Source organism: Chiloscyllium punctatum, chromosome 25 (assembly GCF_047496795.1).
Source record: "Chiloscyllium punctatum isolate Juve2018m chromosome 25, sChiPun1.3, whole genome shotgun sequence".
In the NCBI taxonomy this organism is placed as follows: Eukaryota; Metazoa; Chordata; class Chondrichthyes; order Orectolobiformes; family Hemiscylliidae; genus Chiloscyllium; species Chiloscyllium punctatum.
This window is the reverse complement of record NC_092763.1, coordinates 68,378,350-68,450,438: the sequence shown is the minus strand read 5'-3', so window position 1 is coordinate 68,450,438 and position 72,089 is coordinate 68,378,350. Positions and strand designations below refer to the sequence as shown.

At 43.6% G+C, this 72,089-nt stretch overlaps 1 protein-coding gene across 1 annotated transcript; it reads left to right on the top strand.

Annotated features, from left to right (window-relative positions):
- The first annotated feature begins 12,946 nt into the window (after positions 1–12,946).
- On the top strand, positions 12,947–39,989 carry eda2r (ectodysplasin A2 receptor). Its single transcript, XM_072595477.1, has 11 exons — positions 12,947–13,225; positions 18,816–18,902; positions 20,538–20,648; positions 24,019–24,197; positions 25,592–25,677; positions 27,433–27,597; positions 28,131–28,271; positions 29,764–29,863; positions 32,589–33,090; positions 36,149–36,197; positions 38,945–39,989. The coding sequence occupies exons 2-11, from the start codon at positions 18,864–18,866 to the stop codon at positions 38,956–38,958; spliced, it is 1,386 nt and encodes a 461-aa protein (XP_072451578.1). The 5' UTR covers positions 12,947–13,225; positions 18,816–18,863; the 3' UTR covers positions 38,959–39,989.
- The last annotated feature ends 32,100 nt before the right edge of the window (positions 39,990–72,089 follow it).

The following is a 72,089-nucleotide window of genomic DNA, read 5'->3' as shown; positions in this document are numbered from 1 at the left end:
CTAGGCTCAAATACATATGCATGAGCTGAAGCATTTGCGAGATGGTACAATGTGTGAAAGACACTGCAGGATCTCAATGGAGATATTGGAACAGAAAATCAGGATATCAGCAGTTAGATACCACTCTTGGGCTGGTCTGACCTGTGTGATGAGATCCGGTAACTATCCATCATCATTGGGAAGGATGTTGCCAAGATAAACAAATAAACCTCATTGTTCTTTCAGCTCGTAAAAGCAAGGATCAATATAAAATCTTACCTGGCCAGTCTTCACTGTGAAAAATGTGTTGCTGGAAAAGCGCAGCAGGTCAGGCAGCATCCAAGGAGCAGGAGAATCGACGTTTCGGGCATAAGCCCTTCTTAGAAGGGCTTATGCCCGAAACGTCGATTCTCCTGCTCCTTGGATGCTGCCTGACCTGCTGCGCTTTTCCAGCAACACATTTTCAGCTCTGATCTCCAGCATCTGCAGTCCTCACTTTCTCCATGTTGATTTTAACCCATTCTTCACTGGCCCATTCTTCACTGCTTTTCTTGCCTGCTGCCATTCACTTGGAAAATATTTCCTCATCAGACAAAAACCTATTCCATTTGTTTTATGATCCCAGAGGGTTGTCACACTGGACAAGTCAGATCTCAGGGTAAAAACAATAACTGCAGATGCTGGAAACCAGATTCTGGATTAGTGGTGCTGGAAGAGCACAGCAGTTCAGGCAGCATCCAAGTAGCTTCGAAATAGACGTTTCGGGCAAAAGCCCTTCATCAGGAATAAAGGCAGTGAGCCTGAAGCGTGGAGAGATAAGCTAGAGGAGGGTGGGGGTGGGGAGAAAGTAGCATAGAGTACAATGGGTGAATGGGGGAGGGGATGAAGGTGATAGGTCAGGGAGGAGAGGGTGGAGTGGATAGGTGGAAAAGGAGATAGGCAGGTAGGACAAGTCCGGACAAGTCATGGGGACAGTTACTGAGCATCTGCAGTTATTGTTTTTACATGGTTGATTTTAACCCTACTGCGAATCCTCTTGCAAGGATGTAGCCTTGAAGAAGTTTTCCTCCTCTCTCGACAAGAATCTCAGGGAGTCCCTCTCCCACTGCAACTCCCAGGTCATTTCCTCTGCCCTGAAGCTCTTCAACCATGTCGTGAAACAAACTCGCTACCACAGCCACATTTGCTTCCTCAGTGCCTGCCTCCGTAACCAACTCATCCCACACGGACTCCGGACCACCTTTAAACCAGCAGAGTTTGGACCCAAACAGGACAAACAGTACAGACTACAGATGCAAAAACACCAGCAACAGTTCTCCTTCAAGATCCTCCGCTCCATGCTTGCAGCAATGCGCCGGCACCTAACCTCTCTCCAGTCAGCCCTGCCTCAGCTGAGAGCCACACTCTCTCAGAATTGCAAAGGACCCACTCTGTACTACATCCTCAGGAGAATTCATACTCTCAACAAACAGTATTTCAATTCCATCTCAAACATCAAAAACTGTAAGTACAACAAACTTTTATCCACCCACCTCCATAACCAGCGCTCCTCAAACATTCCAGAAGATTTCCCTGGCCTCGGAACCTATTCCACCATTAGCCATGCGGCTGACGCAGCTACCACCCCCACGCTGATTGATGATGTCACTTCCGCCCCCATCATGGCCACTTCCACCCCTCACAATTCCTCATGCATCACACCTGACATCACTTCTGCCCTTCACATCATCACTGATGCCACATGCTCAGTGACTTGCGCCACCCCTACTGCCATGATCACCACCACTTCCACCCCCACCAGCGCCACTCACCTGCATTCTGCTGATATGCCCCCCACAGACCCCACTGTCACTATCCCCACCCCCCTCACAACGCGCAGCCCTCCAATCCCTCTGCTCCAATCCCAACCTCACCATCAAGCCAGCGGATAAACGGGGCGCAGTGGTAGTCTGGCGCACTGACCTCTATACCGCTGAAGCCAAACGTCAACTCGAGGACACCTCTTCCTACTGCTCCCTTGACCATGACCCCACCCCCCTCACCAAACCATCATCTCCCAGACCATACAGAACCTCATCACCTCAGGAGATCTCCCACCCACAGCTTCCAACCTCATAGTCCGGGAACCCCGCACTGCCCGGTTCTACCTCCTTCCCAAGATCCACAAGCCTGACCACCCTGGCCGACCCATTGTCTCAGCATGCTCCTGCCCCACTGAACTCATCTCTACCTACCTCGATACTGTCCTATCGCCCCTAGTCCAGGAACTCCCCACATACGTTCGAGACACCACCCACGCCCTCCACCTCCTCCAAGACTTCCGTTTCCCTGGCCCCCAATGCCTCATCTTCACCATGGATATCCAATCCCACTACACCTCCATCCGCCATGACCAGGGCCTCCAAGCCCTCCGTTTTTTCCTCTCCAGACGTCCCCAACAGTACCCTTCCACCGACACTCTTATCCGTTTGGCCGAACTGGTCCTCACCCTTAACAATTTCTCCTTTGAATCCTCCCATTTCCTCCCGACCACAGGGGTAGCCATAGGCACATGTATGGGCCCCAGCTATGCCTGCCTCTTTGTTGGTTACGTAGAGCAGTTAATCTTCCATAATTACACCGGCACCACTCCCCATCTCTTCCTCTGCTACATTGATGACTGCATTGGCGCCACCTCGTGCTCCCGCGAGGAGGTTGAGCAATTCATCAACTTCACCAACACATTCCACCCTGACCTTAAATTTAACTGGACCATCTCCGACACCTCCCTCCCCTTCCTGGACTTCTCCATCTCCATTAATGACGACCGACTTGACACTGACATTTTTTACAAACCCACCGACTCCCACAGCTACCTGGATTACACCTCTTCCCACCCTACCTCTTGCAAAAATGCCATCCCGTATTCCCAATTCCTCTGCCTCTGCCGGATCTGCTCCCAGGAGGCCCAGTTCCACCACAGAACACACCAGATGGCCTCCTTCTTTAGAGACCGCAATTTCCCTTCCCACGTGGTTAAAGATGCCCTCCAACGCATCTCGTCTACATCCCGCACCTCCGCCCTCAGACCCCACCCCTCCAACCGTAACAAGAACAGAACGCCCCTGGTGCTCACCTTCCACGCTCCCAACCGTCGCATCAACCAAATCATCCGCCGACATTTCCTCCACCTCCAAACAGACCCCACTACCAGGGATATATTTGCCTTCCCACACCTTTCTGCCTTCCGCAAAGACCGTTCCCTTCGCGACTACCTGGTCAGGTCCACGCCCCCAAACAACGCACCCTCCAATCCTGGCACTTTCCCCTGCCACTGCAGGAACTGTAAAACCTGCGCCCACACCTCCTCCCTCACCTCTATCCAAGGCCCTAAAGGAGCCTTCCACATCCATCAAAGTTTTACTTGCACATCCACTAATATCATTTATTGTATCCGTTGCTCCCAATGCGGTCTCCACTATATTTGGGGAGACTGGGCGCCTCCTAGCAGAGCGCTTTAGGGAACATCTCCGGGACACCCACACCAATCAACCAAACCGCCCCGTGGCCCAACATTTCAACTCCCCCTCCCACTCTGCCAAGGACATGGAGGTCCTAGGCCTCCTTCACCGCTGCTCCCTCACCACCAGATGCCTGGAGGAAGAACTCCTCATCTTCCGCCTCGGAACACTTCAACCCCAGGGCATCAATGTGGACTTCAACAGTTTCCTCATTTCCTCTTCCCCCACCTCACCCTAGTTCTAAACTTCCAGCTCAGTAACTGTCCCCATGACTTGTCCGGACTTGTCCTACCTGCCTATCTCCTTTTCCACCTATCCACTCCACCCTCTCCTCCTTGACCTATCACCTTCATCCCCTCCCCCACTCACCCATTGTACTCTATGCTACTTTCTCCCCACCCCCACTTTCCTCTAGCTTATCTCTCCACGCTTCAGGCTCACTGCCTTTATTCCTGATGAAGGGCTTTTGCCCGAAACGTCTATTTCGAAGCTACTTGGATGCTGCCTGAACTGCTGTGCTCTTCCAGCACCACTTATCCAGAAGTCAGATCTCAGGCTTGTCTTGATTGATCAGCTGTTTAATTTTGCAGTTAGCTAACATGATGGTTAGTCATTGTAACATATCCTTGTATGGCTTCTGATGTTCTTAACAAATCATACCTGGTTCACTCAGGTCCTTTAGGGAAGGAAGCTGCCATCCTTTCCTGTTCTGGGCTACCTGTGACTCCAGACCCATAGCAACTTAACTGACTCTTTAACTTCCAGGATAGGAATAAATACTGGCCTAGGCTGTGACATCCTCATCCTGTAAACAAATAAAAAGCACAAACATTTCTTCACAAAAGAAGAAATAAACAAATAAAGCAATGTGTACAGAAAAATCAAAAAAGGCCTTAGCACAAGCATCAAAACAAAGTTTCAGTCTGATTCCCAACATCATCCATGATAAAGACTCAGTTTCAGAAGGTGTCAATGGAAAAACTTTCACTGTATTTTACTGTTTCTCACTGTAACAATTGACAATAAAATCATTCTTTCAATAGTATAGAAGACTTGTCCTCCAAACCTTACCGCACCCCTTGCCAAGCTCGTTCAGAACAGTTACAATGCTGGTGTCTATCTGACAATGTGCAAAGTTGCCCAGGTGTGTTCTGTACATAAAATGCAGCATAAAATCCAACCCAGCCAATTACCGCCGCGTTCGTCTACTCTCGATGATCAAGAAAAGAACCGAAGGTGTCATCAACAGTGCGACCAACCAGCACCTGCTCAGCAATAACCTGTTCAGTGACATCCAGTTTGATTTCTGCCAGGACAACTAAGCTCCTGACCTCATTACAGCCATGGTTCAAACATGGACAAAAGAGCTGAATTCAATGTTGGCCTCACCATTGTCCTGTACAACCTCAACATGATGTTATCGGCAAGATATTATTAAGCAGGAGAGTGTTCAGAATGGATTTACCAGGGATATTGCTGGGATTGTAAGGCTTGAGTTACAAGCAGAGACTGGAAAGAGACTGGAGTGTAGGATGTTGAAGAATGACCTTATCAAGATTTATAAAATCACGAGGGGTATAGATAAGGTGAATGACAGGTGTCTTATCCCTAGAGTGGGGGATTTCAAGACTAGGAGACATATTTTTAAGGTGAGAGGAGAAAGGTTTTAAAAACGACATAATAAGGGGCATTTGTTTTTACACAGAGAGTTGTTTGTATGTGGAATGAATTTCCAGAGGAAGTTGTGAATATGGGTGCAGTTACAACCTTTAAAGACATTTGGATATATACATGAATAAGATATATTTGGAGGGATATGGGCTAAGCATAGGCAGGTTGGGTTATTTTAGTTTTGGATTATGGTCGGCATGGACTGTTTGGACCGAAGAATCTGTTTCCATGCTGTATGACTCTATCTACTTGAGACAGCAGATTGGGCTGAGAGCTAAATCTATAAAATAAACATATAGTCCCATGGTCGTCAACCTCCCATACTCAAGTCACCATTCTTCACATGTCACACTAACCAGTGAGGAAACGCAATCTAATTTGCCAGAGAAGGCATTGTATCAATAATCTCCTCATAGAAATTTCACATGCGGCTTTGCAGAATCTGGTATTAATCAAGAGTGGAATAACTTACAAGTATTTCTCTTTCTTCGTCCAGTGAAGCTGCATTCAATTATAATGGTCAAACTTAATGCTGATTTGGCTGAGATCAGCTAAATCAACGGACACCAGAATTAAGTCTTTTCTTATGTATTTAGAACTTGAGGACTTCACTGGTGAGGCCAGCATTTTTCATCCATCCATAATTTCTCTTGGGATGGCACGGTGGCTCAGTGGTTAGCACTGCTGCCTCACAGCACCAGGGCCCCAGGTTTGATTCTAGCCTCGTGTGACTGTCTGTGTGGAATTTGCACATTCTCCCCGTCTCTGCATGGGTTTCCTCTTGGTGCTCTGGCTTCCTCCCACAATCTAAAGATGTGCAGGTCAGGTGAATTGGCCGTGCTAAATTGCCCACAGTGTTAGGTGCATTAGTCAGAGAGAAATCGGTCTGTGTGGGTTACTCTTTAGAGGGTTGGTGTGGACTTGTTGGGCTGAAGGGCCTGTTTCCACACCGCAGAGAATCTAATCTAAAAAAGAAAGTGGTAATGAGCTCATGTGTTAAATTGCTGCAATCCTCATGCGTATACCTAGAATGCTGTTAGGGAGGGAATTCCAGGAGGTAAAAACAATGACTGCAGATGCTGAAAACCAAATACTGGATTAGTGGTGCTGGAAGAGCACAGCAGTTCAGGCAGCATCCAACGAGCAGCTCGTTGGATGCTGCCTGAACTGCTGTGCTCTTCCAGCACCACTAATCCAGTATAGGGAATTCCAGGAGTTTGATCCAGTGACACTGAAGGAACAGCAAAATGTTTTCAAGGTAGGATGGTGAATGACTTGTAAAGGAACATGCAGGTTGTGGTAGTCTCATGTAACTATAGCTCTTGCCCTCATGATGGTCATGACCACAGAATTGGAAGATGTTCTCTTGGGAGCTTTGGTGAATTTGTTCGTTTGCAGTGTGCAACTATGGTTTTATCTGACACCTTATGAATCAGCACTTTCAATAAATTGGCAAAAAATTGTATACCGAAGGTTGACTATATTCTAGTGATTTCGGTGATCTCATGATCTCCGAATCGTCAGCTGATGATCTGAGAATGAGAAGGCTACTTGCTGCTAAGTTTTATTTAAGACAAAGATGCATTATTGTTTAAGTACTTAATGCTAGAAATAAAGTATAACAGTGGTGTGTACACCCCCTGCATTACATTTCTATTATTTAGTGTGTTTTTACATGATTATGTGGACCTCTTGATCAAGAGAAGTATTTAATCTACCGCCCCACTCCTGCCTCATAGGGGCTGGTTAATAAAATGTTTGCTGTACTATGCACTGCTGTGATGGTGATGGAGAGAGCAAATACAGTTTTGTGAATGTGGGGGAAGGTGACAGGGTAGTGATATTGTTGCTGGATGAGTAATGCAGAGAATGAGGTAATATCCAGGGGACCCCAAATTTGAATCACACCATAGCAGATGGTGGAATGTGAATCCAGTAAAAATCTGGAATTAAAAGTCTAACAATGACCTTGAAACCGTTGTTGATTATTCTAAATAACTAATGTTCACTCATGTCCTTTTTGAGAAGGAAAACTGCCATCCTCACTTGGTCTACGTTAGACTCCAGACCCACTTCAAAGTGATTGATTCTTAAATACCGTCTGCAGAAATGTCTTAGTAGTCCAGTCAGTTGTATGAAGTGACCAAAAGGTGAAGGAAACTGGGTAGACTACTTGGCATCGGAAACAACAACGGCAAAAACTGTCAACCCAGCAAAGCCCTTCTCACTAACATCTGGGGACTTGGGCCAAAATTGGGACAGCTGTCTCATAGACTGGTCAAGCAACAGCCTGATAGAGTCATACTTATGGAATCATACCTGACAGACAATGTCCTGGACACCACCATCGCCATCACTGGCTATGTTCTTCCCCATAAGCAGGACAGGTTGGCATTGTGATATAGAGTTGGGGAAGAGTTGCCCTGGCAGTCTTCAACATTGACTCTGGACACCATGAATTCTCATGACATTAAGTCAAACTTGACAAATATGCTGAATACTTGCTGATTACCAAGTACTGCCTCCCCTTCCCTGCCCCTTGTCAGATGATAAGTACTCCTCCATGCTGAACATGACTTAGAGGAAGCACTGAACATGGAAACGGCAGAGAATATACTCTGGGTAAGGGATTCCAATGTATATCACCAGAAGTGCTTTGAGCAGCACCAACACTAAGGTGAACGTGAGGACTGTAGATGGTGGAGATTAGAGTTGAGAGTGGGGTGCTGGAAAAGAACAGCAGATCAGGCAGCATCTGAAGAGCAGGAGAATTGACATTTCAGCAAAAGCCCTTCATCAGGAATGAAGCTGTGAGCCAAATGGGTAGAGAGGTAAATGGGAGGAGGTGGGCCTGGGGAGGGAAAGTAGCTGAGAGTGCGATAGGTAGATGGAAGTGGGGGTAATGGTGATAGGTCAGAGGGGAGAGTGGAGCAGGTAGGTGGGAAGGAAGATGGACAGGTAGGACAGGTCATGAGGGCAGTGATCCATCTAAATCAATGGTGATCGACTCAATACTGACAACTTCTCCAAACTCACTGACTCTCATAGCTACCTGGATTACACCTCCTCCTTTCCTAATTCCTGTAAATATATCCCTTATCCCAATTCCTCTGTCTCTGCTGTATCTGCTCCCAGGAGGACCAGTTCCACTACAGAACACAACAGATAGCCTCCTTCTTTAAAGACTGCAATTTCCCTCCCTCGTGGTTGATCATGCCCTCCAGCACATTTCATCCACTTCCCGCAACTCTGCCCTCGAACCCCATCCCTCCAACGACAGCAAAACAGAATCCCCTGTCCTTCTACCCCACCCACCTCCCAATACATCACATCATCCTCTGCCACTTCTTCCACCTGCAAATGGACCTCACCACCAGAGAAATATTACTCTCCCCACCCCTATCTACTTTCCATAAAGACCATTACCTCTGCGAATTGCAAAATCTGCACCCACACCTATCCCCCTTAACTCCATCCAAGGCCCCAAAGGAGCCTTCCACATCCATCAAAGTTTCACCTATGCTTCCATATATTTACTGTATCTGTTGCTCCTGATGCGGTCTCCTCAACATTGGGGAGACAGGATGCCTACTCGCAGGTCACTTTAGAGAACATCTCCAGGACACTCGCAGCAACTAACCCCACTGCCCTTTGGCTGAATAGTTCAACTCCTCATCCCACCCCGCCAAGGACATGCAGGTCCTGGGCCTCCTCCATTGCCACTTCCTAACCACCCAACGCCTGGAGGAAGAACGCTTCATCTTCCGCCTCGGAACCCTCCAACTACATGGCATCAATGTAGATTTCACCAGTTTCCTCATTTCCCCTCCCCCCACCTTATCCCAGTTCTAACCATCCCTGGGAATAAGGGATTGTGTTTTTATAGGGTGGGAGGAGGTGTAATCCAGGGAGCTGTGGGAGTTGGTGGGTTTGTAGAAGATGACAATATTGAATCAATCACTGTTGGTGGAGATGGACCACGACCCTCATGACCTGTCCTACCTGTCCACATTCCTTCCCACATATCCACTCCACCTTCCTCTCTGACCTATCACCATTACCCCCATCTCCATCCACCTATCACATTCCCAGCTACCTTCCCTCCAGCCGCACCCCCCTCCCATTTATCACTCCAACCCCTTGGCTCACAGCCACATTCCTGATGAAGGGCTTTTGCCTGAAATTTTGATTCTCCTGCTCCTCAGATGCTGCCTGACCTGCGGTACTTTTCCAGCAACACACTCTTGACCCAGCACCAACACTTGTTGAGGTCGAAAGGATATTGTTGCTGGACTGGATCTGTGGCAGGTGTTGTGGGATTCCAACACAAGTGTAAAAGATAAGGCTGAAACATTCATAGCAATCTTCAGCTAGAAGTATCAAGCGGATAATCTTTCTCGGCCTCCTCCAGTGGTCCCCAGCATTATAGACACCCGCCTTTGGCGAATTCGATTCACTCCACATAATACCAAGGAAGGGTTGGAGGTGTATGATGCTGCAAAGGCTCTGGGCCCTGATAACATGCTGGCAATGTTACCGAAGACTTGTGCTCCAGAAATTGCTGCTCCCCAAGCCAATCTGTTCTAATATGGTAACAACACTGGCATCTACCCAACAAAGTGAAATATTGCTCAGTTACCTCCTGTACGTAAAGGACAGGTCATATCCAACCCAGTCAACCACTGCCCCATCAGTCTCCTCTTGATCATCAGTAATTGGATGTGAACATAGGAGATACAGTTAGTAAGTTTGCAGATGACACCAAATTGGAGGTGTAGTGGACAGTAAAGAAGGTTACCTTGGGTTACAATTGGATCATGATCAAATGGGCCAAAGGGCAGGTGGAGTTTAATTCAGATAAAAGTGAGGAGCTGCATTTTGGAAAAGCAAATCAGAGCAGGATTTATAAATGTGATGGTAAGGTCTGGGGGAGTGTTGCTGAACCAGGAGACCATGGAGTGCAGGTTCATAGTTCCTTGAAAGTAGAGTCACAGGTAGATAGGATAGTGAAGAAGGCATTTGGTATGCTTTCATTTATTGGTCAGAATATTGAGTATAGGAGTTGGGAGGTCATGTTGCAGCTCTACAGGAAATTAATTAGGCCACCTTTGGAATATTGCTCGCAATTCTGGTCTCTTTCCTATGTTGTGAAACTTGAAAGAATTCAGAAAAGATTTACAAGGATGTAGGAAGATCTGAGCTATTGGGAGAGATTGAATATGCTAGGACTGTTTTCTCTGGAGCGTCGGAGGCTGAGGGGTGATCTTATAGAGGTTTATAAAATCATGAGAGGCATGGATAGTATAAATAGACAAAGTCTTTTCCCTGGGGTCGGTGAGTTCACAACTAGAGGGTATAGATTTAGGGTGAGAGGGACAAGATATAACAGGGACCTAAGGGGCAATTATTTCACGCAGAGGGTGGTATGTGTATGGAATGAGCTGCCAGAGGAAATGTGAGGCTGGTACAATTATAGCATTTAAAAGGCATCTGGATGGCTACATGAATAGGAAAGGTTTAGAGGGACATGGCACAAGTTCTGGCAAATGGGACTAGATTAGTTTGGCATAACTTGTCGGCATGGATGAGTTGGACCGAAGAGTCTGTTTCTGTGCTGTACATTTCTATGAATCTAAGACTCCATGACTCGATGGTGTCATCAGCAATGCTACAAATCGCTCTTGGTTCAGTGACGTTTAGTTTATTTTCTGCCAAGGCCTCTCAAATCTTGACAACATTACAGCCAATTATTGGACAAAAGACTGAAATTCCACAAAGTGACTGGCTTGTCATTAAGGCCACATGTGAAAGAACTGTTGCATAAAGGAGTCCATTTGCCTGGATTAGCACAGCTTCAACCACACTCAAGAAGCTTGACACCATCCAGGACAAAGCAGCCTACTTGATTTGTCCTACATCAACAAACACTCAGCCACTCCAACACCGATGCTCAGTAGCAGCAGCATGTATGATGTACAAGATATATTGAAGGAATTCACGAAGACATTTTTGGCAGACCTTCCAAACCCACAAGCACTAGCATCTAGAAGGACAAGGGCAACAGGTAAATGGGAAGACCACTACCTGCAACTTCCTCTCCAAACCATTCACATAGACTCATAGAGTCATAGAGATGTACAGCACAGAAACAGACCCTTTGGTGCAACTCATCCCAACCCAATGGAGTCCCACCTGCCAGCACCTGGCCCATATCCCTCTAAACCCTTCCTATTCATATACCCATTGGCCTAACCAATGTCCTGTACAACCGCAACATGACCTTCCAACTCCTGTGCTCATTACTCTGACCAATAAAAGAAAGCATACCTGCACTCCAAGGTCCCTTTGTTCAGTAACACTCCCTAGGACCTTACCATTAAGTGTATAAGTCCTGCTAAGATTTGCTTTCCCAAAATGCAGCACTTCGCATTTATCTAAATTAACCTCCATCTGTCACTCCTCAGCCCATTGTCCCATTTGATCAAGATCCCATTGTAATCTGAGGTAACCTTCTTCGCTGTCCACTACACCTCCAATGTTGGTGTCACCTGCAAATTACTAATTACACCTCTTAAGCTCACGTCCAAATCATTGATTAAATGAGAAAAAGTAGTGGACCCAACACCGATCCTTGTGGCACTCCACTGGTCACAGGCTTCCAACCTGAAAAAAAAACCCTCCATCACCCTCTGTCTTCTACTCTTGCTAATCAGTCTCCCATGGGGAACCTTGTCGAACGCCTTACTGAAGTCCACATAGATCACATCTACCGCTCTTCCCTCATCAATATTCGTTGTTACTTCTTCTAAAAACTTAATCAAGTTTGTGAGACATGATTTCCCACACACAAAGCTATGTTGACTATCCCGAATCAGCCCTTGCCTTTGCAAATACAGGCACAATTTGTCCCTTTGGATTTCCTCCAACGACTTGCCCACCACCGATGCCAGGCTCACTGGTCTATAGTTCCCTGGCCTGTCCTTACCACCTTTCTTAAACAATGGCACCATGTTAGCCAACCTCCAGTCTTCCGGCACCTCACCTGTGACTGTCGATGATACAAATATTTCAGCAAGGAGCCTAGCACTTTCCTAGTTTCTTACAGAGTTCTCGGATACACCTGATCAGGTCCTGGGGATTTATCCACTTTCAAGACATCCAGTACTTCTTCCTCTGTAATATGGACATTTTTCAAGATGTCCCATCTACATTCTATACTTGAATATCCTTTTCCTCAGGAAACACTGATGCAAAATACTCGTTTAGTATCTCCCCCATCTCCTGCAGCTCCACACAAAGGGTGCCTTGCTGATCTTTGAGGGGCTCAATTCTCTCCTTAGTTACCCTCCAGTGTCATGTGATTTACCTCCACATTATAAATTCTATGCCTGTGTGCTTCTCTTCATCTGACAAAGGGGCAGTGCTCCAAAAGCTTGTGATTTCAAATAAACCTGTTGGACTATAACCGAGTGTCATGTGACCTCTGACCTTAATGTCACTAAGAGATTAGATTATAAAATCATTATTATAGTGTTGTTTGTTGGATCTTTTTAGGGGCAATTTCTTATATTGCAGACTTGGGCCACGCAGAACAGCATTTGTCACTGCATCTCAGTATATGTGACAACAATGAGTCAAATGAAAAATATCCCTTTTTTTTGTGCTGTGGACCTGGAAAACTCGGTGACTAGTATTCAGCTACTGCGCGGGTTTCCTACTTTTAGAAGTCCAGAAAAGATGCAGGTCAGTCAGAGGCAACTCGGATCAGTTATAAACCGCACCCCCCAGTTCGGTTGTGGAATCGTGGTGGTCCAGGGGAAAGGATGTATTTTCACAGTCCCATCCAAAGAAGCCTGCCGAAAACGGAAAGGTCGAAAGGGATTGAGCAGCAGGCAAAGAGTTAAAGGAGGGTTTCCGCACCAATTAACCAGGAGGAGTGCCAGAGCTGGGCCACAAACTGGAAAGGAATTGACAAAAATCCACGTGAATTTCTGGCTCCAGACGTTGCTCAGGATTGAATGAAAAACAGGTTTCAAAATTGGTGTCAGCACAGTCCGTGAGGAAACAGGAGAAAGGTAATGAGAGAGAGAGAGAGAGAGAAGGGAGTTAGTTCATACCGTTCTCTTGGGGAAAAAGAATATTTGAATTCGTACAGCAGTAAAAAACACAATTCGAGAGATTAGCGATTTCAGATCCAGTATCAGTTTATTCTTGTTGAATATCTCGCTTGTTATCTGGCAGAGACGTGTAAAGAGTTCAGACATTGAAATCCAATAGACACTTGAGAAGCATTCATGAAAATGAGTGCACATATTCCGTGAAATAATGTCCACATTTGGGTTTTTAAGTCGCTTCTAAATTAACAAACTGAGACCTGTTGGAAATGCCACAACAGACCGGAGTGATATATTCATAATGTGCAGTAATGATCCTCCGCAACATTCCGATTGATTTCAAGGAAACATTTCGCCATTGTTTATCCAACTAATTGGCTTTAAAGCCACGCTGTATATCTACATGATTGTTTAAAATGAAAGGAACGCGTTGGTATAATTCGCTCCTGTTAGTTTTTCTCATCACTGCAAGGCAATGTGCAGATTGGGGCATGTTGGGGCATGTATAGCAGGATAGACTGGAGGGGAAAAAATCCTCACTGCACATATTGCGACAAACTTTCCCTTCACTAATCTAAAGGGAGCTCAAGTATACAAACTGATACTGAGGGGTTTTAATTCTTCCGAGGGCTGGAGGCTTATTGAGTTGTAGATAAATGAGGTTTAACATCATTACGCTAGATAAGGTAGAGGAAGACTTTATGTCGTTTATAAAAGTTGTACTGCTCATATAGTTAATGGTATGTCCGTGTTTTTAGAATTAATAGACCACTTGTAGAGTGCGGTATTGAAAATGATGGGTAGTTTTCTGCCCAAGCATTTTTCCTTATCGGTACTTAACGATTTGAAAATCAGACCACACCGGCTTATCGTCCAACAGGTTTATACTTGAACATATTCCCTCAGGAGCTACAAAGCCGTGTGATCAGATAAAATTCTCACTCATCTAAACAAACATGAGGAGAGGTGAGGATGAGCTTAGTCACAGAGTTAGGTTTGAAGATACATTGTTAAAAGAGGAGAGAGATTTTAGATTAGATTTCCTACGTGTGGAAACAGGCCCTTCAGCCCAACAAGTCCATACTGAAGAGCAACCCACCCAGATCCACTTCCCCCTGACTAATCCACCCAATACCACAGGGAATTTAACATGGCCAATTCACCTGACCTGCACATCTTTGGGCTGTGGGAGGAAACCCACACAGACATGCGGAGAATGTGCAAACTCCACACAGTTGCCCGAGGTGGGAATTGAACCCAGGTCCCTGGTGCTGTGAGGTAGCAGTGCTAACCACTGAGCCACCCCAATTGGGGTTTGTTACGGTTTAGAATTTGGGATTTGAATTTCCAAAGCTAAAGAGTCTAAGTAACGGAAGGCACAGCCACTAATAGTGAAGCAGTGAAAATCGGGGATGTGATGGGAGGGCTGAACTGGTAAAGTATGGCATTCTCAGGGAGTTGGAGAGTATGATGGGGGCTTGCCCTTTTTCCATTCCTTTTCCACTCCCCTGGGTCATTCACCATGTGTATCGAAAAGCCAGCACAGATCTGTGAATGCTCCATTCAAAAGTTATTAACAATTCTGCCAGCAGATAATAGTTAGAGTGAACCCTAATCATTTATAGCCCTTACACTACCTTGCCTCGTTCATGATTTGGAGATGCCGGTATTGGACTGGTGTGGACAAAGTTAAAAATCTCACAACACCAGGTTATAGTCCAACAGGTTTATTTGGAGGCACTAGCTATTGAGGCAGTGCCTCTTCAGGTTGTTGTGGAGCAGGACCAGAAGACACAGAACTTTGCTATAAAGCTAGAGCTTCCATATAAACCTTTTGGAGGGATACAGGCCAGGTGCTGGCAGGTGGGACTAGATTGGGTTGGGATATCTGATCGGCATGGATGGGTTGGACTGAAGGGTCTGTTTCCGTGCTGTACATGTCTATGACTCTATAAACCTGTTGGACTATAACCTAGTGTTGTGTAATTTTAACTTTGCCTCATTCAGTTCTATTTGTCTTGGTGAGATGGCAAATTTAGACTTGATTTTTGCAATGGTTGTCTGTGTCTTCACTGTACTTGCTCAGATATTGAATACAGAAGATCAGTGCGGTGCCATGCTCCTGCTTCAGACTGACCTGGAGACAGCCCTGTACCCCTGAAATCCGTGTGCATGCTTATATTGAGCCTTGCAAATTTTAATGGCTTCATCAGTCAGAGTGGGGCCTGGTGCCTGCCTATACCCAAAGGTCTGGAATATCCTCCATGTCATATCTTATGAAACTGGATCTTGTCAGTGGCTGGGTCGGGTGGATTGAGCAAAGACCAGTGTCATTCAGAGTTGGGGAGAGACTGTGTGAAACTGCTAACTAATCCTTACCACTGCAGCAGTTAACTGAATAAGCTGGTAGGACCTAAAATCTATGCCAGTCAATTAAAAAATGTTCTTTTTAAAAAAAAGGAGGGTCACACCAGATGTTAACTTTCTTTCTCTCTCCACAGATGCTGCTGAACCTGCTGAGTTTCTCCAGCATTCTGTGTTTATTTAAGCTTCCAGTTTCAAGATGGCCAGCTTTAAGACACCATACAGTAATATTCCACCTATTACACTCTAAGTGCAATATAAATATAAATTTTCAGTGTCCAGATATTTAACCCTTCAGTGCAAATCATATGGATGGCTATTAGCTTCCTTCACATCAAGACCAATGTACATGATCAGATATACCTTTTAAATTCTTCATCTGTCTCAATCCCATGGGAAGTGCTGGCTGGCAGTTGGGAGCAGGTTTTGACCTACAGCACTTAACATCAGGAATTTGAAGGAATGGTCTCTGATACTTGTAAAAGGTTATAAAGCAAGAATTGTGAGGGCATTGCAGATGGTGAAGGTGTCAAAATAAACAGAGTAAAGGGGCCTGAAGGTTAAAAGGAAATAAAGATTTTTGTTCACATCAAGTCTTCATGGCCACTGAATGTCCATGAAACACTTTGGAATGATTATGAACTTTCAAAGTTTCATCACTGTTGTAAGCTCTCACAAAACATTGAGCTAGTCTGCGTGATGCTAATTGAGGGAAAGGCAAGGAAGCGAGAGATAATGCCCCTGCTCTTTGAATTTATGTTAGATTAGATTCCTTACAGTGTGGAAACAGGCCCTTTGGCCCAACCAGTCCACACTGACCCTCCAAAGAGTAACCCACCCAGACCCATTTCCCTCTGACTAATGCACCTAACACTATGGGCAATTTAGAATGGCCAGTTCACCTGACCTGCACATCTTTGGACTTTGGGAGGAAACCAGAGCACCCGGAGGAAACCCACACAGACACAGGGAGAATGTGCAAGCTCCACACATGGAGTTATGGGATACTTTGTATCTATTTCAGAAGGTGGACAGAGTCTTCATTTAATGCCTCATCCAAAAAAAAGTGCATAATTCCTTCTGTACTATGCTTGGAGTGTTCACCTGTGCTGTGCTCATTTGCTGGAGTGATCAAAATCCTGTGTCTTTGGTGAGGGTGTGACCAACTGAGCCACAGGTGATGTCACCCTGCTTCTTGGGAAAACACAAGCACTTTGAACCAAATGCAAAACAGAAAATGTGCAAATTCTAAACAGATCTGGCTGCATCTGAGAGAGCGAAAAAAACAATTAATATTTCAAATGGTGATCTGCTCATCAGTCCTGGATTAAACATTGAAAATGTATTTATTTTCTCTATCTTTCTTGCCTCCAGATCTGCTAACACAAAAGATTAAAAGCAAGATGTTGTTTTTAATAAAGAGTCTTGGCAAAGTCAGAATTGTAACATTGGGATCTGATTTAAATATATGAATTCAATTTGCAACTCTGCCTGTGCCAGATTGCTTACCTGCCTCTGGTTTAACCCCAAAAGACAGGAACATAAACAGAGCAAGACCTATTGCTGTTGTTATAACCAAGTATCATTTTTATGGTCCAGAAGGAGGCCATTCAGCTCATCATGTCAATGGATGTCACCCTTAGTCTGACACTGTTCCTAATACTTAGGAATAGAATAGAACCAAATGTAACTGCACCATACGACAGCAAAACAAAACAAATTAGACAGAGGAGAATTATGACTGTTCTGAAATGACAATCTGACCACATTCGTGAAGTGGACCAAGCCAAGACAAACATGATATATAAAATAAACGTCACACCTTGTTGTAAGAGTTGTACAATAAAACAAATAATTTGGTGTCAGTTCAAATTGTCCAAAGATGTACAGATCTCATGTCTTTAATATTAGACTTTATTTTGGCTTATTTTTGAAATGTAACCAGCATAACATTTGTGATGCAAAACTAAATTGCAAAGATGTGAAATATTGGTAGAACTTTCTTGAGAGGAGAGAAGATCATGAGACTTTACATATATGCAAAACACAAAAGAGTTTTATGAGGATAAATAAGGAAGGGACTGTCAAATGATGAGAGATTATAAATTCAATGTTGTCATCGTATGTTAGGAGGGTTTATGTGGAATTTCTTTAAGCAGCAGATTATTGAGACAATGACTGCTTTGATACAGTAAGTGGATGAGGCAGAGACCACTGAATCCTATTGGATAAATATTCGAGACAGAAGAAGATAAAAACACTTCAGAAGAGAGCAGGATGTAAGATTAGGAAAAAGTTACAGAAGATGCAGCAAATTGTACTGAAAATAACAAATGCTGGAGATCACAGATGGTCATACAGCTTCCATGGAGACAGAGCAAGCTAGCATTTCAAGTCTAGGTGACTCTTCATCAGAGCTGAAAATCAGTTTGGATTAAAGAACTGGCCTGGACTCTGTGGAGTAATGGGCCTCCTGACCTATGAAGTTCAGTGGCTTCCTAAAGTTAGTAACCTACAAAGTGCACTGTTTCGGAAATGTGGATGTAAATCAATTATTTTTGAGGAAACCAAGTACTAACCACAACCAAACTGGGGGGCAACCCATACATAACTGAATAACCAAATAGACAGTTTGAGGAAACATGGTTAGTTTTATTTGAGCAGTTAGCCAGCAGTTATTTGCAGACTGTGTTGAAAATGTTTTTATTGCTGCTGAATTTAATGGAGTTGGACATTTTCCTGTGTTCCATGAATGCAGAATATTTATATGAGTTCTCCTTTTGCCTTTGTGCAAAGAGTTTTCACCTTTAGGAGCTTTACAAAATATTTTTCCTTGCAATTTTTAAACAAAAACAAATCTCACAATGATGGATAACAGGAATCGGTGAAGGAAAGGATTGGTCAAATTAGGGATTACACAAGACTAATAACTGTGTATCTGCTTTTTAACTAGTTTCACTTTGGTTATCGTCACTGGTTAAGGTCAGATAAGCTGGTGGAGTAACCCATTCACATAGGTGGTTGATGCCGATCTTGACTGAGTAGCAGTACGAGTGAGATCAGAAGCTTATCGAGGGAGGGGCAGAATCTTACCTGCATCATAACTCAGTTGTGAAGCTGCTCCATTAATGCAATGAAAAAGCTTAATTTGACCAGATGCGTATAATAATCTGTGTTCAAACTGCAGGCTGCAAGTTCTGATCAATTCTTGAAATATTAGGGAAGAGTGTTGGATATGAGACCATGGCTGGAGCTTCTCATTTTCTTTTCTCTGGTAAGTATTACTCTCCTTGTTCATACTAAAGATTGAATGGTTGTAATAGTTTTTAGCTCAGGCACCCAGTTGCTTACCAAGTGCAAAGATCAGGTACTTTCCCAGGGAATATGCCAGCATATTCCTTAATTCCTTAATTCTTTCCATCCCCTTGCTACCCACAGTAATGGGCAACATCATTTTCAAGATTGGAGAAATTCAGCAGGTCTGGCAACATTGGTGACCCTTCTTCAGAACAAGAAGCATCACTGGACTCAATGTAAATGCTGTTTTAGCTCTACAGACACAGCCAGGCCTGCTGAGTTTCTCCAGCAATTTCTGCTTTTGTTTGTTTCATTTCTCCAGCATCAGAAGTTCTTTGTATTTGTAGGGGCAGTGTTGATTAACCAGGCAGCGGGATGCATCCTACTGTCTTGCTGAAAACTGGTTCCCAGCCATTCCATTGGGTTTTCAGATTTGACCTACTTGTAGGTGGGGATGGGGGAAGGATCTTGTTGATATTCAAATGCTTGAATTTGAATTAAATCTTCAATCATCAATTCCCAGCTGCAAGTCAGTGGTGTGGACTGGAGCAGAGGAGCTAAAATAGCATGGAGTTTACACCACGGTTAGTGATGAGGTGGGAGTAAGGGTACGGATTGCCACCTCTATCAATTGCGATACACTCCATTTGTGTTGTAAGGGACTCTCACCTCCCACTTAAAAGTATGAGCTTTACATTTTAATGGAATTATATGTCTGTTGAAAAAAATGTCCCTGAGTTGCTCCAGGTCGTAATCCAGATGCTGCCACCAGCTTCATTGACTTGTACAGTTCATGCAACGCACAGCACTAAAGTCCAAATTAGACAACGATACTTACATATTTAGAAGATCTGCCTTTGGTGTGTGGGACTAGTGACGATAAAGACCCTAGTAGTGGAATGAAGGATATTCTATTGCAGAAATGAATTACGTGGCACCTGACTACAATTGTGACCTTTTTGCCTCACTGGCAAGAATAAAATCATGGCAAAGGTTTCATTCATTTGGAAACTTTGAACCTTTTCCAAGTTATACAACTGGTGCTGTAAATAAAACACAAGTGATGCTTTTTGCTGCTCTGACTTGAGAATTTCTGTTTTGATCCCAGGAGCAGCTGGTATGTGCTGGTCTGTCCAGTCTATTTGAGCAGCGCCCTGCTGAACAGCTTTTAATCCATGGGATCTTGTGAATAGTGCTCATATTTCACATGTCATGTCAGATGCCAACGTGAGATGTTTTTGTAATTGGAACAATCATTGCTGTCAAAGAATTGTTTTACACAGAGACAAAGCAAATAAGAGTAAAATTTTAAAACAACATTTACACAATGAAAACCAGTAATGATCAGATACCTTGTTCAGTAGTGATCAGATCTGAAAATGTGTTGCTGGAAAAGCGCAGCAGGTCAGGCAGCATCCAAGGAACAGCAGAATTGATGTTTCGGGCATCAGCCCTTCTTCAGTAGTGATCAGATACCTTGTTCAGTAGTGATCAGATACCTTGTTCAGTAGTGATCAGATACCTTGTTCAGCTGGATACTGGCTTTGAGATGAGGACATACTTGCAGAGCAGCATAACATCTATTATTTACCCTTTCTGACTCCTCCTTTAGCTTCTTGGTGTTTTCTCCAGCATGAGGGATTGCCAGGAGAATGAGTATTGGGATGTCGATGGGACCTGCAAAGTTTGTAAAGAATGTGGACCTGGAATGGAATTGTCAAAGGTATGAAATTGCACAGTGAGCCAGCAATAAGTGCAATCAATACAGAGACACTTTATAGCCACTAAGAGAATGTCTGACGACTTTAGGTAGGGACAGACATGAGAGGTTAGTGAATTTGCTTTATGAGAGTTGCCTCAAACAAAGAGCAGATTCTCTACAATCATTTTCTTCTTCAACTGTTGACAATGTAGATTCACTTTTGATTAAACTCAATATCAATTTTAATATGATTAATGCAATTTCAGATTTCAACCTTTGCTGCTAGCAGGGACATGATTTGCCTGCAAAGGAAAAAGGGTGGTGAGAGATCATATCAGAATGCTTGCTGTGGGTCTTTGTTATGGTGCTTGAAGTAATCAATCTTAAAGCATTTAAAAAGGAAAATAAAATAATTTATTAAAGGTCATACCACTAATCATTGTGTTTATTGCACAGTGTATAGTTTGATGAAATGTGTTGAAGGAGTACAAACATAGTCCTGATTACTGGTGGCAAGTCATTAACATGAGAAAATGTCCATCTTTTACATCTTGCTTCTGTCACATACTCAGTATCTAATGTTGCATTAACAATGAAACTAAACACAATGGCATGAAATTTAAAGTAAAAGGATGGCATTCAGCCAGTTATGCTCCTGCTCCCATCCTACTTCATCTCATCTGTCAATGTATCCTTCCATTCCTTTCTCCTTTATGTATTTATTAAGCTTTCCCTTCAGTCTTTTAACCTCCTGGACAACATAAAATCACTTGCAAAGGGGCATTGTGAATGGAAGGAGGACATAACACAGCTATCTGCCATTGTTTTAGAACAAGGCACCTCCCTTCTGACAGAGAACCCCACACATTATAGCCATCTTCTGTGAAAGCCAATGCGATGAGTTTCTGACCATTGATGCTGAAGAACAAAAATGGGAAGCAGTATGAATATAGAAACATAGAAACATGTGAAGTAGGGGCAGGAGTAGATCTTTCAGACCCTCAAACCTACTTTGCCAGTTGTTAAAATCATGGTTAATATGTTTATATTTCTTCTCCCACCTATAATCCTGATTCCCCTGTCTAACACAAATCTATCCACTTCCATCTTAGAAATGTTCAATGACTCAATGTCCACTGCCTTCTGAGGTAGCAAGTTCCAAAGTCAAACAACTTTCTGAGAGAGAAATAACCTCTTTAACTGAGCCCTGAAAGGGTGACCCCTATTTTTGAAACATTGCTGCCTAGTTCTGGACTGAGCCACAAGAGGTAGCATTCTTTCTACTTCCACCATGTCAAGATCAATCAGAATATTATGCCTTTCAATCAAGTCATCCCTGAGTCTTCTAGTCTCAAGAGGAAAGGTGTCCAACCTATCTTCACTAGACAACCTACTCATTCCAGGTATCAAACTATTAACACTCCTCAGAAATGCTTCCAATGCATTTACGTTCTATGAACAAGGAGACCAAAACTTGTATACAATATTCATAATGAGGTCTCACTGATGCCCTGTACGACTGATGCATACCATCATCTTTTATGTTCGATTCCTTTCATAATAAAGGATAGCATCCTGTTAGCCTACTTGATCATGTGCTGTATTGGTGTACTAATGTTTTGCGTCTCATGGACCAGAACACCCTGAAACCCTCTGCATTTCAGAATTATGCGGTCATTCTCCATTGATGTAATGCTTTGCTTTTTTAAAATCTTTTTTCCGAAGTGAACAACTTCACAGTTTTCCAAGTCAAACTCTACCTACCAGATGTTGCTCACATACTCAACCTATGTATATCCATCTTTTTGTCTTAATCACAACAAACATCCCTACCTAGCCTGGTGTCTGTGAATTTGGCTGTCATACGTTCGTTCCCCACATCTAAGTCACAGATGTAAACTGTCAAAGGTTGAGAGCTCAGCACTGATTGCTGTGGGACTCCATTCACCACATCCTGCTAGTCAAAGACCCATTTATGTACATTCCGTTTCCTGCCAGCCAGCCAATCTTCTATCCATGCTGACTTGTTACCCCAACACTATCAGCTTCTATTTCTGCAATAACCTCCTTTGATGTGGCACCTGATCAAATGCCTTCTGGAGTTCCAATTATATTATATCTACAGGTTCTCCTTTATCCACAGCACATGATACAACTTAAAAAGCTGCAGTCAGTTGGTTCAATGTGACTTTGATGTAAAAATCCTGACTCTCCTGATTGCGTTGAATTTTTCTAAGTGTGCAGCTGTAATCTCTTTAATGATTGATTCTAATACCTTACCCATGGCAGATCTCAAGCTGATTGGCCTATATTTTCCTGTTTTCTGTCTCTCCCTTTTTGAATAAAGGAATCATGTTTCCAACTTTTCAGTTTGATGGAATCTTCCCTGAATGTAGGGAACTTTGGAAGATAAATATCAACATATCTCTTACACATTAGCAACTTCTTTTAAGATTTTAGGATGAAATGCATCTGGATCCAAAGACGTATCAACCTATAGTTCCATTAATTTGCTTAGTCCTATTTCCCTTGTGATTGTCATTTTGCTAAGTTTCTCTCTCCCTCCACCTCCTGATTTACAGCTATTGCTGGAATTTTCTTTGTTCTCTAAACTGAAGGCATCCACCATTTTCTTATTATCTAAATTAACTCGCCATTCTCATATTCTAGAGTACTTACAGTGCACTTGTAGTTTTGCGATATGTCTCTTTGAGTCACTTCAGAACACAATCAGATAAAGTGTTTTATCATGTCTCCCTTCTGGCTAGTTGTTTCCAGTTCATTGGCCATCCTTGCACACAGTGGCTATTTAAGTGAGATAACTGCTTGTACTCATGGAACTATCTGGTGGTAAGAGACTTGCTGTGCTTCGACTACAGTATTCATTACAGATCTTAAATTGCCCATCTTAAAGCATTGCACCAATCCTTCCTGTAAAGGTGTGAGTATTTTCTTGAAACATATTTGTAAGCGGGTTCACCAATGCCTCACCTATGTTCTGTGCACAATCCCACCTTCACCTTTGTAAGAAAAGGGTGACATGCTTAATGCCAAAATTGTTGGGGTTATTTTGTTTTCCATTGTACATCCTTGGGAGGGATTGAAACGTGGCTTCAAACGGGAAGATTAAAGGAATAGTTCTCTGTTCCAATCTTCACGAAATTGAGAAGCCAGCGGTGCGAGCTTAATTCTCAAATCCTGGAGATTCCAGAAAAGTCTGCTGCTGGGGTGCTGGAGAACATTGGAACACATGGTCCAAGCTTACCAGAGGACTCTCCTGACCTGCATTCCCTCTGACATTGCCGGTCTTGGAAGCATAGAATCATCCTTTATGTTGCAGTGCTCCTTTTTAGAAGCTTACTGAGTTGCTGACTGTTAAAATTTCTTACAGGACTGTGGGTTTGGAGTTGGGCTCGGTACAGAGTGTGTGATCTGTGGGCCCAACAGGTACAAAGACAGCTGGGGCCGGCAGAAATGCAAACTGTGCCTTTCTTGTGTGCTCGTGAATCGGATTCAAGTAAAGAACTGCACGGTGTCTCGCAACGCTGTGTGTGGGAAATGCTCACCAGGGTAAGTGGAAACGCAACAATTCTCCTTCTGCTCCTCGAGATGCATTTTCCCTCTATTCACTAATTTTAGTGAGAAGCTTGGCATAATCCATTTTGTACATGTCATGTCTCTGCTAACACCTAACACAAGAAACTACATTTTATGACCTCATAATAAGCCTGTAGCTGTAAGTGATAAGTTAGTTATGAATCACATTGGCTGTTTTTTCTCATGCTACATGGAGGGCAATTATCACATGGAACGTTTTACTGGGTAGTAATCTTACAGGATTGAGAGAATGCATATTATTAATTTTTGAATTGTAATTAATCAAATGAGGGTTGCCAATTCCACGGAACAGAACTACTTTCCAATTTGATTACACTGTCTCAGTTTCAAGACTACACATTTCTTTAAAGTTTGTGTCATGTTTGGACAGGGTGTTTAAGAAGGTGTTTGGCGCACTCGCCTTCATTACTCAGTCCTTTGAGTATAGGAATTGGGACATTATGTTGAGGTTATACAGGACATTGGTGAGGCCTCTTCTGGAGTACTGTGTTCAATTCTGGTCGCCCAGTTATAGTGAGGAAATTATCAAGCTGGAGAGGGTTCAGAAGAGATTTGCCAGAATGTTGTTGGGTATGGAAAGCTTGAGTTATAAAGAAAGGCTGGATAGGCTGGGACTTGTTTCACTCGAGTGTATGCGGTTGAGAGGTGACCTGATAGAAGTTTATAAATTAATGAGGGATATAAATAGAGTTGATGGTCTTTTCCCTAAGATGGGAAATTTCAAGATGAGGAGGCACATTTTTAAGGTGAGAGGAGAGAGATTTTAAAAGAAACCTAAGAGGCAAATTTTTTACACAGAGGGTGGTTCGCGTGTGGAATGAACTTCCTGAGGAAGTGTTGGCTCCGGGTACAATTACAATATTTAAAAAAACATTTGGATGGTTACATGAATAGGAAAGGTTTGGAGGGATATTGGCCAGGAGCAGGCAGGTGGGACTAGTTTAGTTTGGGATTATGTTCAGCATGGACTGTTTGGACTGAAGGATCTGTTTCTGTGCTGTATGACTCTATGACTCCCCAGGTCAGATTTCACATAGCCAGCTGCAGTGTAAAGTTCCTGTGCAATATTGCAAGGAGTGGACGAATATTCAGCTCATTAATTAGATGTGTTCATGAAAACATTCTCTGTTTGTTATTGTCAGTTGAATTGCAAATGCAGTTTTTTTCTCTGGAAATTGCTCAAAATGTCATCCAGTCTCCAGCCTTGTAAAGATCAAACCAGTGTTGCCTAATTGCAAGTTCTCCATGAATATTTTCTTATATTTGTTATGGTCTTGTTTGAGTCTGCGTGATATAGATGGTGCACATCTTCTGGGGTTACTCACTAAGTCTTTTCTTCCATGTAGATTCTATAGGAAGACCCGGCTTGGAGGACTGCCAGATAAAGAGTGCATTCCCTGCACAGATCCAGCAACTCCAAGTGACCCACAGTGTAAGTGATCACTTCACCCTGTGTGGTCTTATTATGTGGCTTGAGAACGTTCATAGTCCTCATTTTCACAGGAAGTTGTACAAGGGAGGGTGGTCTGATGGGATGTGTGGGAATTGAGTTATCCACACTGGTTGTACGCATTCCTGGAGATTTGTGCTTCCTGATCCCATCCCCTATTCCCCTATCATTGGCTGATTGCTACAATTGTTCTTGTGAAATATTACTGTTCCATGACAGCAAAAAGCCTTTAATTCCCACTTGGAAGCAGATACCTTTATATCTTATCCGCGATATTTTAATAAGTTGTTAAACATTCAATCGCCTTCTGATTTTTTTTTCCCTGGGCCTCTTGAGCCAGTGTCCTGGAGATAAATTTTCAAATTCTGTGGCCTCCAGGATATTCTTTGGCAACTTGAATGTGGGCTGTTGAGATTGGAATGCTGTAGAACATTGGAGCACAAGATCCATGTCTACAATCCCTCCATATAATAGTCTTCTGATTTCTCCTTCCAAATAAAGGACAGTGTCATACAAAGGTCAGGTCATAGGAGCAAGTGAAAACCCCAATGATATGTTTTGCAATGACTATTAATAGAGAGGTACTGGCAGAGATCTTGGAACAGGTTGTACATCCATTCTGTCTGCAGGGATATTATATGGAACAGAGAATTTTTAAAAATCCATGTTAAATGGATGGTAGTAATGTAGACAGAAAACATTTCTTGTGCAGAAATCTTGCTAAAACCTTTTTTTTTGCCAAAATGAGAACTTAAAATTGCAATATTTCTGAAGTGTTCTTTAAACATAGGAAAAAACAGTGGCAGTGACGAATGAGATCCTATAAATGACATACTGTCTATTAGCAGTTTACCAGTGTCTTTCTCAATCTTTTTGCTGTCCCAATCCACAAGTAATGATCAAACAAACTTAAAGGATAGTTTATTTCACAGTCAGGCATCATGCTCCCCCTCTGCTGTTCACAGTGGCACACAGATTCCAAGATTTGTGGCTGAAAATGTAAGGAGTAAGGTTCACAGGGTATTGAATATGTGAACATGATTATTCCAGTGAGAGATCGTTTGCATGGTGAGAGGTCTGCTGTGCATTGACTGCAGTATCTGTTACACATCTTAAATTGCCTATCTTTAAAGCACCACAAAAACCCTACAAGTAAGGTTATTATAGAGATGTATTTGGAAATGAGTTAACATCTCCTCCCAATATATATCCAAGTAATCACGGTTATGACACATTTAGCTTCAGTCAATGGGGGCATGGGCTACTGGTTCAACTCTGATCCATAAACCAATTGAGCAAGCTCCAGTCCCACAGAATTTCCCTCTGTTTACTCATTTCACTGTGTGAGTTTGCTCATGCTGATTTTAAATCTGACATTATGCAGTTTTTCCTTCACTCAAAGACTATTATAAAGTATTCATCTTGCTGCTCCAAAAAGGTAATATCATCTTGTCTAGCTAAAGTGCACACCACCCAAACTCACTTGATCTTAAAGTTGCAATACTCTACTGGTACTCTTAGCTGTGTAGCCATCCAACTTCCATTTTATAGTCCAAAAAGAAAAAAAAATGTCTCTTCAAAGAACGTAACAAGATAATGATTGGATGCTGACAGCCATAGAAGTGAGCATTAACCATCGGGATATCCATCACCAGCTCAGTAGAGAGCTTAGACCATTGAAGAATTAAGAACTCTGCATTTGGATTTCTCACAATTTCCCTTCTGTCTGCTTCATAGGTGTCTCCAGATTGGATGTGACAAGGGTCTTGAGCTCTGACACTGGTCCTTACAACACTGCCCTTGTAGCTGTGATCTGTAGTGTCCTGACGACGGTGTTGCTGACCACCCTGCTGCTCTGTCTCATCTACTGCAGAAAGCTGGTCGCAGAAAAGCAGAACAACGGTAACTGAAGTTCATCATGCTTGGTTGGTTTGCGCTGGCATTAACTCTCTCACTACTGAGTGCAGTTGGAGCTCATGAGGAATTACCTGCCTTCAATGCATTCCCTTGTCCTTACATTTTCATTCTGTTAAAGTCAATATTTAGTGACACATTCTCTTATTTTTTTCTGTATTTGTTCCCAGGATTGAATTTGTTCAACATCTCTTCCCATTCTTTACAATTTATTATGTAATAAACCTTGGCTTTGCCTCCTCGATTCCTTTTCTGTTCCTTAGCGTACAACAGTGACTACACTTCAGAATTGTTAAATTGCTTGTAAAACGTTGGGATGTCCAGAAATTATAAAAAGCATTCGTGATTCCTATTTTCTTCCTTCGGCACTGAGTCACTTTCTCTCACTCAAACATCTCATTGTTGATACAGAAAGAACACCCCCGCTCTCCACCCCCCCACCCGGGGGTCCAAAATGTTGAATATAACACACAGTGTATCATGGCAGGTTAGATGATGCATGCAAATACTTCACTTTTCAGGACACCCAAGAGCCCCCGTGACCGAGAGAGCCAGAATGGAGTCTTCATGTTCTGAGGGACAAGTGGATGACGCGAGCACTGAGAGTTTAATCATACACTGTCAAAAGGTCACTTCTGATCACAATACAGCACAGCCTGAAGGTAAGAGAAGTCCAAGTGAGCATCAGAAGCAGCCTTTGGCCACACACTAATTTGAACCTGCTTTGCTCTTTATCAAGATTATGGCTGACCGACTTCACGCCCTCTTCTATGCTTTCACCATACTGCTTCTCGATTCCATCAATGTTCATAAAGTTAAAGATCTCAGCCTCGCTAATGCTGAAGGACTGAGCATTCACAGCTCTCTGAAGAAAAAGATTCCAAAGATTATCAATCTGAGTGAAGAACGTTCTCAGCATCTCAGTCATAAATAAATGAGACCCGTATTTTGAGGCAGGGTAGATTTCCTCCCAGGATCCAGCTCAGAATTGTAATTGTACATTTCTTTGAGACCATTTATTAATATATCCGAGGTATCAATCATAATGTCTTATTGTGGAGTATGATACAGAAGATCATTCTCAGTTATGCACTGAGTAATGTTTCTATATAGCAGGTTCCCACTTCAGGTTGCAGACTAGCAGTGTATGGGCACTGGACATGTTTGTGTGGAACTTCTCTCTCTGTCAGTTTAGTGAAGGTGTTCACGTATTTAACATAATGTGTGAATGAGTTTCACAAATGATAATGTCACTGTCAACAAGCTGATGGGACTCATCGACAATGTGATCAAATGGCAATTCCAAGGGAATAACCTGAACACTGACACTCAGTTTAGTTTCTGCCAGGTCCCTTGGTTCCTAACCACATTAAAACTTTGGTCCAACCATGAACAAAAGAGCTGATCTTGACCTCAGAGTGTTTGCCTGAGTGAAGCATCAAGGAGCCTGAGCAAAACTGGAGTCAGTTGGCATTAGATGAGAGAATTCACCATTCGTTGGAGTTAAACCCGACACAAAGGAGAGGGTTATGGCAATTGGAGATTCATCTTCAGCAGCTTTATCAATGACCACCACCATAAGGGTGGATATTTGCTGGTGACTATGTAATATTCAGCACTAGTCTCAACTCCTCAGATGCTGAAGCAGTCTGCATCTGAATACAGTAAGATCTGGGCAACATCCAGGTTCAGGCTGACAAGTGGCAGGTAACATTTGTGCCACATATGTTCTAGCTAATCACTATCTCCAACAAGAACGATTGGTACCTTCCCACTTCCTCTCATGCTTACTCCCTTCACCACCAATACACAGAGGTGGTAGTGTAACAGTTGCAAGATGCACTGCAGTAACTCACCAAGGATGCTCTGAAAGACACTTCCAAATCTTCCACCTCTATTACTTGATAAGATAAAAACAGTTGATGCATGGGTACACCATCCTGACTTGGAACTGTATCACAGTTTCTTCAATGTAGCTGGGTCAAATTCCTGGAACCTTCTTTGTAATGTCACTATGGGTGTCCTGACTCCACAAGGATTGCAGTAGTGCAGTGGAAATATAACTGAATTGACACTTCTGACTACAAGAAGTGAGCATAACTGCAGAATGTCATTCAAGTACCAACGTTTCTTGTGTTCTGTTTTTACACTCAGCACCAGCAGATGTGACTCAGTCTGAAGATGCACCATGTACCTTAAGATCATGTATCGTGGCCTATTTCTCTCCATCAGGACCTCAAGCCAAAGGCAGGAGGTAAACGTTGGAAAATTCCTATTCTGTAGAAGAGTATAGTGGGATGACATCACCTGGTTGGGGTGAATTTAACCTGAACCAGAGCACCGGTTATTCATTTTACTTGTATCCATTAAATCACTGAGGGGGTGCAGACAATGTTCAAATTGGACTTTAAAAAGTTAGTTTGCATAGAATCGCGCCAAGAGTAGAATTAATTTTCCATCAAAATTCTTAAAGGTCTTTAATGTTACTGGAATGCTGAACTCCCAGTGTGTTAGGCTGTAATAAATCCTATTAATATGTACTTGTTATAGTAATAACCTGATGGAAGTAGAAATGCATTTCATTGCAAAAGGCACAGCTGCAGATGATGTAACTGAGAAAATGACCATCTAGCACATGGGACTGACATTTTTTCATGTTCCCAACAGCCATCCACCAGAATGTGTGTGGAAGACTAGCAAACCCCAGTGGAAATAACTCTGGCAGCTCATTCCATACACACACCATCCTCTGTGCGAAAATGTTGCCCCTTAGATCTCTTTTAACTCTTTCCCCTCTCACCTTAAACCTGTGCCCTCTAGTTTTCAACACCCCCAACCCAGGAAAAGACCCTTTTCTATTCACCTTATCCATGCCTGTCATTTTATAAACCTCTATCAGGTCAACTCTTAGTCTCTGACGCTCCAGTGAAAATAGCCTCAGCCTATTCAGTCTCTCCCTATAGCTCAAACCTTCCAACCCTGGCAACATTCTTGTAAATCTTTTCGGACCCCTTTCAAGTTTTACAACATCCTTCCTATAGCAGGGAGACTGGGATTGAATGCAGTATTACCCGGTTAACTAATGTCCTATGCAGCTGCAATGTGACCTCCCAGCCCCTCCACTCATTACATTGACCAATGAAGGGCGAACATAGCAAACGCCTTCTTCACTCCCTGCCTCCATTCCTGATGAAGGGCTTTTGTCCAAAAAGTCGATTTTCCTGCTCCTCAGATGCTGCCTGACCTGCTGTGCTTTTCTAGCACCACTCTGATCTTCTTCACTATCCTGTCTAGCCACGCCTCTTCACAAATTGCAGGTCAGTGGGGAGGATGAGCTGGGGAAGGTCTGAGCAACTCTCTTTTTCCCTGTTGATGCAGGAAATGTTGTTTACAGGGGCCACACAAGCACCTGAATTATGCCTGGGCAGAAACCTATGCTCATTTAATGATCCTCCGCTGACTCTACAGTTTTTGATGGAAGGCACCAGAGTGCATGATCCCTGCAGTATATTTAGCATAATGTGGCAACCAGTTCTGGTTCAGATGCTTATCTTTCAATCTTTGCTACCAAGTTCTGATTTTGACGCGTAGTTTTCCTGAAAACACTACCTCAGACTTGGGTTCTGTCATGTCAGTAAACCCCATACCTCAAATATTAGCTGGGAAACTAGACTGCGTGAGATGAGGGTCATCTCAGCTGAAGTATGACCCTGCCCTCGGAGACATTCGCACTTGCGTTTTCTCTCAGTGGGAATCTGATAAAATAATGGTTGCGTGTTTGCATCATTCGCATTTTCTCTTGAGTAGGTAAAGGCCACACAGAGTAATGGCAGCCTACTGCACAACTGAGCTGAACCAGCTCAACAGAGGAATGCTATGCCCCTATAACACCAGGCAGAGAAAAAAAAGTTTTTCCCATTTTCTTTGGAGAAAGAAATGAATTTGACACACGTTTTGACTTGGTTTCAGCAAAATCACAAAGCTGCAATAAATACATTTTTTTTTAAACTTGCCATTTATATAACTTCAATCAAACAGAAAGTAGAAATAACTATTCAAGTTACTTCATCAGAAAGAATGAATTTCATTACTGGCCTTTGGTTGCCCTGCTTTTAAATTCCATTCAGTATCAGATTAACTGATCTAAGTTTGTGGTTACTAGAATGTTGGTCTCCTGGACAGCTTTTAAGATACACCATACAGTTTCCATGTGAAGTCTTTCGTAGGGCTGTCAGAATATCCAGTTTCTTGTCTACTTGTCCTGTCGCTTGGAATCTGTTTGCAATGAAATAAAGAGTTTCATCTGGTTTCTAGTTTAGGGTTAGTTAGGAGAAAGCTAGTTGTTAGTCTCAGCAGAAACAATTTTTCATATATAGTCCTCTTGACTTTACCTTGTTCTTCTTATGGTTCAAATTTAATTATTTTAGCAAGCCTCATTGCATATTTCTTACTCCCCTGCTCCTTCAGGGTCTTCCCATATCTTCTCGTCTTCACCTAAACTGTTTTCAAACATTTCCTCTCCAGTTTGGCTGCTGATCATAGTCAAAACGTTGCTGATCTGAAATAATGGGTACTCCTGTTTCAGCCACTGTCTCAGAAACCTCTGGAAACTCGTCAGTTTGTAGCCCCTGATCAATCTCGACCTTCAATATCAGACTCTTTCATTCCATAAAATAGCTACGCTAGCCAGTTGTTGCTGTGAATTCTTTGTTGGACATGGCGTTTGATTTAGTCCACAAAGCCTACAAACACACTGCATTACAGGTGACAGTGTAACCATTCTGAGACACTCAGCAGCATTTGCAGAGAGAGATACAGAGTTGGCGTTTTGAGTTCTGTCTGATTGTTCCTTAAAATGAGGGTCATGTAAGACTCAAAATGCTAACTGTTTCTCTCTGCAGACAGCCGTGCTGAGTTTCTCCTGCTATCTATGGTGTTTGAAACTATTTATTAATTACTCTTGAAATCTTTTTTCATAGTGCAGTTACATGTCCTGCGTTCTCCATTTCATCACAAAATTATTGCCAGGTTGATACGCCTGAAGTCCAACAGCTGGCCCACACTTCTGATTGCTCTGCTCTCTGTCGACCTGCATGGACCTCAAACTGTGAAATGAATGGTGAATTCCTTCTGGGACACAATGATGATGATGTTGATGCTGATGCTTCATTAGGACAAGCAGGAGGTGAGATCTCCCACTGTGCTTCAGTGTCGCAGTACAGACAGGAGCATACTCCAGTGGAATGTACAGAGCTAGATCTTCAAGAGTATCTGACTGATGCTGTCGCTCAGGAAACTACAGCATACTCCCAGGCTTCAAGACCACATGAAGGGCCAACTACAGCATCCTGTCGCTTTGGATCTGGTCCTTGTACAAAAGAGTCACGCATGTGGGATTATGATGAGAGCAGACCAGAAGAATGCTCCAGCAGTAGATGTGGTAACTCTGAGCACCGCAATCTATCCTCTGGAAATAACCGGGTAAGTTGTTGTTTCAATTAAAACATGTATTTTTTTAAATTTGATGTTTGAGCCACATTTGGAAACAATTGCTGACTTGTTTCTTATTTTCCACTTAATGTAGTGTTAGCCTTTTCATCTTCCCCTTTCGTACCAGGCACTGTTCTCCAGCTGAGAAATGGGTGCATTAATAATCCATGGACAGATGTACTGAAGCCTTTCTTTCTACACATCTTTTTCCTCTGTGTAAAAGCCATAAAAGGAACTCACAAATATCTATTTATAAAAGAAAATTGTACGGTGTCCTGATGCAAATAGACAGACAACTGTGGATTGGCCTCTATTTTGCAGTGACTTAAGACAAATTATGATTACCTTGCATGGAATTCCAGGATTTAGGGATTCAAATTCCCTGATTCCATCAATTTTATCATCACAGACATTGGTAAATAGTGACTGTAAGTTAAATTCTGTTTGAGATTACAGTAATTTCCTAAATTTCAATGCTGGCTTGAAGGTTATTCTCTGCAATTCCATCTATTTTTCTATGAATGCTACAAATCAGTGACCTTGAAAAAAAGTGCTGTGTAGAAGTCTTAACATTCGCAAGCTGTTTGGAACATAACAGTTGTCATCTGTAGGGTTCAACAGAACAGAATTAAATGTTACATTGATATCCTGGACTGTTATTCTTTTATAGGCTTTGAGATCAGGGATAGTGTTCAGAGTTTTTTTTATTGGAAACATTACCAGGCTTTAGCTGTCTTTCTGAATTGGGTAGATCCCATGACCATGTTGGTTCCTTCTTATCCACTGGGAAGAGTGGCTCAATAAATTTAAAAGGCTCTTTCTTGTTCCTTATTTTCTTTGTTCTTATAATTGCACCAGTGTGCTGTTTCCATTTTCACACACTATTTGACCTTGTAACTCTCTGACTCATGCTATCAATGGAACTTGGTCAACTGCCTGAACTTGTTACATTAGAGAACTGTCGACATTGAAATTTATGATCAGTAAGAGTGACACCCATTGCAATCCCACTTCTATGTGTATGGAGCTGCAGTTGTTATTAATGGTGACCTATGTTTTTAAAGCAAAAATAAGACAAAATCTCTTTGTGATGGGCCCTTGGCATGTTTGTATGGGGCATGCTGTAATGGGCGCCAAATGTCTAGACTTCTTAAAATTTTGTCCAATGAAAAAAATGGACAAGAAGAAGCTTGTCAACTGTATTTTCTCATCTCTGGCCAGCATTCTCTCTTTTTTTCTAGCTCCAGCTTAATTATCTCAGTTTTACTGTTTGGTATTATCTCAGTTTTAATGTGATGATATCATCATGTTTTACTCTGCTTTCTCTTTGTTTTTCCCCCCTCTTGGCTCAAGTGGCAGCTTATAAACCTTTCACTACACTCATGTGAGTGACATGTGACAATAAAGCTAATTCAAATTCACGTGCTGAAATTTCCAAATTCTGTGGCCAAAGGGTCAGATTAAGGCTTCTCCTGACCTCTCCAACTCTAAAGTGACCACGGTCCAGTTTTCACTCTTATGCGTGAAGGGCAGGACTTCTGGCCACTGCTACAAGGAGATTTTTCTTTATCTTCTCTGGATATAGAATGGAATTGTTGTATATAAGTTGTCATGGAACTTTTAAGATAATTCCATTATCTCCGTGCCAAAAATGCATTTTTAGACTTCTGCTTGGCTTTGAAACTTCCAAACCCCGATTTCACTTTTCTGCTAAGAAATGCCATTTTTGCATTAGAAGCCAACTTCAATTGTTTTATCACCTCCAAATTCCATGTGTTAGCTCGCCTTACAAGGCAGTGTCTGGACCATGCAGGCACCATGGAATGTGTTTGCTAAGCGGATAGGTGTGAGCTTAAGTGCATACAAGAGCAGATTGCATGTGTTGAACCAGAAGCAGAACTAGGTCTTCTGACAAATCAAAAGAGCAAAGCACATAGCTGGTTTAAACCTAAAAGAAGTAGCATTTGCTAACTGATCAAGTAACGTATGGAGAAAAGGCAGAAAGGTGGAGTTAAGGATTAACAGATCAGCCAGGATCTCATTGAATGGTGGATTGGACCTGATTAGACCCAAAAACATACTGAAAATGAAGTTCCCTGCAGGGGTTTTTTTTGCACACCCATGACAATGGTTGAATGATTGAGGATAGTATGTTGCTGTGTATCAGTAATGTGCAGAATAGAATCTTGGAGGCCTATGCAAAGGGCTCAGCTTATTAGAGCAGGATATGCTCAGGTCCAATGTTAGAATGAGATCAAGAGGTACCTGTGAAGAAATAAAATTTAATTTGCAGTCAAGGGATATAATGTCTCTCGTTTAACCTTCGAATGTATGCCTCACCTTGCTGTTCAAGGATGATGTTCATGCAAATGCAATAAGTTGATAGTTAATCAAGAGAAAAACCTTCATAGAAGTCGGAACAATGTGCATAGCCTCACTTGATGTTTTTGTCATCAATTCCTGAGATGTTGCTAATGTACAAACTGTCCTCTGATCATTCAGTACAAGCAGAATATTGAATTTAATGGATGGAGCTGAGACAATTTGTGGAGGGATAATTCGAAAACAGAAGGTGCTAAGTCTGAGTCGGGATGGGATCTCCTGATGATGCCATAGCTTCTGAATTAATTTGATTAACTGTTTGGACGTGATGCTGAAGAAACTGAAGTTGATGTATCTTAAAGCACTTTGGTTGTAGTTTAAGATGCCCTTTGTGGACTTAATTTATCCAATTAAATGTTATATTTGATTTAATTGGAATTATTGGACTTAAACTTTTTGTCACATTTTGAAATGGCTACTGACACCAACACCAGTTCACATTTTTTACTTGGCTCATTTATGCAAGCCAGGTTATGGTATGCAGTCTTTGATAGTTTTTATGGTTGTTTGTTCTGTAACTTAATAATCATCACATGCTAAGAATAAATGTGTTTCTAGATAATGCTCACGCATCTAAAACCATAAAGATCTTCTCTGTGGATCACAGATTCAGATTGTTATGATTTGATAATAGTGTGTCCAGCTAATTAATACTTTTCTTTGTTAGGTTGGTGACTTAGAAAATCTGCTCAACCATCCAAGTGGGCTGACTCAAGGTGAGACCTTTTTTCCTCTCTATGTTTCATTTCTTCATTCACTATGGGCTTACCTCCTTGGGTTTCTGGCAATTACTGTCAGGTTTGGGAGAAACACAACAAAGATTAATGTTTCTTTGACGGTTACTTGCCTTAAATCTGCCACAAAATATTTACATTCAACATCCAAACTGTCCTTCCAAAAACATACCTAGTTTCCTTTGAGACCCCCAGTTTCAATTAGGATTAAGGGGACATGACTAACTCTTCTCTACCACTCCCCTTCATACTTGCCTAATCCTACCCACAGTAATTATGACCACAATTCCTGTATATGAGCATTAGTCAGAGCTGCCATGGGGTACATGGCACTTTGATAAGGCCAACTGTTAGGCTGCTGTTAAAGGTTGCTGCTGTTTCCACTTCAGAAATATTGGAACAATCATTGTCTTCAATCCCTGACACCAAGAGGGGAGATGATGGTCCAATGGTATTATCATTAGACTATTAATTCAGAGACTGGATTAGTGGTGCTGGAAGAACACAGCAGTTCAGGCAGCATCCAAGGAGCTTCGAAATTGACATTTCAGGCAAAAGCCCTTCAGGAGGGCCAGGTAATGTTCTGAGGACCCAGGACCCAGTGTGGCAGGTGGTAGAGTTTGAATTCAATAAAAATCTGGAACTACAAGTCTAATAATGACCAGGAAATGAATGTTGGAAAAATCCACCTGGTTCACTGATGTTCTTTTTGAGTCCGAAATCAGTCAACCTTACCTGCTGTGGCCTACATACTCCAGAGTACACCAATGTGGTTGTCTCTGGGTAATTGGGGATGCCAGCGGCACCCTCATCTTGTGAATAATTAAAAAAAGATTTTCAGCCAGTGTTGCAGCCTGTGTCCTCCTCCTTGTGATTGTTCGAAGTAACCTGAAATGAACTATCTGTCTGTATATCTGTTCCAATCCCATATTTTCATTTCCGCATCATTTGTCCATCACTGCTCTTATCTCAGTGTATCATTGGTGAAAACTTCATGTCTTTCTCAGATCCAAGCTCATTCTCCCAATCCCTTACTTTTTGCTACCTGTCGTCTGCCAGTTGTAACCTTCAGCATAATCATAATCCTTTTATACAATACTCACCCCACAAGTCCAATGCACTGCTTTGTAGTTCACCAACATTTACATGATTTCACCCCTCCCTATCTGTTTAACCTAATTCAGCCTGCTTCGAGACTTACTTTCAGTTCTGTAAACCACAGACTCTGACTCTTTCCCTAAACTCATTTTCTCCCTTAGAAGCCTCCTTATACCTATTTCTGAGTATTTGATCCTTCCACCTGTTGTTTGAATGGTTTTCCCTGCTAAGGCAATTAAATAAATGCAAGCTGTATTTCTTATATTCAGAAAATCAATTACCTACAAACCTGTACAATGCAGAAATACACGCACTTCTAATCTAATTAAGAGATGGCCCTCTTGTTCTCAAATCAAAGATAGTCATTTAGGAAGTTTACAATAATTTGTATTAGTATTAACTCTGTGTCCATCACCTAAAAAAGGAATGAAAGTTGCTTACAATTATTTATGAATCACATCAAAGTCCAATGTCACTCATTCACTGCCACTAATGTCCTACAATCAGCCAAAAGATAATTACTCAGCTGATCTATTTCTTTAATTGGAAGAACAATAGCTTTCGGAGTGCCACTCCTTCATCAGGTGGTACGAAAGCTAGTGTGCTTCCAATTAAACCCGTTGGACTATAATCTGGTGTTGTGTGATTTTTAACTTTGTACACCCCTGTCCAACACCGGCATTTCCAAATACACCCCAGTCCAACGCCGGCATCTTCAAATCATGAGATCTATTTCTTGGCAGGTAAAGGAGAATCTGTTAGTCAGGACACCCTGATTTTCAAATAGTCCCAGTATTATTAGTATCCTGAAGTGGGTCTTGTTTTCAGCTCTCATCTAAATTATAGAACTACCTTCAATACTCTACTGGAGTGTCATTGAATGATTAGAGCAGAGAATGATGCCTTTAAGCTTTTTGGGCCAATTTTGGCTCTCAGTGAAAGCTAATTAGCTAGCCCCACTTCTCCAACCCTTCTGCAACCACGTCTAAAACCTTTCTGTCTTTGTGAAAGTATGGTGCCCAGAAGTGGACACTGTTGAGAATGAGCTACTGTTTTGCAATAGTTCATCATAACTTCCTTAGGTTAGAGTATGAGATCAAGCCCAGGTATGATCATTGAATGTTTGTTGAAGATGTGCAATAAATGTCTAAGTTGGATGTTACCAATTGAACCAAGCTGAGGTGCATGATTGTGCTTCCCAAGACATTGTCAAATTGGGAAATATCCAGAGGTCTGCTCTGTTGAACTAACCTTTCCAAGCATGGCCACTTAGTACTTTTATTGGCTTGGTCGATGAACTATCCTGGATCTTAGATGATAAGGGCAACTTCTTGACCACAGACGGATTCTTGGAAGGTTCTCACATTGGAAGAAATTCTTATCAGGGACTGAGGCAAATTATGGAGTTCAAGAAAATATGGCAGAGGAGGTAAAAGATGCAGAAATAGGTACAAGTGATGGAAAATCAGTGTTGAGAATTTGGGATAAATAGGGAACTGAAAATAAATGAACAAAGGAGGCTTTGTCTTTATTCATTACTTCCTGAAAATTAGATTAATGGAAAATTCCATTAATTCATCTCTCTAATCATATTTTTGAATTGTTTCTTTTTTTTCCTGACTCTCCTGCAGGTGTGCACATTTAGCTCCTTCAGAGTTTGGTTGAAGCTTGGGAACTTAAGCTGAAGATCTTCCCATTGAGAATGAAGAGTTACAACATTTAGAAAATGGGAATTCCCAGTAAATGCTGAATGACATGAAGGGGCTTGAATCTCCTTTAGCTACTATGGCTCATGTTTCCAGGCAGTGATTTCTGAAGCTAGGAAAACCCATTGCCATTACACATCTTGGGTGAATCTAGTATTTCATCAAAATGGATCAAAAAATGGAGCGAATAATTTGCGACATTAAGGGTTCAGTTTAAATTCCGTGCTAACATGGTGAAATGTATCTGGAAGCTTCAAAGGGTTTGGACAGTTTGCTGTCAACCATGAGGATCAATTAATCTTTAGTAGTATAAGCGATACAGGATCTTGTTACTTTCTTAAAGTTAAAAGGTGCATAAACAACTTGGTTACAATCCTCAACTTGATCGTCTGAGGCTGCATTTCCGTCTCTGCTCTTCCGATAATGTCTTTCTATAGTGGAATTAATTTTAAGATGATGCTGTTGTTTACCTTTTGTTGGGATCTACTGCTTTTACCTCAGCAGTCCCTGTATATACATATAGTAACAGCACCTGAAACGGGTCTAAAGAAACTCAGTCAAAATGCCATATGAGGGCTGATGTTATTTGTCTGTTTTAAACACAAACAAGTTCAAATTCCGATTAACTCTGTAGCGAACAATATTACACACAGACTGGAGATCTGAAAGGCAAACTTAATACTGCGATCCATGTCTGAAGAATTTAACATTAGATATTAGCAGTTTTTTGATAATTGAGTCATTCATTGATGTAACTTTTTAAATTAAACAATGATTCGTAGATTTTCTGCTGTAGGAGTTGTTCATTTTAATACAAATGAAGAACGCAGTAAATTCAAAATGAGTAAGATTTCTGACCCCCATCCAACCCCAAATGCTGTTGCTCTGAATTTTCTGGGAAAATATTGAGAAAATGCAACAAGACTTCTGTCAGATGCACTGACCATATTAATGACTCACCCTGTCTGAAATACTGGGATTGGGTCTATTTAAAAAGACTCATCTATGTTACTTCTAGCTCAGCTTTGACTCCATTTGAGTGGTGAGGTTGAATCATTTACATGGCATTTTACCTCACTGTAGATTTAAAAATAAACTCTGCTTCCCTATTGCCAATTAAGTGAAATTAGAGTATGGATTCTTTTTAATCCAACCTGCTTCTCCCCTTTTCAAACTGGAAGGTAGTTCGTTGCTAGTTTTGGAGTTGGATTCCCATTGATGAAGTGCCAGGCTTCTCTCAGGATTAACAAGAGGCAAAATTATGCCTGATTTTGGTTACACCTCAAGTTCTGTTTCTTTCCTTATCCCCCAGAACTGCCAATATGCCATTAAATCAACTTCCCAATCTAGATCCTAGAATTTCAGGGCCTATGTTTTCAGACTTGAATTTGCAGGGTCGGATTAAGAGGTTGTTTTCCCTGTAGTAAATGACTTGGATGTTCCTTAAGGCTTTAATTAATATAAGACACAGACATGACCAACTCCCTGCCATTTGTAGTCATATAGTCATAGAGTGCAGAAGAGGCCCTTCGGCCCATCAAATTTGTATCAATGTATTGACACTAATCTCAATTTCTAGCAGTTAGGCCCACAGCCTTGTATGTTATTACTTGAATAAAAAAATCTGGACAGTGACTGTTGGCAAACATGATAATTCAGTCATTCTGCCATTTAAAGTCTCTTCCATGCACGGTGTAGAACCAGGAATGGTGTTTTCTTTCCAGTTTTTTTTGGTAGAATCCAGACTGTGTGGAAACTGGCAACTCGACCCAACAAGCCCACATCAACCATCCAAAGAGCATTCTGCCCAGACCCATCCCTTTACCCTATCCCTGTAATCCTGCATTTCCTTGGGTAACACGCATAACCTACACATCCCTGAACACTATGGGTGATTTAGCATGGACAATTGACTTAACAGGCACAACTTTGGACTGACCTAGTGCATACACACAAATGCTTTGAGAAAGATGTGCAGCACAAATGAGGAATCAAACCCAGCATTTTCTAATCCAAGAGCAAACCCAGCTCCTTCTAACCAGGGAGTGACCCAAGCACCTCTGACACAGGGATCGACCTCAGCCCCTTTTATCCAGGGAGTGAATCCAGCACGTTCTAACCAGGGAGCGAACCCAGCACCTTTTACCCAGGGACTGAACCCAGCACCTTCTAACCAGGGAGCAAACCCAGCACCTTTTACCCAGGGACTGAACCCAGCACCTTCTAACCAGGGAGCGAACCCAGCACCTTTTACCCAGGGACTGAACCCAGCACCTTCTAACCAGGGAGCGAATCCAGCACCTTCTAGTCAGGGAGTGAACCGAGCACATTCTAATCTGGGAGTGAACCCAGTTCCTTCTAATAATGGAGTGAAACTACCACCTTCTAACCAGGGAGCGAACCCAGCTCCTTGTAATCAGGGAGTGAACCCAGCACCTTCTAACCAGGGAGCGAATACAGCACCTTCTAATCTGGGAGCGAACCCAGCACCTTCTAATCAGGGAGTGAACCCAGCACCTTCTAACCAGGGACTGAACCCAGCACCTTCTACACAGGGAGTGAACTCAGCACCTTTTACCCTGGGGAGCGAACCCAGCTCCTTCTAACCAAGGAGCGAACCAAGCACCTTCTAACCAAGGAGCGAACCAAGCACCTTCTAATCAGGGAGTGAACCCAGCACTATCTAACCAGGGAGTGTACCCAGCACCTGCTACTCAGGGAGTGAACGCAGTACCTTCTACCCAGGGAACGAACCCAGCACCTTCTAGCCACGGAGTGAACCAGCAACCTCGCACCAGGGACTGAACCCAGCACCTTCTAACCAGGGAGCGTACCCAGCACCTTCTACCCAGCGAGTGAACCCAGCACCTTCTAACCAAGGAGCGAACCCAGCACCTTCTAAACAGGGAGCGAACTCAGCACCTTCTACCCAGGGAGTGAACCCAGCACCTTCTAACCACAGAGTGAACCCAGCATCTTCTACCCAGGGAGCGACCCCTGCACCTTCCAACCATGGAATAAACCAAGTAACTTCTCACCAGGGAGTGAACCCACCACCTTCTAACAAAGGAGTGAACCCACCACCTTCTAACAAAGGAGTGAACCCAGCACCTTCTAACCACAGAGTGAACCCAGTAACTTCTACCCAGGGAACGAACTCAGCACCTTCTAGCCACGGAGTGAACCAGCAACCTCGCACCAGGGACTGAACCCAGCACCTTCTAACCAGGGAGCATACCCAGCACCTTCTAACCAGGGAGCGAACCCAGCACCTTCTAACCAGGAAGTGAACCCAGCACCTTCTAGCCAAGGAGCGAACCCAGCACCTTCTAAACAGGGAGCGAACTCAGCACCTTCTCACCAGGGAGTGAACCCAGCACCTTCTAACAAAGGAGTGAACCCAGCACCTTCTAACCACAGAGTGAACTCAGCACCTTCTACCCAGGGAGCGACCCCAGCAACTTCCAACTATGGAGTAAACCCAGTACCTTCTCACCAGGGAATGAACCCAGCACCTTCTAACCAGGAAGTGAACCCAGCACCTTCTAACCAGGAAGTGAACCCAGCACCTTCTACCCAGGGAGTTAACCCAGCACCTTCTAATCAGGAAGTGAACCCGAGACCTTCTAACCAAGGAGCGAACACAGCACCATCTAACCAGGGTACGAACCCAGCACCTTCTAATCAGGGAGTGAACCCAGCTGCTTTTAATCAGGGAGTGAACCCAGCTCCTTCAACCCAGGGAGTGACCCAAGCACCTTCCAACCATGGAGTAAACCCAGTACCTTCTCACCAGGGAGTGAACCCAGGACCTTCTAACCAGGGAGAGAACCAGCACCTTCTACACAGGGAGCGAACCCAAGATCTTCTACCTAGGATGTGAACCCAGCACCTTCTACCCAGGCAGTGAATCCAGCACCTTCTACCCAGCGAGTGAACTCAGCACCTTCTACCCAGGGAGCGAACCCAGCCCCTTCCAACCAGCATGTGAACCCAGTACCTTCTCCCCAGTGGGTGAACCCAGCACCTTCTAACTACAGAGTGAACCCAGCATCTTCCACCCAGGGTGTGAAACCAGCACCTTCTACCAAGGTAGTGACCCCAGCACCTTCTAGTCAGGGAGTAAACCCAGCATCTTTTAACCAGGGAGTGAACTCAGCACCTTCTAATGAGGGAGCGAACCCAGCACCTTCTAATCAGGGAGTTAACCCAGCACCTTCTAATCAGGGAGACAACCAGCACCTTCTAACCAGGGAGCGAACCCAGCACCTTCTACCAAGGTAGTGGCCCCAGCACCTTCTAACCAGGGAGTAAAACCAGTACCTTCTCACCAGGGAGCGAACCCAGCACCTTCTAACCAGGGAGCGAATACAGCACCTTCTACCCAGGGAGTGAACCCAGCATCTTTTACCCAGTGAGTGAATCCAGCACCTTCTCACCAGGGAGCGAACCCTGCACCTTCTAACCAGGAAGCGAACCCAGCCCCTTCTACCCAGCGTGTGAACCCAGTACCTTCTCACCAGGGAGTGAACCCAGTACCTTCCACCCAGGGTGTGAAACTAGCACCTTCTACCAAGGTAGTGACCCCAGCACCTTCTAACCAGGGAGTAAAACCAGTACCTTCTCACCAGGGAGCGAACCCAGCATCTTCTAACCAGGGAGTGAACTCAGCACCTTCTAACAAGGGAGTGAACTCAGCACCTTCTAACAAGGGAGCGAACCCAGTACCTTCTAACGAGGGACTGAACCCTGCACCTTCTAACCAGGAAGTGAAGCCAGCACCTTCTAGTCATAGAGTTAACCCAACACCTTCTACCCAGGGAGAGAAGCAGCACCTTCTAATCAGGGAGAGAACCAGCACCTTCTAACCAGGGAGTGAACCCAGCACCATCTAGTCATGGAGTTAACCCAACACCTTCTACCCAGGGAGTTAACCCAGCACATTCTAGTCAGGGAGTTAACCCAGCACCTTCTACCCAGGGAGTTAACCCAGCACATTCTAACCAGGGTGCGAACCCAGCACCTTCTAATCAGGGAGTAAACCCAGCATCTTCTAACCAGGGAGTTAACCCAGCACCTTCTAACCAGGGAGTAAAACCAGTACCTTCTAACCAGGGAGTGAACCCAGTACCTTCTACCCAGGCAGTGAACCCAGTACCTTCTAATCAGGGAGTTAACACAGCACCTTCTAATCAGGGACCAAACCCAGCACATTATAACCAGGGAGCGAACCCAGCACCTTCTAATCAGGGAGTGAACCCAGCACCTTCTAATCGGGGAGTGAACCCAGCACCTTCTAACCAGGGATCGAACCCAGCACCTTCTAACCAGGGAGTGAACCCAGCACCTTCTAACCAGGGAGCATGCCCAGCTCCTTCTAAATAGGGAGTGAACTCAGCACCTTCTAATCAGGGAGTGAACCCAGCACCTTCTACCCAGGGAGTGAAGCCAGCTCCTTCTAATCAGGGAATGTGCCCAGCTCCTTCTAACGAGGGAGTGAACCCAGCACCTTCTACCCAGGGGGTTAACACAGCACCTTCTAATCAGGGATTGAACCCAGCACCTTCTTCCCAGGGATTGAATTTAGCACCTTCTTCCCAGGGAGTGAACCCAGCACCTTCTAACCAGGGAAGAACCCAGCACCTTCTATCTAGAGAGTGAATCCAGCACCTTCTAACCAGGGTGTGAACCCAGCACCAACTAACCTGGGAGTGAACCCTTCACCTTCTAACCTGGGCGTGAACCCAGCTCCTTCTCACCAGGGAGCAAACCCAGCACCTTCTAATCAGGGACCGAATCCAGCACTTTCTAACCAGGAAGCGAACCCAGCTCCTTCTAACCTGGGATGTGCCCAGCTCCTTCTAAACAGGGAGTGAACCCAGCACCTTCTAATCAAGGAGTTAACACAGCATCTTCTATTCAGGGAGTGAACCCAGCTCCTTCTATTCAGGGAGTGAACCCAGCTCCTTCTATTCAGGGAGTGAACCCAGCACCTTCTACCCAGGGAGCGAACCCAATACCTTCTCACCAGGGAGTGAACCCAGCACCTTCTAATCAAGGAGTTAACACAGCACCTTCTAATCAGGGGGTGAACCCAGCACCTTCTACCCAGGGAGTGAACCCAGCACCATCTAATCAGGGTGTGAACCCAGCACCATCTAATCAGGGAGTGAACCCAGCACCTTCTAATCAGGGGGTGAACCCAGCTCCTTCTACCCAGGGAGTGAACCCAGCACCTTCTAATCAGGGAGTGAACCCAGCACCTTCTACCCAGGGAGTGAACCCAGCTCCTTCTACCCAGGGAGTGAACCCAGCACCTTCTAATCAGGGAGTGAACCCAGCACCATCTAATCAGGGAGTGAACCCAGCACCATCTAATCAGGGAGTGAACCCAGCACCTTCTAATCAGGGGGTGAACCCAGCACCTTCTACCCAGGGAGTGAACCCAGCACCTTCTAATCAGGGAGTTAACACAGCACCTTCTAATCAGGGACCAAATCCAGCACATTATAACCAGGGAGTGAATCCAGCATCTTCTAACCAGAGAGTGAACCCAGCACCTTCTAACCAGGGAGTGATCCCAACACGTTCTAATCAGGGAGTGAACCCAGCTCCTTTTAATCAGGGAGCGAACCCAGCTCCTTCTAACCAGGGATCGAACCCAGCACCTTCTAACCAGAGAGTGAACCCAGCACCTTCTAACCTGGGTGTGAACCCAGCACCTTCTAACCAGGGAGTGAACCCAGCACCTTCTAACCAGGGAGTGAACCCAGCACCTTCTAACCAGGGAGTGAACCCAGCACCTTCTAATCAGGGAGTTAACACAGCACCTTCTAATCAGGGACCAAACCCAGCACATTATAACTAGGGAGCGAATCCAGCATCTTCTAACCAGGGAGTGAACCCAGCTCCTTCTAACCAGGGATTGAATTTAGCACCTTTTTCCCAGGGAGTGAACCCAGCACCTTCTTCCCAGGGAGTGAACCCAGCACCTTCTTCCCAGGGAGTGAACTTAGCACCTTCTTCCCAGGGAGTGAACCCAGCACCTTCTTCCCAGGGAATGAAGCCAGCACCTTCTACCCAGGGAGCGAACCCAGCCCCTTCCAACCAGCATGTGAACCCAGTACCTTCTCCCCAGTGGGTGAACCCAGCACCTTCTAACTACAGAGTGAACCCAGCATCTTCCACCCAGGGTGTGAAACCAACACCTTCTACCAAGGTAGTGACCCCAGCACCTTCTAGTCAGGGAGTAAACCCAGCATCTTTTAACCAGGGAGTGAACTCAGCACCTTCTAATGAGGGAGCGAACCCAGCACCTTCTAATCAGGGAGTTAACCCAGCACCTTCTAATCAGGGAGACAACCAGCACCTTCTAACCAGGGAGCGAACCCAGCACCTTCTACCAAGGTAGTGGCCCCAGCACCTTCTAACCAGGGAGTAAAACCAGTACCTTCTCACCAGTGAGCGAACCCAGCACCTTCTAACCAGGGAGCGAATACAGCACCTTCTACCCAGGGAGTGAACCCAGCATCTTTTACCCAGTGAGTGAATCCAGCACCTTCTCAGCACCTTCTAACCAGGGAGTAAAACCAGTACCTTCTCACCAGGGAGCGAACCCAGCATCTTCTAACCAGGGAGTGAACTCAGCACCTTCTAACAAGGGAGTGAACTCAGCACCTTCTAACAAGGGAGCGAACCCGGTACCTTCTAACGAGGGACTGAACCCTGCACCTTCTAACCAGGAAGTGAAGCCAGCACCTTCTAGTCATAGAGTTAACCCAATACCTTCTACCCAGGGAGAGAAGCAGCACCTTCTAATCAGGGAGAGAACCAGCACCTTCTAACCAGGGAGTGAACCCAGCACCATCTAGTCATGGAGTTAACCCAACACCTTCTACCCAGGGAGTTAACCCAGCACATTCTAGTCAGGGAGTTAACCCAGCACCTTCTACCCAGGGAGTTAACCCAGCACATTCTAACCAGGGTGCGAACCCAGCACCTTCTAATCAGGGAGTAAACCCAGCATCTTCTAACCAGGGAGTTAACCCAGCACCTTCTAACCAGGGAGTAAAACCAGTACCTTCTAACCAGGGAGTGAACCCAGTACCTTCTACCCAGGCAGTGAACCCAGTACCTTCTAATCAGGGAGTTAACACAGCACCTTCTAATCAGGGACCAAACCCAGCACATTATAACCAGGGAGCGAACCCAGCACCTTCTAATCAGGGAGTGAACCCAGCACCTTCTAATCGGGGAGTGAACCCAGCACCTTCTAACCAGGGATCGAACCCAGCACCTTCTAACCAGGGAGTGAACCCAGCACCTTCTAACCAGGGAGCATGCCCAGCTCCTTCTAAATAGGGAGTGAACTCAGCACCTTCTAATCAGGGAGTGAACCCAGCACCTTCTACCCAGGGAGTGAAGCCAGCTCCTTCTAATCAGGGAATGTGCCCAGCTCCTTCTAACGAGGGAGTGAACCCAGCACCTTCTACCCAGGGGGTTAACACAGCACCTTCTAATCAGGGATTGAACCCAGCACCTTCTTCCCAGGGATTGAATTTAGCACCTTCTTCCCAGGGAGTGAACCCAGCACCTTCTAACCAGGGAAGAACCCAGCACCTTCTATCTAGAGAGTGAATCCAGCACCTTCTAACCAGGGTGTGAACCCAGCACCAACTAACCTGGGAGTGAACCCTTCACCTTCTAACCTGGGCGTGAACCCAGCTCCTTCTCACCAGGGAGCAAACCCAGCACCTTCTAATCAGGGACCGAATCCAGCACCTTCTAACCAGGAAGCGAACCCAGCTCCTTCTAACCTGGGATGTGCCCAGCTCCTTCTAAACAGGGAGTGAACCCAGCACCTTCTAATCAAGGAGTTAACACAGCATCTTCTATTCAGGGAGTGAACCCAGCTCCTTCTATTCAGGGAGTGAACCCAGCTCCTTCTATTCAGGGAGTGAACCCAGCACCTTCTACCCAGGGAGCGAACCCAATACCTTCTCACCAGGGAGTGAACCCAGCACCTTCTAATCAAGGAGTTAACACAGCACCTTCTAATCAGGGGGTGAACCCAGCACCTTCTACCCAGGGAGTGAACCCAGCACCATCTAATCAGGGTGTGAACCCAGCACCATCTAATCAGGGAGTGAACCCAGCACCTTCTAATCAGGGGGTGAACCCAGCTCCTTCTACCCAGGGAGTGAACCCAGCACCTTCTAATCAGGGAGTGAACCCAGCACCTTCTAACCAGGGAGTGAACCCAGCTCCTTCTACCCAGGGAGTGAACCCAGCACCTTCTAATCAGGGAGTGAACCCAGCACCATCTAATCAGGGAGTGAACCCAGCACCATCTAATCAGGGAGTGAACCCAGCACCTTCTAATCAGGGGGTGAACCCAGCACCTTCTACCCAGGGAGTGAACCCAGCACCTTCTAATCAGGGAGTTAACACAGCACCTTCTAATCAGGGACCAAATCCAGCACATTATAACCAGGGAGTGAATCCAGCATCTTCTAACCAGAGAGTGAACCCAGCACCTTCTAACCAGGGAGTGATCCCAACACGTTCTAATCAGGGAGTGAACCCAGCTCCTTTTAATCAGGGAGCGAACCCAGCTCCTTCTAACCAGGGATCGAACCCAGCACCTTCTAACCAGAGAGTGAACCCAGCACCTTCTAACCTGGGTGTGAACCCAGCACCTTCTAACCAGGGAGTGAACCCAGCACCTTCTAACCAGGGAGTGAACCCAGCACCTTCTAATCAGGGAGTTAACACAGCACCTTCTAATCAGGGACCAAACCCAGCACATTATAACTAGGGAGCGAATCCAGCATCTTCTAACCAGGGAGTGAACCCAGCTCCTTCTAACCAGGGATTGAATTTAGCACCTTTTTCCCAGGGAGTGAACCCAGCACCTTCTTCCCAGGGAGTGAACCCAGCACCTTCTTCCCAGGGAGTGAACTTAGCACCTTCTTCCCAGGGAGTGAACCCAGCACCTTCTTCCCAGGGAATGAAGCCAGCACCTTCTTACCAGGGAGCAAACCCAGCACCTTCTCATCAGGGAGTGAATCCTACTCCTTCTCATCAGGGAGTGAATCCAGCATCTTCTAATCAGGCAGTTAACCGACCTCCTTCTAATCAGAGAGTGAACCTACCTCCTTCCAGCCAGGGAGTGAACCCAGGTACATCTATTCAGGGAGTGTACCCAACTCCTTCTAATCAAGAAGCGTACCCAGCTCTTTCTAATCAGGGAGTGAACCCAGCACTTTCTCACCAGGGAGTGAACCCAGGTGTAGCCGCTGTAATGCACTCTTCATTTTTACCGTGGGGTGTTCATTTGGATATACTTGAGGAATGTTCTCTCAAGATCAGTATCATCATTGCATTTTATCCTGAAATACCTTTTTAGCAGGAAAATTGTCTTTTTATTGTATAAAATTGACACAAATCCTTCCAAGAAGATGAGCACTTTGATTGACAACTATTTACTATACTTCATAAAGTGCCAATTTTCTCAGTACATCAAAACTCTTCATATCCATCAAGAACAGTTCCTGAATAATTGTTGCTGTCCTGGCAGCAGAGATGAAATTCCATGAAGAACAGCAATTTCAATCTGAAGTTCTTTATAAATTGCAGTTACTAATGGAATCATCTGCTGATGGTGTTAATGGCCCTGGCAGTTGTTTGTGCAACAGTTTTTTTTGGCTGTGTCTGGTGTTGAGAGCTCTATTTTCCTGATTGTGCTAGACATTGTGAAACAAAGTCAAGCAATTAAGATTTAGATTTCGTCAAGACTAATTGTGATGAGTTAGTTAATTATGCTAAAATATGAACAGATTAGACCATTGAATAGTTGATACATTGGCTGATTGCGATCTTCATATACATATACCGTTTTACCTTTGCGATGGCTGTGGGTAAAATGGACACTTGCACCTTGACAGGACACAAACCAACTCTCGGTTTCATACGCAAAGTTTTAACTTCAGAAGGACGCATTGCATCCAATTCAATAAGTGCACGTTGTAATTGTTGGATATCACTGAACTGTCAGCTGGTTCCAAGTTTGCTGGGTGAGATCAAACTAACTCCTAGCTCTTGTTTCTCTAGTCCATTTCCCTGGCAAACTCCTCAGCTCAATTTTTAACTATCCAAATCTCTGAATTGATGCTTTCATTTTCTCTGGATCAATCATCTAATCTGGCAGATGGACCATTGAGGATTTCTTGTGATTGATCCTCGCCTTTCAATGCAATGGGAGCTCCAGGAGCACCAACAAGGTCTCCTATATTTCAATTATATTGTTACATTGAGAAACATAGCTTGAATGACAAAATCTTACTCTATCAATCAACTGTCTATAGTCTGTATTTATGACAAGAGCTTCAAGCATCAACCCTATCTGAGCTATGTCTAATCAAATTGTTCTTAAATTATAACAATCAAAGATTTGACCATGATCAGTAAACCTTGTTCAAATGATTGCAGCCACATGAGCTGGCAACAGATGGAATGTGAAAAGGCCTTTCTTCCTTTCAACCTCAATGGCATCAAGGAGCAATCATGTTCTGCACAACATTTGATATCTGCAGTTATCCTTATAAATGTTAATTCTGTTCTTAACCAGATACTCAGCCAGTTCTATTTCTGAAGGCGTTAATTGACAGAGCATTAACTGCTTTATGTGGAAAGCTGAGACTGTACAAAAGCTAATGCTCGAAGCCCATTAGTTTCAGCTTGTCTTTTAATTTTGCATTTTCTGTCTACTCCAGGGTGGACACTGGTTCATTCCCATTTTCCTTTTCCTTACATTAAAAGCCTGGATTGTCCTTTAATTTTTACTGTCCAGTGAAAATAAGTTTAGTTCGGCAACTCTCCAATCACTATCACCAGCCTTAAGACTAGTAAATGTGCACTGTTGAACTTTCTCCAATGACCACATGTAAGTTTTTAATTTGCTAGAATAGCAGAAATATGCTGATCTCTCCAGTCAGTCATGCCAATTTGTACCATTTGGAGTAAGAAACTCAGGAAAAAATGTGTACAAAGGAGTCAAGCTGCAACATCAACCCAGGGAATCTAACTCCTGGGTCAGGAGATGGATGTATTTAATTCGGGAATGGTGTTAGAATGCTGACAGGGTGGAGGATCGAAGTGAGGATTTGCCTGCAGAAGTTTTAATTGTAAAATGTTAGTAGAAAGGTCCATGTCTGTTTCAGATTCATTCAATAAGTAAAGGTGGCTTTGCAGAGTTAGTTATATTAACATTCAGAGTTATTGTTTGTCGTATCATTCTCTGGGGCAGCTGTGTAAAAGAATGCCAGCTTCATCTCTATGTCTGTGTCATTTCCAGCCAAGAAGATTGGCTAGCAATTTACTCAGAGGTCTTTGTGTGTAACACCTACAGAATGCATTGCAGTAACTTGACAACCTCCTTCCAAATCCGTAACCTCTACCATCCAGCAGAATAGAGCAAGTGTTCGCAGGGAAAATAACATCCACTTCAAATCAAGCACTATTCTGCATTATAAATATATCGTTGCTCCTTAATCATGGCTGGAAATCCATCCCTCACAGACAGCAGGCAACTGATTTCGCCAGGTGGACTACAGTGATTTAAGAAGACAGTTCAGCACTACCTCCTTGAGGGCAATTAAGGTGGGTAGCCATAAAACAAAATGACTGTTCTGTAAGTAGCTGATAGGAAGCGAGCAAAGGTAGGTGTAATGGGTTGTGTTTAATCTTACACATGCCCAGTTGGAATATAGTAGAGTGTTAAAATTTTGAAAATACATCGGATAGCACTGTTTTGTTTGCAATATATTTTTTCCCAGTGTGTCTGCCTCCTCTCCGGGTGGGGTGGGGGGGGAGGGGGGGCAGTAATTTAGGTCAAATTGAAGTCCCTCTGGAGGTGGTAGGGATTGCCTGAGTGATTGGGTGCACAAATTTGGCCAGTGAGTGAAATTAAAGTCATCATGGTGGAGGCAATGACACAGATTGCCAGCCCTGACCTTTCCAATATCTACATGGCATGCATTATTGATAATAATTGAGAGCAAGAACACGGCTTAATTATAGCGCTGGTACCACTGACTCAGCTGTGATTATTAATGTAGCAGGGATCAGGAACAAACCAGGACCTGTCTAATCTGTGAATACTACATCACAAAACACAGTTTGTAACAAAGCCTCCGCTTACTGAGCAAATTTCCAAGTTTCTGAATTTTTTGCTGGGTGGGTCAGCAGTGGATGATTGTTTCACTTTGCAAATATACATTCTTTACAGCACCTCATAAAGGAACTGAGGTGGCAGCACTTAACAGAGCTTAACAGCTATGGCTTCGATGTGCCAGAGAACACTGGAACTAAACTACTGTAATTTCTTGCCAAGTACAATCCAGATGGACTTTCCATTGTAAAGTGTTGGGATGTACAGGAACTCTTATTTCATTCCACTTGATTGTAAAATATTCTGCTTTTGGTTTTACAAAATACTTCAGGGCAAGGAGAATGTAATTTGCTCCGTAAAATCCTGGCCAGGGCATTAATTCCATCCCATCAAGTAAAACAGTTGCTCAAATATGACTGCTTTCAACAAAATGTTTGACTTATGTTTCTTTCCAAGTGTTTTGTACGGCTACAAGGCTGTCACCTCCACTATGCTGTCAATTTCCCTGATGACTCAGTTGATAAATGTTCTGGTCAGTTTACAACAGAAATCTCTTGGCCAAGAAGTGCCTAATCTCCCCTGCTTTATTTCAGCTGGAGTGATGGTGATGTCATGCAAGTTGTTTGGGGGAGCGGGCTGGTGGTGGGAGTAGGGGTAGGATAGAAAAAAGGACAATCAGTAATGTGACTAAATCCTGGAGGGTAGACTTTTTAAATCAAGCTGTTCAGATGGTTTATGACAGATCAATGTAGCAGATGGGACTTTAATCCTGTTACTATTGACCAGAGTTAGGGACACTAACAGCAAACTACAAGACTGCCCAGTTTTGATTGGCTACCCATCCTATGAGTAACTGTACAATATCAACTTGGTAATCAAACATAAATATCCTGAACTCCTAAGGGGAGATGACAACTGAATGGTATTATCACTGGACTGTTTATCCAGAGACCCAGGTAATGTTCAGGGGACCTGGGTTTGAATCCCAACAAGATAGATGGTAGAATTTGAATTCAATAACAATCTAGAATTTAAGAATCCAGTCTTAACCATGAAACCATTGCTGATTGTTAGGAAAACCCATCCAGTTCACTAATGCACTTCAGGGAGTAAACTGCCATCCTTACCTGGTCTGGCCTATATGTGACTCCAGACTCCATTTTGTGTCCTGAGATGAAAGGGATGCCCAGATATACTGCAAAATGGCCAATAGTCTTCTCTCCTCTGCACAGCTCAGAATTACCATCTTCTCTGCTGCCTAACACTTGCAGGGTCAGGACTCATTCTAACTCAGCCGCTACACATACATCTCACTAAGCCTCACGGACTACAACTCTCATCTTTGCATGCACCATGTGTTTTCAATGGTTCTTGCCCATCTCATCCTCCCAAACTAATAACCCTCTGGGCTTCTTACTTTTTCACTGGGAACATGTCAGCACTTCTGCTCATGCATCACCACTAACTGCTCTCTCATCAATATCCATCATATTCACCCTTTGCGTCCATGCAGGGAAAACTGGACCTCAGCACTCTGTCACGTAATCCTTAAGCTGCTTGCAGGTCGGACTGTGGTCATCTGTTCTCGCGTAACCAGATGAGACCCTTAATTGACTGTGGCAGGATTCCCTGACAGTCTGTAGTCCCCTTTCACCATGCTAAGGACTCTTTCCCCCTCTAAGTTTCATGCATGGTCATTTGCTTGAAGTTGTCATGTAAACTGGCACACACTGCAACTCTGGCATTGATGTAGCTTTGTGCCGTATAATGACATAGCCGTCCTCTTGCTGCCAGATAGATTGACTATTAAGTGCTTCCTACCATTACAAGCTGCCTGGCCCTTGTTAGAAAGTAAGTTAAACTACAGATGTTGGCAGCCTGTAGGTAAAGTTGAGAGTGTGGTGGTGGAAAAGCACAGCAGGCCAGGCAGCATCATAGGAGCAGGAGAATTGGACATTGGCCCTTCATCAGGAATGAAGCTTGAAGGCCAGGGGGCTGAAAGATAAATGGGGGGGAGGTGGGGCTGGAGGAAAGGTAGCTGGGAATGTGATAGATAGATGAAGGTGGAGGGGACAAGTGATAGGTCAAGAGGAGGGTGGAGTGGATAGGTGGGAAGGAAGATGGACAGGTCAAGAGGGCAGTGCCGAGTTGGAGGCTCGGGACTGGAATAAGGTTGGGGGGGTGTGGGGGGGTGTGGGGGGGTGTGGGGGGGAGAAATGAGGAAACTGGTGAAATCCACTTTGATCCTGTGTGATTTACAGGGTTCCAAGGCAGAAGATGAGGCGTTCTTCCTCCAGACATCAGGTGTTAGGGTTTGGCGATGGAGGAGGCCCAGGATCTGCATGTTCACCCCCACCATGCTCCTAACATTATTCCAGTCCCAATCCTCCAATTGGCACTGCCATCTTGACCTGTCCATCTTCCTTCCCACCTATCCACTCCACCCTCCTCTCTGACCTATGACCTTTCCCTCCACCTTCATCTATTTATCACATTCCCAGCTACCTTCCCCAGCCCCACCCCCGTCCCAATTATCTCTCAACCCCTTGGCCCACAAGACTCATTTTTGATGAAAGACCTATGCCTGAAGCTTCGATTCTCCTGCACCTCAGATTCTGCTTGACCTGCTGTGCTGTCCAGCACCACACTCTTGACTCTGACCTCCAGCCCTCACTTTCTCCCTGTACCTAGAGTTAGTAAATACAAAGAAAGCAAACTAAGATTGGAAAGATACATGTCCAGGTCAGTGCAAAAGTATCGTGTGGAAAACCATGAGATTCGTAGGTGTCTCTGGTCACAGAATGATCTAGCAGAAACAAACAAATTTTAGCTTCAAGATAAAATGTTGGAGGCCATTTTAAAAAAAAAATATTCACAAGATGAGAGCATCACTGACTCGGCCAGCATTTATTGCCCTCCCTAATTGCTCAGAGGACAGCTGAGATTCAACGACATTGCTGTGAGTTTAGAGTCACATGTAGGCCAGACTGGGTAACAATGGCAGTTTCCTTTGCTAAAAGGACATTAGTGTACCAGATGGGTTTTTCCTGACAATGGATTCATTGTCGACATTAAACTCTTAATTTCAGATACTTATTGAATACACATTCTACCATTTGCTGTAGTGTGATTCAAACCCAGGTCCCCTGGATTAACAGTCTAGTGACAATACCACTAGGCCATTGCATCCCCTTTAAGTGGTCTAAGAGCAGCATGATGACCTAGTGAGCTGCTGACTGTGCGGACAGAAGGGTTGATGCAACATCCGGTGCAGCAGAAGTGAAAGAGTTTGTGCTATCCAGTTTCTGAGTGAAGGAGAGGGGAATTGGTAATGGAATGTAATTAGATATCACCACTGCAGGGCAAAATCCCAAAGTCACAACTAAAGGCTTGAGAAGAAAATTGAGAATACCTTTCTCAATATTGGGAATTTGAATTTTTCATTCCCGTACTTTTTTTCACTGAATTGGCCATTGCTCTCACTACATCAGAGAGTGGAAAATCCTGCCCCATGGCTTCTTTGATGGCATTGAATAGTCAACACAGATAAATAGAAGACCATGAGGGAGGTTTTGGATTGTTTGATTCATTTGATTTGGTAATGGCATGATTGACTGAATGGCCTCCTGTCCCTTAAATATCTCTGACTCTACCTTTCGGCAGTCAATAGATAGCATATGGGTAAACATCCCAATGATTTCCTGATACCTGTGGAGATAATTCAATGGGAAACAAAGTTTGGGAGAAGATTTGTAGCTCGGGTGCTCGTTGTTGTGGTTCTGTTCGCCGAGCTGGGAATTTGTCTTGCAAACATTTCATCCCCTGTCTAGGTGACATCCTCAGTGCTTGGGAACCTCCTGTGAAGCGCTTCACAGGAGGCCCTCAAGCACCGAGGATGTCACCTAGACAGGGGACGAAACATTTGCAAGACAAATTCCCAGCTCGGTGAACAGAACCACATCAATGGGAAGCATTTACAAACTGCCCAGTCCCTGTTGTCAACATAATAACTGATGTATTTTAAAAGTTATTTACTGGCTGTAAAGTGTGGTACAATACCCTGAAGATGTGAAAAATGCTATATCGAAACAAACTCTTTTCTTCCGGAATATGAAGGGAGAAAAATGTAACCTACTGAAGCAAATGGCCTTATTCTGTTGCGCTTCAATCTACATCATTCTCATCGTGAAGTATAGGGAATAACTTGACACCTCAGAGCATTGTCTTGCTGCTTGCTCTCCACTACTTTATGATCCATTGCTTACAGTTTTTCACAGGACGACTGCCTGAGGCAAGCTTCATAACTGCTGGAAAACCCTACCCACTGATATCATACTTACCAGCTATTAAAATATGACATTAATAATAGTCATAACAGAAAGATTTGGCAGGTCCCACTGCAAAAAATAATTTACAAACGTAGACCCATAAAACTTTAAAGCACAGAAAGGAGGCCATTTGGCCCATTGTATCTACATTAGTCAACAAAGATCTGACTGTACAAATCTTATTTATAAGCTTTTGGCCCACAGCAAGGCTATGACAACACAAGCAAATATCTTAATACTGCTGAAATAGTTTGGGAGTTTCTGAGTTGGCCACTTTTTCAGGCAGTGAGTTCCAGGCTTGTGACACCGTCTGACTGAAAGAAATTCTCCTCAACGCTCCTCATAGTCTTCTACATTTTAACCTAACTCTATGCCCCCAGTTATTGACCCCTTTACTTAAATAAAAATCTCTTCACCCTAACTATGTCCCTCATGGTGTTATGCGTCCCTACCAAGTCTCCTCTCAACCTGCTGCTCCAAGGATAATAGCCCCACCCTGTACAATATTTCCTCATAGTTTAGAATTTCTAACCCAGGTAGCATCCTGGTGAATTTCCTCTGCACCCTCTCTCGTAAAATCATATCCTTTCTATAATGTGGTGACCAGAACATCACATGGTACTACTGTTGTGGCAGTGTTCTGGGCAATTTCAGCATAATATGATACATGGCTTGGAAAGGGTGGATGCTAGGAAATTGTTTCCGTTAAGTGAGGAGACTAGGACTCGTGGACACAGCCTGAGAATTAGAGGGGGTAAATTCAGAACAGAAATTCGGAGACATTTCTTCAGCCAGAGAGTGGTGGGTCTGTGGAATTCATTGCCGCAGAGTGCAGTGGAGGCCGGGACGCTAAATGTCTTCAAGGCAGAGATAGATAGATTCTTGTTGTCTCGGGGAATTAAGGGCTACGCGGAGAATGCGGGTAAGTGGAGTTGAAGTGCCCAGCAGCCATGATCGAATGGCGCAGTGGACTCGATGGGCCGAATGGCCTTACTTCCACTCCTATGTCTTATGGTCTTATGGTCTTATAATCTTCGTACTCTTCTATTCTATGCTTTAATGAAGGCAGGTATCCCATATGCTTCTTAACCACCTTATCTACCTGTCCTTCTAATTGCAGAGGTCTGTGGTTATGCACCACAAGGTTCCACTGTTTTGACTACCATCCACAATGTAACCCTTGCCTTGTTAGCCTTCTGCAGATTATCACTTCACACCTTTTCTGGGTTGAATTCCATTTACCTCAGTTCTACCCATCAGAGTAGTCTGTTGATTTCCTCAGGACATTTATGCCAATCCTCTTCACTACCACCCTGCTAACTTTAATGTTTTCCACAAACGTCTCGACCATACTCTCTACATTTAAGTTCAAATTATTAGTGCACACCACAAACAGCAAAGGCCCTGGCACTGAGCCCGGCTCAACTCCAACTGGAGTACACACCCAGCCACAGAAACATCTCTGCACCATCACAGCCTACATCCTGCCTCTCAGGCAAGTTTACATTCACTGTGCCACTTTTGCTTTGGATCCTAAGGGCTCTTATTTCCTGACCAGTCTGCCATGGGAGACCTTATCAAAAGCCTTCCTAAAATCCATGCAGACCACATCAAGTGCATTATCCTCTTCAATACTCATGGTTTCTTCCTCCAAAAATGTAATAAAATTTGTCAAACACAACCTTCCCTTAACAAATGCATGCTGACTATCCCTGATTGATTCATGTCTCTCCCAGCAGATATATTTTATCCCTCTAATCTTTCTAAAACATTCCAGCCAGAAGTTAAAATGACTGCCCTGTAATTTCTGGTATGTCACTTCCTCCTTTTTTTTAAACAGTACGACATTGTTAGCAATTTTTCTCTCCTCTGCTATCACCCTTGTGGGTTATGAGGATTTGTAAATAAATGCCAGGGCCTCTGAAATCTCCTGTCTTGCCAACCTGGGCTACATCTCCTCTTGGCTTGCAGATTTATTGACTTCAAAGGTTGCTAAACCTGTTAGACATCCTCCCTTTCTATTCTAATTTCTTCTAATACTTCACAGTGCTCCACCCTGTCTACAGTTGTGTTGATCTTTTCCATGGTGACGACGCCATAAAGTACTCATTGAGAACCATGTTCATGTCTTCTGAGTCCACACCCAGAGTCCCTCTAAGGGACATCTTGTGGGACAGTCGATGGCATCCCTGCTTCTGAGTTAGAAGCTCTAACTTGATGGTCATTGAAGGTGTGTTCATAATGTGGCCTAACAGGTTAACTGTCAACCTGTAAATCTCCCTAATATATCAAAGACAGGTGGTCAGTGCAGGAAAACCTCCTGTTTTGCATTATGCCTGCCAGGCAGAATGTCAGTATATTGTTCAGAGATATGTTCACGATAGCACTGTATCATGATAGCACGATAGCATATGACCTGGGCTATCTATATGACCTGACACATACTCCATTTTAGCCTGAGCTCAGGGAGGGCATGACATGGTACTGGAAGCAAACTGCACAATTGTAATCCAGTGTTGTGTAAACGTCTGTTGGATTCTTTAATACCGTGAGATCCGCACCAGTTTCTTATGTTACCGTATTTCACGTAATCAGGTAAAAGACGCTGCGATAGGATTAGGGTTAGCTGTTCTCAATGAAGAGTGGTGCATCCCACACTTTAGTGTCTGGTGACAGCCTGGTGATTTGTTCCAAGAAAAGCTGGTTACAAAGATAGACAGAAAACAGACAAAACATGTGCTTATTTGTAACTAAGATATGAAAGAGAATCAAGGATCAAGGAAGAACTGAGAGATCTGCGGATGCTTTAGAGCAGAAACAAAAAAAGAAATTGCTAGAAAAGCTCAGCAGGTCTGGCAGCATCTGTGGAGAGAAATCAGAGCTAATGTTTTGAGTTTTTCCAGCAATTTCTGTTTCTGTTGAGGACCAAGGCTGATTATCAAGATTGCCATTAAGAAATGTGTATTCTCTGTCGCTCATTTATGAAAGAAATTCTTTCATTAAATTTACCTAGTGTAATTACATTGTGACCCTGTTGCTCTTTAGTCAGTGTTATCCCTACATGGTTGCTGATTAATTTGTTTTAAAAATAGCAAAGCACTTTTATAAAAAGTGGCCTACGCAGCATTTTTCCAGGCTTTAGGTGGAGTTTAAGAGAGTCACTTTAAACTTTTACCCTTCTTTGCCATCTTCTTTTAAAGAGAAAGAAGTCAAGCTCAGCATACTGTTCTGAAGGCACAATAGTGAAAGTTGGAGTGTGGTGTGCTGAAGGGGAAATCACTTGTCTAAACTTGAACCTTGGCATATAATGGAATAGCGTACAAGAGTGCCAGTGTTTCATGCTGCAATGATATTTTTTATAAAAACATGGAGCTTATATGGAGTTGGAATTGTTTCCAGTTTTTTGGAAATGTACCTCTCCCTGCGTTTCAACTGTTGCAGGAGCGTAACAAAATTCCAGCTTTCACTTTAAGTCAATATTTGCTATTCATATCTTTGGAAAACAATCGGCGGCAGATTTGATGGTCGTAATGCTGTCCAGTTAAGAATAAATTCACTCAGAAGTTGAAGGTTCATGTTAACTCCCAGATCGATGCAGATAGAATCTGGTTCCTCCAATTTAGGCAGCAGCAAGAAAGCAACAATTGGCCTCAGAGACATTGATCTTAGAAGAAAAGATGATCATATTCATGATCATGATTATGATTTAGTGAGGGCGACTGGAAATTGTGCAAGCATGCACTTTGAGTAAGGACCCAGCCAGAAATTAAGCAAGCCTACAACTTATTATCATTTATTATGAGGGGAATTGAATACAAAAGTGGGGAGGTTATGCTTCAGTTATATAGGACAATGGTGAGACTACATTTGAAATACAGGCAGTCCCTGGATTGTAAACGTTCTGATGTAGGGTTTGATCGCAAGTCATTTTGTGCACAAGTCAGATTACAATGCAGGACAATATAAAAGAGTCTGTTTGTAAGCACATGAAATATTTAAATGTTGGGCTTTTAAAATTATACCCTTGTATGAGACCACGCTCATATGTTTATAAATCAGGGACCCCCTGTACTGTGTATTAAATACCTATTTAAGGAAGGATGCAAATGCATTGGAAGCAGGTCAGAGGTTTACCAGACTTAATACCTGGAATGAGGAAAGGGTGAACAGGCTAAGCTTATAACAGCAGGAGCTTGGAAGAGTAAAATGTGACTTGTTTGAACCATGTAAAGCCCTGAGGAAGAGAGAAACAAAAGCTGTAGGTGCTGGAAATCAGAAACAAAAACAGAAATTGCTGAGAAAACTCAGCAGCTCTGGCAGCATCTGTGGTGATAAAGCAAAGTTAAGGTTTCTGTTCTGAAGAAGGGTCACTGGACAATTCCCTGGACCCAAAATGTTAATTTTGCTTTCTCTCCACAGAGGGAGAAACTGAGGCTTCCTGATGAAGGGCTTATGTCTGAAACGTCGACTCTTCTGCTCCTCGGATGCTGTCTGACCGGCTGTGCTTTTCCAGCAGCACACTCTCGACTCTTTCTCTCCACAGATGTTGCCAGACCTGCTGAGTTTTCCCAGGATCATTCCCCACCATCAAGAGGTGGCAGCTGCCAAAATGGGTAATTGATGGAGAAGGTGTATGTGAGTCAAAGTTCACCATGAAGACTTTTCTTTAAATCTAAAAATCAAAAGAGATCACCAGACAATCATGGTGGAGATAATCCACAGGTTGTTGCTGTTGAGGCCATCTTGGCATCTCTGTCTGGCCAGGAGAATTCTGAACTGATGTTGGAATGTTAGCCCTAGATCTTTCTTCAAACACTGGCCTAATTGCTTCCTTAAATTGTTTCATACTAATTTCAGGTTGGTAGTCATTTCATTCTCTTCAAAATAGGCCCCAAAACAGGGCCATGTCAGCACACAGGGATACATGGTAAGCGCAGGCCTGTTCACCTCCAACTTTGACTGTTACAAATTTGGGCCTTTAAATTCCTCTCCGACCTGTTGGACTGTGAAGGCTGTTGTACTGCACAGTCAATGTACAGCTTCATTAACGTCCGTTAAATTGAATATCAAACTGGGTGTAAAAGAAGAAGAATTCAGAAGTGGTGAAGTCACAGCAAACAAATAAAGGGGACAGGCTTCTTGAGAAAGTGTTCAGTGTATTCAGTGTTTGCTGAACACCTGGGGTAATTCAGTTTGCAATGCATCTTTGCACAAGAGAAATGCCATTGTGTTGATGTGGGCCATGGCTTTGTACTGCAGTTTTCATTGACGAAAGCAGTGCACCTGTCAGGAGAATCAAGCTCTTTAATAGTTGCTTTCACCACAAGGGAGCAATAGCTGGTAAATTCTGGCAATGGGATGTGACCCAGAGAAAACAGTTTCATATTGATCTGGTGTTACATTCTTTCTGTAAAACCTTTGCTGGCAATGCAGGCGAGGCCATAAATTAGTTGCAATACCTTTTGAAGTTAGCCTGGGAGAAAACTCAGTGATATGTCTTTGTCTGTCCTGGTCCCATTCAAATGCCAAAAGAAATAAGCATTGTCTTGTAGGAGATTGTTTAACCTCACTGGTAACTGCTGCACTGGCTCCACCTAGTGGAGCCTATCAGAAAGAACGCATGTGAGGAGCGCAAAAGCAATGTTTTGTGTTCACGTGAATAAATCTTAAATAAATTGTGACATTGCAAACAAAACTTAAGCTGGCAACCGTCACTGATATATAGAATGAGAACAGAAATTGCTGGAGAAACCCAGCAGGTGAGGCAGCATCTGTGGAGAGAAAGAGTCCCATTCCTGATGAAGGGCTATTGCCCGAAATGTCGATTTTCCTGCTCCTCGGATGCTGTCTGACCTGCTGTGCTTTTCCAGCGCCATTCTAATCTAGACTCTGGTTTCCAACATCTGCAGTCCTCACGTTTGCCCTCTGTGGAGAGAAAGCAGAGTGGTACGTTGGAGGCAATTTTGGGCCTTGTATCTAAGGAAGAATGTGCTGGTATTGGTAGCATCCAGAGGATGTTCACAAGACCAATTCCAGGGATGATGTGTTGTGATGTAAGGATTGGTTGAGGACTCTGGGTCTGTACTCATAGTTTAGAAAGATAAGGGAGGATCTCATTGATATTTTACAGAAATATACCCATCCAAATGCCTCTTAAATGTTGTAATTATACCAGCCTCCACCACTTCCTCTGGCAGCTCATTCCACACACGTACCACTCTCTGTGTGAAAAAGTTGACCCATAGGTCTCTTTTATATCTTTCCCCTTTCACCCTAAACTTCTAGTTCTGGACTCCCCAACCCCAGGGAAAAGACTTTGTCTATTTACTCTATCCATGCCCCTCATAATTTTGTAAACCTGTATAAGGTCACCCCCTCAGCCTCCGCCAATCCAGGGAAAACAGCCCCAGCCTGTTCAGCCTCTCACTATAGCTCAAATCCTCCAACCCTGGCAACATCCTTGTAAATCTTTTCTGAACCCTTTCAAGTTTCACAACGTATTTCCAATAGGAAGGAGACCAGAATTGCATGTAATATTCCAACAGTGGCCTAACCAATGTCCGGTACAGCTGCAACATGACCTCCCAACTCCTGTACTCAAGGACCGAAGGGTCTGTTTCCATGCTATACATCTCTATGACTATGACTCTAGAATACAGAGAGGCCTGGATGGAGTGGTTGTGAAGAAGATGTTTTCACTAGTAGGAGAGATTAGGGCTCAAGAACACAGCCTCAGAGTGAAGGGGTGACTCTTTCGAATTTAGAAAAAGAGGAATTTCTTCTGTCCATGCGAGGTGAATTTAGGGGGAACCAATTGACGCAGAAGGCTGTGGAGGCCAAGTCATTGAGTATATTTAAGACAGAGACAGGTAGATTCTTGATGAGTAAGGGGATCAAAGGTTATGGGGAGAAGGTAGGAAAATGGGGTTGAGAAACATATCAGGCATGATAGAATGATGGAGCAAACTCAATGGGCTGAATGGCCTAATTCTGTTCCTATATCTTATGGCCTCATAATGTGGAGGTTCTGGTGTTGTACCGGATTGGACAAGGTAAAAAAAATTACACAACATCTGGTTATAGTCCAATGGGTTTATTTGAAGACAGGAGCTTTTAGGGTGCTACTCCTTCATCACGTGTTAGACCTGATGAAGGAGCAGTGCTACGAAAGCTAATGTTTTCAAAAAAACCAACTGGACTATAACTTGGTGTTGTATGATTTTCCATTTTATGGTCTCAATATATATTGAAGACAAGGGATGAGAGTGGGGAATATTGGCCAGAACCTCCACTACTGTTCTCTTTTCGACTTTATGTTGCTTAAAAACACACTTGAGAAATCCAGTTGACCCGTAAGGCAGCAGAATATGCAGCAGAACTGAGAGTGAAAGTAAGAGGAGAGACAATAAAATAAAGCAATTATAGTAGCTGGGGTGCACTGAGCTAAAGCTTTAAAAACATGAAGCTTCTTGACTGGGTGCAGGAACAAGGTTAAAAATCACACAACACCAGGTTATAGTCCAACAGGTACATTTGAAAGTATAAGCTTCTGGAGGGCTGCTCCTTTGTCAGGTAGCTAGTGGGGCAGGTACATAGGACATAGAATTTATAAGAAAAGATCAAAGTGTCATACAACTGATGTGATGTATTAGATAAACCTAGATTGCTGATAAGTCCTTAATCAGTTAGAATGGGGGGTGCAGATTTTGATCAATTAACATGTAGATCACAGAATTTCTTCATGTTACAGCTCCAAGATAACTTAAGGTTTTATCAGTGGATATGAAAAAGTAGCATCTCAGCTCAGACAATGCAATAAAGATGGGCATTGTTTGGAGTCTCTTGGAAAAAACAAATTCAAAGTAGGTGGGTGAAATCTTCTGCCCAGAGGTGGCAAGCTTGGAGGCAGAAGGGGCACTTGTTTCTCAGATTGGTGATGTACCCAAATCCTGGAGAAACCCAATTGCTGCCTCCTTCCCTCACCAGAAGGAAGATCACCACCAGATCTCCACCTTCCTGCCTCCACTATAAGGATGTTCTGGGCTGTAAGGTCCATGAGCTTTCGACTCCACTGCCAACTGATGTCTCTAAGCAGCCCATTAAGCACCACATCAGGGCCTCAGGCTGCTGTTGCTGCTGGAATTAAACCTGCTGCAGGCTGGACTATTGGCACTGGTATTCATGTTACCCCGGGAGCAGCTTGTCATCTCTCATGCCAGACGGAGGTGTGGGCTGAAAGGTGGTGCCCCTCAATGAAAGGCAACCATTGCCTGATCTCAGTGCTGGATGTAAGCAGGGAGGTGCCTGCTGCGTGCCAATCCTGCCCTTGGTTTTTACCCTCTGTGCCTCCTTCTCCTGTCATGCCCAATGTAAGAACTGCACCTCTCAGGCCCACATCAGGTCTGGATCGCCAGGACTTGGAGGCTGCCTTTCTGCCAGCGCCCATTGGCTGCCTCCATGATGCCACTGAACACAAGTCTCTAACTGGCTTGTCGCTCTCGCTGGGCTGGATTTTCACCCCTCGATTCTTAATTCCAGGACACAGACTCCTGGTGGCTTGGCCACTGCTGGTGGTTCAGCAGACCTTCTCAAACATCTCATAGGCTTTCCAGCTGGCAGCCAAGATCCCCAACACTTCAGTGAAACTTCGCCTGAAGTGGTATAATATCGATACCTAATGTTAGATCTTGATCTCAGCTTAATGAAGATACAAGAAGGGGATTGGATTCGCAGTTATGGGGAAGCTGGAGGAAATCAGTATGTGATTATAATATGACAGTAATCTGATCTGCCGGATTCAACAAGTCTCCATTTTTACATTTGTTGTCAATTAATGTCCAACCTGAGATTTTATTTTAAACAAACACATAATGTACAGTGGGAGAATTCCTGTCCACACTGACTCTGAAGAGCCAAGACCAACCCTCCTCACTGCATTTCCCAGGGATAATCCACCTGGACTCTGCATCTTTTGACTGCAGGAGCAAGCTTACACAGACACAGGGAGAATGTGCAAACTCCACACAGACAGTCACCCAAGGCTGCAATTGAACCCAGGCCCCTTGGTGCTGTGAGGCAGCAGTACTAACCACTGAGCCATCATCATGTAGATATCTCTCAGTTTATTCTTATGGGTCAGTAGAATAGGTATTTTAGGTATGGGAGCAGAATTGATAGTTTTGGGCTGTGTGGAGAATTAACAGTCACAGAGGGGAGACGGGGTCTTTAGCTTTCCAACATTAAAATATAGCAAGCACCATTAACATAGGGTAATGAGTTGTTAGTACAGTTGCGCATCCCATTTGTCAAAAAATATCAATCAAACAAAATCTTAAGCCTTGCCATGTTCAATACAGATCCAAATGTCATTTTTATTTCAGAATTTCACTGTCTAACAGCAAAGCAAATAAAACTTTGGCACTGTATTCCTATGATGTTTACTCAGATAAATTAAGTCACGACAGCTACTCTTCATGACATTGACCGCATCACATTAGCTCTATCCGTTCTGAGTGTTTGTTGACGTTTTATGACTCAATTTGGTAAGTTTTCTTTCTGCTAATATGAGATTAACTGTACTTTCCAGAAAACATTTGATGACTGGCCATACGCAGGCTGGCAGCAATGAATAAAAGCAGTGGGTTTACAGGCAATCTGGCAGAAGGAACAAAGGTTTAGCTGAAGATTCAAACATGGAGTAGAAACACATCAATGGGTGGAATTTAATGCCACCCTCTTTGCATGGAGGTGAGTTTGGAGGTATTTATAGGAAGGTGTGGGGTAAAGATTCTACCACTTCCCTGACTCCCCATCACTACACCCCCATCCCCGGTTCTTCAGCTGAGAAGGGAGACGGGTAACCTGCTCACCCAGAGGTAATTAATCTCCTTAAGTAGCTGCTTTGGGCCTGATCCCACCACAGTTGGTGTTCTTCTTGCTGTTGCCAGGGATCTTGCCATCCACTAAGCCTGCCCAGGAAACCTTATTGAATTAGCTTGCACTAAGCTAAAGCTTTAAAAACATGAGCCTTTTTGACTGGGCACAGGAGGTCAGTGTAAAGAATGGCGTTGTTTTGAGTCTCTTGGAAAAACAAATTAAAAGTAAAACCTTCAGCTTCCAGATTTGGCAAGCTTGGAGGCAGAATGGGCACTTGTTTGTCCGATTGGTGATATAGCCAAATCTCACCACCTTCCTGCCCCCACCAGAAGGAAGTTCTGGGCTGGAAGGTCCATGCAGGGATGCGTCATTCTTAAGGTCTCTGAAGCCTGGCATTGGTGGGGAAGGGTAAGGGCTTTCATGGAAAATTACTCTCCTGCTCCTGTTTTGATCCCTCTTCCCCACTCTGAGGCACAGTTCTTTTTATCTGCTTCCCCTGTTCCACCCACATTCGATACTCTCCAATGTCCATCAGAGATTTGCCTGAAGGCCCGAGTGTAGTACCAGCCATGACCATCACACCTGGTGGCACTGTTGCTGATATTGGGGAGATTTTGGCTTCTAATTGATCTGTGGCAGGATTTCCAACTCATTTAGAGTGTGGTTGGATGGAAGACCTGACACTGTCCGTGTACCTGATTTGAAATAGAGTTGGGTGTCTCACTTTACCAACTACCTTTCCAGTTGGGTTGCATCACTAATGTTAACTTGCAGCTGATGTATCCTGCATTGTCAACGTGTAACTGTTGGTGTGCCTGTAGATCCCAGTTGCAACTGCCAATCTTGTCCTTGCGCATTAACCATCAGGACTGGGGCAAATGTCAAAGTTGCAGACAACACAAAATAATCGAGAAAGGGAGAGAGAAAGAATTTGACTGAAGGACATAAACAGTGAGAAACATGCAGCTACGTGAAAAACCCAGTTCAACATAAGTAAATACATAGCAGTAAATTTTGGATAAACGAGTGGAGAATAGATATATAGCCATAATAGTGAGATTGGCAAGGGAGTTGGAAAGTAAATGATCTAGGGTTGCAAATACACAGACCTTTAAAGTAAGAGTTACAGATGGAGAAAGCTATGAACAGGGCAAATGGAATTCTGAGAGTTATTTATAAAAGGAAAAAAGGTGGTGGTGAATTTTATGATGACAAGCCATTGGCTCAGCTACATCCAGAATATTTCATCGTGTTTTGGGCATTCCCTTAGAGAAAACAATGGAAAAGCTGCAGCATTGATTGAATGGAATGATACCACAGATAAATCAATATTCACTGAAGCACTGAACGCTTGAAGGATGTAATTGAAATGTTCTAAATGTCTAAAACATTTGACAGGGTAAATTGCGAATCATTATTCCTACTGGTCAATGAATTAGTAAGAAAGGAATGCAAATTCAGGCTTAGGACTAGAAAAATGCAGAGAGAGAATTACAAAAATGTCTTTGTTCGAAGGCTTGTCTGAATGTGAAATACTTCATCATTAGTGATCATTGCAAGTGAATAAAACATAACATTAAGAAAACTATCAGAGTAGGCTAACCAGAATGTGGAATTAAAACCATTACAAGAACATGATGTGGAGGTGCCAGTGTAGGACTGGGGTGGACAAGGTCAGAAGTCACATAAGGATCACCTACTGCGAATCCTCTTGCAAGGATCCCTTCCTTGAAGAAGCTCTCTTTGATTCCTGAAGAAGGGCTCATGCCCAAAACGTCGATTCTCCTGCTCCTTGGATGCTGCCTGACCTGCTGCGCTTTTCCTGCAACACATTTTCAGCGCAGAAGTCACATAACACCAGGCTATAGTCCAAAAAGTTTATTTGAAGTCATAAGCTTTCAGAGTGCTGCCCCTTCATGAGGTGAAGCAAAGCACACAGGCACAGAATTAATCGGCAGAGAGATCAATTTATTACAAGAACAATGAGAGGATGATCTTGTGCTGATTTGTAGCTCAGGACAACAGCATGCAGTGCATTAGCTCACTGCACTACCAACCAGCCTGACTTTAGGATTTATAAATGCCATTTCAAAAATAAATCCTCATGCTTAAATTTGATTAATGTATGCATTTAAGATGCCTTTAATTTTTGTGACAAGTTAGTCATTCCCATTACTTTTTATACATTTCTTTATAGTCAGAGGATTTCTCTCATTTAGGAAATATCAGTGATTATCAAATTGTCAATGTGAAATAGATACTAAAAAGGACTTTATGATAACTTTTGATAAATTCTGTACAGTGATCAAAATGATTAATGACCCAGAATGTGTTGTAGCATTGCATGGCATTGTACATTTATTACTTAAATCTCAATTGCCATAGAATTAAAAAGTTCAGATATTCCTTCTCATGCTTAATATATTTTTCCAAATACTCAAAATGAAATTAAAATTCATCCAAGAGACGAAACAGTAGTGGTCACTTTGATGGTGATAGGCAGCACCTTATTTATGGAACTGAATAGGAAAATCGTTGGTGACCCATTGTAGTCCAAAAGCACTCATTGTTATGAACCTGTTTTGCTGATGTTGCAGTCTTAAAAGTTTAGCATGCTGCGCTGAGAGCTTTATTAAATGAAAACAAGGTCAGTGCAAAGCTTAGTGGACATAAAGGATCGGTTAAAGCGTGTCTGCTTTAATGCAAGGCGTGTCCGAAATAAGAGTGGCGAACTTCGAGCATGGATCAGTACTTTGGGCTATGATGTTGTGGCCATAACGAAGACATGGGTTTCACAGGGACAGGAATGGTTGCTTCATATTCCAGGGTTTAGAACGTTTAAGAAGAACAGGGAGGATGGAAAAAAAGGAGGGTGGTGTAGCGTTGCTAATCAGAGAGTTCATCACAGCTACCGGAATGAAGGTTGTTGAGGAAGGTTTGTTTCCTGAGTCAGTATGGGTGGAAGTTAGGAACAGCAAGGGAACAGCCACCACATTGGGGGTTTTCTACAGACTACCTAATAGCAGTAGAGAGATTGAAGATCTCATAGGCGGGCAGATTCTGGAAAAATGCAAAAGTATCAGGGTTATTGTTATGGGTGGTGTCAACTTTCCCAATATTGATTGGAACCTCCTAAGTACAGATGGTTTGGGTGGAGCAGTTTTTTGTCAGGTGTGTTCAGGAGGGTTTCCTTACTCAGTATGTAGACAGACCGACGAGGGTAGAGGCCATTTTGGATTTAGTGCTCAGCAACGAGCCAGGACAGGTGTCAGATCTCTCGGTGGGAGAGCACTTTGGTGAAGTGATCACAACTGCCTCACATTTAGCTTAGCCTTGGAGTGTGAAAGGAGCAGTTACCGATGGAAGATATTTAATTGGAGAAAAGGAAATTATGACGCTATCAGACAGGAGTTGGGAAGTACAGACTGGGAGCAACTGTTCCTCAGAAAGGGCACAGGAGACATGTGGAGACTGTTTAAGGAGCAGTTGTGAGTGATGCACAAATTTATTCCGCTGAGACAGGTAAGAAGGGGTAAGATTAAGGAACCTTGGATGACGAGAACAGAGGAACTTCTTGTCAAAAGGAAGAAGGCATCTTACGTCAGTTGGAGGAAGCAAAGATCTAGCACAGCTTTAGAGGATTACAGGCTTGCTAGAAAGGAGCTCAGAAATGGACTGAGGAGATCCAGGAGGGGGCACGAAAAAGGCTTGGCAAGAAGGATTAGGGAGAACCCAAAGGCATTTTACTCATACATGAGGAATAAGAGAATGATCAGGGAGAAGGTAGGGCTGATCAGGGATAGCGGAGGGAACTTGTGCGTGGAGTCTGAGCAGATAGGGGAAGCCCTAAATTAGTTTTTTGCTTCAGTTTTCACCAAGGAAAAGGAACTTGTTGTAAATGAGAACTTAGAGGAGCTGGGATACAGTCTTGACCAGATCAAGATTGATGAAGATGATGTGTTAGAAATTTTGGAAAACATTACGATTGATAAGTCCCCAGGGCCAGACCAGATTTATCCTAGGCTGCTCCGGGAAGTGAGAAAGGAGGTTGCTAAGCCACTGACGAGGATATTTGCCTCCTCACTCTCCACAGGAGTCGTACCGGAGGATTGGAAGGAGGCGAATGTTGTTCCTCTTTTCAAGAAGGGTAATAGGGAAATCCCTGGCAATTACAGACCAGTCAGTCTTACGTTTCTGTGGTCAGCAAAGTTTTGGAAAGAATTCTGAGGGATAGGACTTTTGACTATTTGGCAAAGCATAGTGTGATTAAAGGCAGTCAGCATGGCTTTGGGGGGGGGGGGGGGGGGGTAGGTCATGCCTCACAAATCTTATGGAGTTCTTTGAGGAGGCATCATGACAGTTGATGATGGTCGAGCAGTGGATGTGGTGTATATAGACTTCAGCAAGGCATTTGATAGGGTTCTCCATGATAGGCTCATGCATAAAGTCAGGAAATATGGGATACAGGGAGATTTGGCTATCTGGATTCAGAATTGGCTGGCTGACAGAAGGCAGAGAGTGGTTATAGATGGAAAGTATTCTGCCTGAAGGACAGTGGGGTCCTGCAGGGCTCTGTTCTTGGGCCTCTGCTCATTTTAGTTTTTATAAATGACTTGGATGAGGAGGTTGAGGGGTGGGTTAGTAAATTTGCAGATGACACAAAGGTTGGAGGTGTTGTCAATAGTATAGAGGGCTACTGCAGGTTCCAGTGTGACATAGACAGGATGCAGAGCTGGGCTGAGAAATGGCAGATGGAATTCAACCTGGATAAATGCAAAGTAATGCATTTTGGAAGGTCAAACTCGAATGCTGAATATAGGATTAAAGACAGGATTCCTGGCAGTGTGGAGGAACAGAGGGATCTGGGTGTGAAAGTACATAGATTCCTCAAAGTTGCCACTCAAGTGGATAGGGTTGTTAAGAACGCATATGGTGTTTTGGCTTTCATTAATAGGGGTATCGAGTTTAAGAACTGCAAGGCTTTGCTGCAGCTGTACAAGTCCCTGGTGTGACCACTATTGGAATATAGCGTCCAGCTCTGGTTGCCCTACTATAGGAAAGGTACTGAGGCTTTGGAGAGGGTGCAAAGAAGGTTTACCAGAATGCTACTTGGACTGGAGGGCTTGCCTTATGAAGAGAGGTTGACTAAGCTCAGACTTTTCTCTCTGAAGAGAAGGAGGAAGAGAGGAGACCTGATCGAGGTGTACAAAATAATGAGAGGAATAGATAGAGTCAATAGCCAGAGACTTTTCCCCAGGGCAGGATTGACTTGTACGAGGGGTCATAGTTTGAAGATATTAGGAGGAAGGAAAAGAGGAGACGTCAGAGGTAGGTTCTTTACGCAGAGAGTTGTGAATGCATGGAATGCATTGCCAGCTATGGTGGAAGCAGAGTCATTGGAGACATTTAAGCAACTGCTGGACATGCAAATGGATAGCAGTGAGTTGAGGGGTGCGTAGGTTAAGTTACTATATTTTACATTAGGATTAAGTCTTGGCACAACATCGTGGGCCAAAGGGCCTTTTCTGTGCTGTACTTTTCAATGTTCTATGTTCTACAAGAGTGTCATGGCTGGTGAAGAGGGAAATGATTAATGAATCAATAACACTATTGATGCCATGACAAGTGGAGGTCTTAGGTGGAGTTCAACAGATTGGTGGTAAATTCTCTTGGGTGCAGTTTCCCAGGGGTCGTA

Coding starts and splice junctions, on each gene's coding strand:
- eda2r (XM_072595477.1), top strand. CDS start 18,864: ATGAGACCATGGCTGGAGCTTCTCATTTTCTTTTCTCTG. Junction 25,678..27,432: donor AACTCCAAGTGACCCACAGT/GTAAGTGATCAC, acceptor TCTGCTTCATAG/GTGTCTCCAGATTGGATGTG. Junction 27,598..28,130: donor CGCAGAAAAGCAGAACAACG/GTAACTGAAGTT, acceptor TTCACTTTTCAG/GACACCCAAGAGCCCCCGTG.